At 37.8% G+C, this 72089-nt stretch overlaps 1 protein-coding gene and 1 long non-coding RNA gene across 2 annotated transcripts; one reads left to right on the forward strand and one right to left on the reverse strand.

Moving 5' to 3' along the window:
• Positions 1–8618: 8618 nt before the first annotated feature.
• Positions 8619–25745, forward strand: LOC125053766 (fibroin heavy chain-like). Its single transcript, XM_047655355.1, has 8 exons — positions 8619–8741; positions 9390–13056; positions 13525–15888; positions 16198–17124; positions 17254–17997; positions 18175–19485; positions 19900–19980; positions 24877–25745. Exons 1-8 carry the CDS (start codon positions 8700–8702, stop codon positions 25644–25646), a joined length of 9906 nt encoding a protein of 3301 aa, XP_047511311.1. The 5' UTR covers positions 8619–8699; the 3' UTR covers positions 25647–25745.
• Positions 25746–67611: 41866 nt separating this feature from the next.
• LOC125054358 lies at positions 67612–71020 on the reverse strand. Its single transcript, XR_007117702.1, has 2 exons — positions 70946–71020; positions 67612–69643 (listed from the first exon to the last, which is right to left on the reverse strand). It is a non-coding gene; the product is annotated as an uncharacterized LOC125054358 (long non-coding RNA).
• Positions 71021–72089: the final 1069 nt, after the last annotated feature.

Here is a 72089-nt window from a genome sequence, read left to right on the forward strand (position 1 = left end):
GTGTTGTACCATATTCTTTCAAATAAATTATTATTATACATAAAGTTTGCTATAGAAGAGCCGGGTACCCCGACACAGCTATTTTTTACTTAAAAGTGTTCCCAAATCTTACACATTGTAATGCACGTCATAGTCTACTTATAATCATTAAACACACATTGATTTATTTATCAGTGTCGCTTCAACCTTTTTAGATTTGGGCTTCACTATCATTTGTTAGTAGGTGATTCCGTTCCTGTGCCTGACACACACGTCGACTCGTTAGGTCTAAGGGAAGCCGGTGTTTTCGATGATTTCACACATAAAGAGTCGATTGGTGCACAGCCGGAGATCGAACCTACAACCTCAGGGATGACAGTCGCACGATGAAGCCACTACGCCAACACTGCTCTAATTGAATACAGTGATTATATATTAATTCATGTGTTGGGCCGATTGGTGGCTTAGGATTTGATCAGGAGTACTATAACTTCTAAATTCCTAGTCTTTGTTAATCTTAAATGTAAAAGGTCTAATAAGCCATGGCGCTGAACATTTGTGTACTTCTTTAAAATAGGCCTAATATCCAATGCCGTAAGATATAATTTAGGTTGTTCCGCAGTCTACCTGCGGTGGCATATTACCGGACGATGTAAGTAAAAAACTCTAGGTGCAAAGGTGTAAAAAACGTCAGTACAGTTTAATTTAAATAATATTATGTGCTGCTAAAGAAATATAACACGCGAACTTATTGGTAAAACAAAACACCTTCGATCTCGATACTCCAGAATCCCATCATACCATTTGTCATTCCCCTCAGAAATTCACCGATATCCAGTACCTATCCTAATAAACGAGCTAGGTCTGGATATCCATAGTTGCTCTTTTACGTTTTTAAATCAATTTCCCTTTAGTTTTTATAAATATTTCTCTCTTCGTGTTTTTGCCTCTAAGAACTTGTCTCATTAAATCTTTTTTTAAATTTCTAGTATCACTGTGTTGGTTGGCAAGCTTTTTAACTACATAATCGAAAAACAGGCTTAACTTTAACTGTCAATTACGACTACGAAATTGAAAAAGCCTACTAAACGCTGACCTGCTGTCATTTTTATTATCAAAAGCGTATCCGAAGATTAAATATGAGCCACGCCAGAAGGAACTCACTAACATAGTTTTAAATAACCCCTATCGCGTAGTGTTACGGTTTATGTTTGCTTATCAAAATTAGCCGTGTTAATAGGTGATTAGTTTCGGCACAAGTGGATTGATGACGTCTTTATGACGGTGATTAGGAGCTGAAGACTTCATTTGTTTTTTAGACAGTCAGCTGGGAGAATCGTTTTTGGAGCTGTCAATGTTTTTAACCAACCGTTAATACGAAAAATCATATATCTGTTTGCTACTCTTTGCTTTAGGATTACTCTCTATTCTATAATATATATATACAGTAGAACCTCGTTAAGTCGAACCTCGATAAGTCAAAAACCTCCAAATCTCGAAAAAATGATTTGTTCCCTTCCCTTAAAACACCAAAACCTCCATTACTTGAAATCTTGACCCTCTGTTAATCGAAATAATCACCGAGTCCCTCCAAGCCATTTTGGTACATATTTTCACTCTATAACTCGAAAAATTAAATTTGACCTCTGTATCTCGAACATAGGAACGTTTTATTTTACAACCTTTACAACTTGATCATTTGAAATTTATCTCTATTGTTCGAACAAAAATAAGTTACCGACTTTAAGAACTTGCCGACAATGTGAGTAAACTATTGTTTCTTAGAAAACATTTTAGGAGTATACAATAATAAATTTATGACTCATGGAAACACGTGTTTGCTTGATTTGTGTCAGGTGTTCAATTTTGATTCCCTTTGAAATTTAGCTAAGCCAGTCATTTGTTTCAAAATCTCAAACTCTTTATGTCGAATCAAAATCGGCCTAAGTCGAAATCCTCCATAAGTTGAAAACTCTATAACTCGAATTTTTTGGCGTCTCCCTTGATGTTCGACTTATAGAGGTTCTACGTACATAGTAGAGTATTAATATATTTTCATACATATATTTTTTTTGACGTTCATAAGTGTACTTTATTTATTCATAAAGGTAACACTTATATGAATAAATGAGTTTGACTTGGAATTTATCGAAAACAACGCCAGCTGTAGTCCTCTTCGAATAAAAGTAAATAATAATTAGGCGTGCTGTATTAATTCAATGGAGTTCTGAAACGCTTATTCTCAAATGGCATATAAAATCATTGGTCGATCTAATAGGCAAGTAGGTGATCAGCCTCCTATGCCTGACACGATGTTTTCCTTCAGCGTTGGATCGAATGTGTTTTTTTTGAATTGCGCACATAGAATTTCATTGGTGCATAGCCGGGATTCGAAGCTACGACCTCAGGGATAAGAGTTTCACGCTGAAGACACTAGGCCACCACCGCTCTATATATGGCATATATATCTAAAAGATAAAAAAATTACCCTTAACCACTAATCGGGCCTGGATCAGATTACTGAACTGTTCATTATTCTTTTAATTATGTAATAAATAAAATAAATGTTTTCGACTGGGAAACAGTTTTATTAAAACGTCTAGAAAATTCTGCACCTTCCTTGTGTTAGTGGTAATAAATCTTGGACCTTAATTAAAAGGTAAAGAGACAACAGAGGGGCGCTTTACGACCAAGACTCGCGATGTTTGTATAACTCGCCAAACATTCGACAGAAAGTGTTATAAATATTTGTTCCGGCCTAACTAAGGTGTCTAATAAAGTATTTGGGGTCAGTTTATAAAAAGTCAAACACCTCGAGATACTTATATGTAATTTATTTATTTATTTGCTCAACGGTATTCCTACAGCTACTTATTAAACAATATTCAAACAATTACACTGTACAAAAAACCCAAAATCGAAATACACATTTAAACATACACAAAGCACAGTTTCACCGATATTTGTTTATTTATTTAGTTATCAAGCTTTAGACATCACACACATTCCTAAATTTACTAATTATTTTACAAAATATTACATCTAAAATGTGTGACAATTAATGCAAGCATAAGTTTCTCAAAAAAAAAATCAAATAGAAATTAAAAAAATACAACTTACACACGACAATACAAGCACACATTAAAATAAAATAATTGTTTTAACATAAACATAAAATAAAATTTTCAACAAAAGAAAAATCATCAGAAAAACAGCGAAATTAGGTTCGAGAAAGGCACAATGCTTTCTCTAAAACCGATCAGCCCACTACCGAATATATTCAGCTCCGGATAAGCTGTGTTCAATTTGTTCGATACAAATATAAAAAGTACAAAGAATATATGTAATACTTACCTAATGTCATATAACCCTATGGGGCAGAGTGCGTCTAAACTGGGTCTCCATATCGTAATCACCTCGCTCCAAGTCTTGCCGGCTCTCTTTACCTTTGCAGCTGTACGACGCCTTTTCTTGGGAAGGCCGTGCTTCCGCTTTCTTTAGAATCCAATCAAGCGCTAGTTGGCGATTAGAATCAGCGGAGTGTATGGCCTATCCATTTCCATTTGTAACTATCTGCTGGCTAATCGGGGTTTAATGCTGGCTTTCTGACGATGTTGACCTTCAGTTGACCTTGGGGACCTTACCCATGAGGGAAGACGGTTGGTAGCCGTCCTAAGACAGTTGCGCATTCTGTATTCAGTTATTCTTTGGTGTACTTACGCTGTTTTGTATTTTTATAAATAATAGTTTAAAAAAACGTGGGGCGCTCTATCGAGCAATTGCTTTTTCACAATAATACCAGTATTTTTTGTTCATTACCATTTTCAGCCTAACTTAGGAATTATTTTTCACTTTTTAGTTTGATGTGCTTTAAAAGCGTGTTTTTTAGTTTTTTTAAACTATTATTTTTTTTTATTTTTTAGTTAAATTGTCATCGATCTTTGACAGGTGCGCAAAGTTTGAATTAAATCTGTCCGTTAAAAGTGGGTCAAAATCGAGTCCGAAGGAGTCGGTTACATACATACATACATACAGGTGAAGCTAATATAAAGCGTGTAAAAATCGGTTATCTTCAAACGTGTCAGGTGGTTACTTAAATATTTTAGAAAAAACTTGATTATAGTCCCTATTCAATATTGCAACTCATTGTTTAGAATTACAATTGATCAATTCGTAGGGTGTCCAAATTTGCAAGATGACGCTAGAAAAAACCGTTGACACAAATATAATTGTTTTTTTTTAAAATATCAGTTTTTGTTATTTATAAAAGGGCTGGCTCTGTGCTGTCACTTTCAAGAGCGATAGGAAACCTAAAAATAAATTAAATTATAGTCAGAATTCAGTAACCCTTTTTTGTTATTTATTTATTTATTGAATACATAATCTTGAATAGAAAAGAAGTTGGTGTGGTGGAAACACAAACTGGACACAGTTTTCAGCTGTCCACCAGGACGTCGAACATAATTAATCAATTAAATTATATTAGTGACATATACATTATAACATTATAACCATTAAAACATTTGCAGAAACTAAATGAAACATTGACGCTCCAAAGTTAGGGGATGCAAAACGTTTCTTGACGAGAATTCGAATACAGCCCTGCGATTCTGTAACTCACTTTTCGAACTCACACAGCGGTTTTCGCATCGGCGGTCGCTCTCAAATCAGTCGTTTTATGATTTGGCATTCTGAAAAGGTGGGAGATTGTAGTTTATTGTTTATCAGTATGCCAAATCATAAAATGACTGCTTCACGACTGATTTGAGAGCGACCGCCGATGCGAAAACCGCTGTGTGAGCTCGAAAAGTGAGTTACAGAATCGCAAGGCTGAATGTATTCCAATATTTGAATAAGAATTAAATGAAGATGATATCTTATTAACATATTTTTTTTTGTAATGCATAATTTGTAATTGTTTGATAATAATTTTTTAGTTTAAATTTAATATTATTTTTTGATATATTAGTAAGAAGTGCAGCGGGTAGCGACTTTATTAAATTTGGAATCAGATAGTCTAATGTTTTTTTCCCATATAGATTATTGTATTTGGGTAATAGAAATTTGTTTTTTAATTTTCCACGTGTTTAGAGATGGCGCATGTTATAAAAGATGTAATATATAAAATTCTTGTGTCACAATGTTCATTCCCATACTCCTTCGAAACGGCTCGACCGATTCTTATGAATTTTTTTATGCATATTCAGTCTGAGAATCGGACAACATCTATTTTTCACCCCCAGCAAGACAAATTTGAGCGCCATTGTGTGTGGCAGAATATGCGAACTTACGATTGTACCTTACACATTTTTTTACCACATTCTTGCAATAAATTATTATTATTAAGAAAAAACATCACAGATATGGAAAAATGTCGCCAAGTTCATGGGTTGTAGCGCCACTGTTTAGTTTATTTAAAAAAAATTAGGCCGTCTACATCCTAGTGATCGTCTACAGCCTAATTTTTTAAAGAAAGGCCTTTTAAGAAAATATTTTTAGCAGAATTTTACGCTTAAGCGTAACTAACGTTAAAGCAAATCCCGGAAAATCAAATAAACTTCACCCGGAAAATATTATTCTCAGAGCCTCCAAAGTATGATTGCTTTATGCACTGAGAATTTGGGGTATATTATTAATGATTTCTTTTTTCGACCCTTGTAAGGTTTTTGTGTGAGTTTAATTTTTTTACACATAAAAAGTGTTAGTTCAATTTGGCGCATCTGGAGTCCCAGTATGAGGTGTAGTGATAAATTGTCACTTTCCGGTTCTGTTTTAAAATTAATGCAATTTTCTAATAAAACTTTAAAAAAAATTATTTGTAATTTTTTTCTATTAAGTGATTCAATATTCTCGGTAAATGTGGGTGACAAGTGGTAGTCCCCAAAAACTAATTCTATTTGAGTTTAATTGACGTATGGAAAAACCTAGTTGAAGTGAAGAAATTAGATTAGTGGATTGAAATGACTTTTTTAGCGACAAAAATCAAAATGACAAAAGAGTGAGGTTCTTTCCTCGCTTGGAAAGGGCTTCTCTTAACAAAGCCTACAAATATACTTCAACTTCTATACTCAATTCTTTTCAATCCGAAAACCCCTTCTTATCTCAAAAATCACTTCAAATTCTTAGGTCCTTCTAACTATATGTTACGCTCTTCTAATAGATGTTTATTGGAAATTCCATCCCACAGCCACACTTCATCCTTCTTAGGCAATTCATTTACAATCTCCGCCATTAAGTTGTGGAATACGCTGCCCGACTCCGTACGATTGGCTACCTCTCTGTCATCTTTTAAAACTCTTCTGTATAATCATTTCTTAACCATATCCTATCCTCATCAATCGTGACTTGTATAATTCTTATGATTCCTTTCACATCACTATTCGCTATTCATGTATTTGTAAGATTAGTTTTTAGTTTGTTATTAATATTTTTGTTTTTGTATTACTTTAGATTAAGGATTCTGCACTTCTCGCACGCATCATGTGTCTTTTTTTTTTTAGTTTTTCTCTTAACTAGGGTTGCCTGGAAGAGATCGCTTATTAGCGATAAGGCCGCCCGTTGCATCCCTTATAATTTTTATGTATTGTGTTTCTTATATTTGCAACGAAGTGTAAATAAATATAGTTAAATAATAATAGCAGTATTTATGATGGATGATGCAGTAAAAATGTGTCTTCAGATCGATTGGGGGGCTCTTCTTCGCCAACATGTCTCTTATCAGCGATTTGGAAAGTTAATAACAGATGTAAGAATTTCTTCGATAAATCTTTCTTTGGTAGCCAGAGTTTTTTTTATAGAACAGGGGCCAAACGGGCAGGCTCACCTGATGTTAACGTCGCCCTTATACATCTCATCTCTCTATAAGTTATAGATATATAATATATTTTTAGTGACCAAAGCTACATACATATACATAAATATTTATTACTTTCATAATATAATCTGGGTAGTGAACGGATAAAACGGTAAAGGATTTCTGGATTTAACCAATAAAACGGAAACCACAAAAACATTTAATTTCCAAAACGGCATCCTTTAGCAACTTGAGCTTTGAGTGTCTATGGGCTCGAAGTATCCCGAGAAAGGCCGCAGTAAACAGCTAGTATACCTTAAATTAATTTAAAGGATAGTATATGAGGAAATGTAAAAAAATATTTTTTTCTCAATTTTAGTACGTATATATTTTTCAATACCTATTTAACTCCCGTAAGAAAATAGGCATAGGTCATCATTACAGCGTCTGTTACCATGATCATATAGGGCAGAAAAATGTAAAGATTTTATTTGCCAAAAAATGCCAGGCAGCAGTTAATAGTTATGGGTCCTATATGAAAATATCCTGATCGAATAATCGTCAAATTAATATCATTTATCAAAGATTAAGACAAATGATAATCATTCATTGTAAATATTGTTTAATACGAACAATAGAGCGTTTAAATTTTACAAAGACGTAAATTAAACTTACAATTAAAACAGCTCAATAAAAGTAATTAGTGATATTGGAACAGGTGTACAAATATTTTAACCAAGTCTTAAAGAGGGGTTTTATTGTTTTTTTTTAAAGAAATAATTGAATTCAGGATACGACTAACAGGTCCTTTTATATTAGTTTTGAAATTAACGTAATAATTTGTTAATTACTAATATTTTATCGAAACTCTGCATAAATTAGGGCAATTTTTTTTGAGATATTTTTTTATGAATCTTACTGTTGGGATCCCCAGCTTGGCTGTGTTCATCAAATATATGAAAAATATAACTTTCGTATGTCCAACGTGTTTCAGGTTCATAAATCCCAATTCTGAATTTTACGTTCAATACAACATCATTAAACAAATTATGAAATATATCTATCAAATGATTTGTGTCAAAAATCTTTTGTTTTATACATAATATACAGGATGTAAAATTGTTTAAAACATACAAATTAATGTCAATAAAAAATAAAGGTTTATTAGCTGAAAAACCTGATTAATACGTTACGTTTGATATGTTCCCTATTTTATTACCTTAAAAAATAATTTATATCCTCTTTTTCGCTATGTAGTACACTTTGGTGCTATCATTCTTTATAAGCTCTTTATTTTAAAAGTACATATTAGGTATTAATCGGACTTTGTTAAGGAATCAGTATATTTAAAATCTAAAAGAGGTTACCTGATAGGATACGATGTTAACGCAAAACATTTAATCAAGTTCAGGAATAAACGAATTGAATAAAAATTGGAAACGACTAAGCTATAGAGTGAGACACAGGCGCAGAAATGTTATCCCATTGAAGTCATAGTCGTCAATTTTTAATCAAGATCATAGAGAGCTTGATAGTAGATTACACCGTATTTCGTTATTAAAATGAAGATGCTCAAGAATTTCTTGAAACATTAGAATGTTTTAAAGTGTTTGTTTTAGAACGCATTAAACTGGGAATTTTATATTTTCTCAAATGAGTTTAGTATTGAAAAATATATATGGTATATTATTTTTCTTTAGAAATACTTCTTAATTTTTGCAAATCATGCAACAATGAAGCTTTAATTTATATGTATTGTTTTTAATTACAAGGTTGATTTAATTATTCTCTTTTAAATTTAATATTTATTTAAGTGCTTCGAAAATTTTTATTTACGTAGAATATATTATTTACATAGCGCAAATTTTAGTATAAAAAGACCAGAAACTTTCGGTGAAGGCATCAGTCCGGTTACATCTCTCTAAACATGAGAGTAACAACCTTCGTGATCTTGTGCTGTGCTCTGCAGGTAAGTCATCTATCTATACTAAAATTCTCGTATTTTGGAAGCAAAATCTTCAGAAACGGCTTGACCGATTTTGATGAAGTGTATCTTCGGTATAATTTTTTATACTCGTTTTTACTTAGACATTTATCTCGTAATTTTGATCCGCCCATCAACTCCCATTTTTGTGATATTAGTATCTACTCTAATATATATAAAAACCACAATTGTTGGTCAACTAGTTAAATTAGATTTTTATTAATATATATTTTTAGCACAATGTCAAAATACAAGTATCAATTTGAAAACATTAAATTTACGTGTGCAATGTTTAGTTCACCGCATCTTCTCTTTAAAGGCCTAAGAGTTATTAAGTAATTCCATGAAATTCAACTATATATATGAGGTCTTAAACAGGCATAAATTAATCTTTTTCTCCGATTTATTTACTATGGAAGAAATAAAAATCGATTGAAAAAAGCAATGGGACTATATAAAAAGGGGGCAACATAAATTTAGTATTATATATGAACTTAAAAATTACTGTTTGTTCAATTTATTTTTAATATTATATCGGAGATTTCTAATGGTCTTTATATAATGGTTCTGAAATAAATTTCTAAACGATAGCGTAGCACATAGTTATATTAGCAATATGTTTGTATGTTACAGTATGTGTCTGCAGATGCAATTGATGATGCATTGCAATATGCACTCAGAAATGGCAAACTAGAAACAAAAAAAGTAAACGAAACTGATGAACTAGACTACGACGCAAGAGGTAATGTGTACGAAAAATCTACAACAACGAAAGAATACGAAGCTTATGGCGATGTCGACAAAGACGTGACAGGAGATGATGTCAAAGTTAAAACAATTGTTATAAAAACTGACTCAACCGGTCATGAAACAATATGGGAAGAAGATGTACTCATTCATAAGAAGAGCCAGCCAGGCTCATCGGCTGAAACAGAGACAAGAACAGTTTTAAGTTCGAAGCCACGAGGCCCACTCAATGCAGGCTCAACCGCAGCATCCAGCGTGTCATCTGTCTCGACAGCTAGCACTGGCGCTGCTCCTGGATCTACTGTTGGTTACAATACACCAGTACAGTACTCACCTTACGGAAACCAAGCTGGAGCAGCAGCTTCTGCAGCCGCTGCCGCCGCTGCAGGCTCAGCTGGAAGCGGTTATTACGCAAACGGATTGAACGGACTCTACGGTGGGTTAGGAGGCGTAGGCCAAGATACCATTGTGATCAACAACAGCGGTGCTTCTGGATCTTCGTCGAGCGCTGCTGCTTCAAGCTCTGCTGCCAGCTCTGGTAACAGTCTTGCCGAACAGGAAGCACTTCTAGAAGCCACAGAAGCAGCCGAAGCCGCTGCCATCGCTGCCGCATCTGCACGTTACGCACCTTACGGTAAACAAGTCGTAATCAACAACGAGTCAGGTTCTGGATCATCATCAGCCGCCTCAGCTGCTTCGGCATCCGCCGCCTCTGCTGGACAAGGATCTGGTGCTGGATTAAACGGTGCCGGTCTATACGGCTCTAACGGACTTTACGGTTTGAATGGTCTCAACGGACTCCGTGGAGGACAAGGTTCCGGATCAGCAGCTTCCGCCGCCGCTGCCGCCGCTGCAGGATCAGCTGGAAGCGGTAATTACGCAAACGGATTAAACGGACTCAACGGTCTTAACAGTCTTCATGGAGGACAAGGTACCGGATCAGAAGCTGCCGCAGCCGCTGCCGCCGCTGCAGGCTCAGCTGGAAGCGGTAATTACGCAAACGGATTAAACGGACTCAACGGTCTTAACGGTCTTCGTGGAGGACAAGGTGCCGGATCAGCAGCTGCCGCAGCCGCTGCCGCCGCTGCAGGCTCAGCTGGAAGCGGTAATTACGCAAACGGATTGAACGGACTCTACGGTGGGTTAAGAGGCGTAGGCCAAGACACCATTGTGATCAACAACAGCGGTGCTTCTGGATCTTCGTCGAGCGCTGCTGCTTCAAGCTCTGCTGCCAGCTCTGGTAACAGTCTTGCTGAACAGGAAGCACTTCTAGAAGCCACAGAAGCAGCCGAAGCCGCTGCCATCGCTGCCGCATCTGCACGTTACGCACCTTACGGTAAACAAGTCGTAATCAACAACGAGTCAGGTTCTGGATCATCATCAGCCGCCTCAGCTGCTTCGGCATCCGCCGCCTCTGCTGGACAAGGATCTGGTGCTGGATTAAACGGTGCCGGTCTATACGGCTCTAACGGCCTTTACGGTTTGAATGGTCTCAACGGACTCCGTGGAGGACAAGGTTCCGGATCAGCAGCTTCCGCCGCCGCTGCCGCCGCTGCAGGCTCAGCTGGAAGCGGTAATTACGCAAACGGATTGAACGGACTCTACGGTGGGTTAGGAGGCGTAGGCCAAGACACCATTGTGATCAACAACAACAACGGTGCTTCTGGATCTTCGTCGAGCGCTGCTGCTTCAAGCTCTGCTGCCAGCTCTGGTAACAGTCTTGCTGAACAAGAAGCACTTCTAGAAGCCGCGGAAGCAGCCGAAGCCGCTGCAATCGCTGCTGCATCTGCACGTTACGCACCTTACGGTACACAAGTCGTAATCAACAACGAGTCAGGTTCTGGATCATCATCAGCCGCCTCAGCTGCTTCGGCATCCGCCGCCTCTGCTGGACAAGGATCTGGTGCTGGATTAAACGGTGCCAGTCTATACGGCTCTAACGGACTTTACGGTTTGAATGGTATCAACGGTCTTCGTGGAGGACAAGGTGCCGGATCAGCAGCTGCCGCAGCCGCTGCCGCCGCTGCAGGCTCAGCTGGAAGCGGTAATTACGCAAACGGATTAAATGGACTCAACGGTCTTAACGGTCTTCGAGGAGGACAAGGTGCCGGATCAGCAGCTGCCGCAGCCGCTGCCGCCGCTGCAGGCTCAGCTGGAAGCGGTAATTACGCAAACGGATTGAACGGACTCTACGGTGGGTTAGGAGGCGTAGGCCAAGACACCATTGTGATCAACAACAGCGGTGCTTCTGGATCTTCGTCGAGCGCTGCTGCTTCAAGCTCTGCTGCCAGCTCTGGTAACAGTCTTGCCGAACAGGAAGCACTTCTAGAAGCCACAGAAGCAGCCGAAGCCGCTGCCATCGCTGCCGCATCTGCACGTTACGCACCTTACGGAAACCAAGTCGTAATCAACAACGAGTCAGGTTCTGGATCATCATCAGCCGCCTCAGCTGCTTCGGCATCCGCCGCCTCTGCTGGACAAGGATCTGGTGCTGGATTAAACGGTGCCGGTCTATACGGCTCTAACGGATTAAACGGACTCAACGGTCTTAACGGTCTTCGTGGAGGTCAAGGTGCCGGATCAGCAGCTGCCGCAGCCGCTACCGCCGCTGCAGGCTCAGCTGGAAGCGGTAATTACGCAAACGGATTAAATGGACTCAACGGTCTTAACGGTCTTCGAGGAGGACAAGGTGCCGGATCAGCAGCTGCCGCAGCCGCTGCCGCCGCTGCAGGCTCAGCTGGAAGCGGTAATTACGCAAACGGATTAAACGGACTCAACGGTCTTAACGGTCTTCGTGGAGGTCAAGGTGCCGGATCAGCAGCTGCCGCAGCCGCTACCGCCGCTGCAGGCTCAGCTGGAAGCGGTAATTACGCAAACGGATTAAATGGACTCAACGGTCTTAACGGTCTTCGAGGAGGACAAGGTGCCGGATCAGCAGCTGCCGCAGCCGCTGCCGCCGCTGCAGGCTCAGCTGGAAGCGGTAATTACGCAAACGGATTAAACGGACTCAACGGTCTTAACGGTCTTCGTGGAGGACAAGGTGCCGGATCAGCAGCTGCCGCAGCCGCTGCCGCCGCTGCAGGCTCAGCTGGAAGCGGTTATTATGCAAACGGATTGAACGGACTCTACGGTGGGTTAGGAGGCGTAGGCCAAGACACCATTGTGATCAACAACAACAACGGTGCTTCTGGATCTTCGTCGAGCGCTGCTGCTTCAAGCTCTGCTGCCAGCTCTGGTAACAGTCTTGCCGAACAGGAAGCACTTCTAGAAGCCACAGAAGCAGCCGAAGCCGCTGCCATCGCTGCCGCATCTGGACGTTACGCACCTTACGGAAACCAAGTCGTAATCAACAACGAGTCAGGTTCTGGATCATCATCAGCCGCCTCAGCTGCTTCGGCATCCGCCGCCTCTGCTGGACTAGGATCTGGTGCTGGATTAAACGGTGCCGGTCTATACGGCTCTAACGGCCTTTACGGTTTGAATGGTCTCAACGGACTCCGTGGAGGACAAGGTTCCGGATCAGCAGCTTCCGCCGCCGCTGCCGCCGCTGCAGGCTCAGCTGGAAGCGGTAATTACGCAAACGGATTGAACGGACTCTACGGTGGGTTAAGAGGTGTAGCCCAGGACACCATTGTGATCAACAACAGCGGTGTTTCTGGATCTTCGTCGAGCGCTGCTGCTTCAAGCTCCGCTGCCAGCTCTGGTAACAGTCTTGCTGAACAGGAAGCACTTCTAGAAGCCACAGAAGCAGCCGAAGCCGCTGCCATCGCTGCCGCATCTGAACGTTACGCACCTTACGGTAAACAAGTCGTAATCAACAACGAGTCAGGTTCTGGATCATCATCAGCCGCCTCAGCTGCTTCGGCATCCGCCGCCGCTGCTGGACAAGGATCTGGTGCTGGATTAAACGGTGCTGGTCTATACGGCTCTAACGGCCTTTACGGTTTGAATGGTCTCAACGGACTCCGTGGAGGACAAGGTTCCGGATCAGCAGCTTCCGCCGCCGCTGCCGCCGCTGCAGGATCAGCTGGAAGCGGTAATTACGCAAACGGATTAAACGGACTCAACGGTCTTAACGGTCTTCGTGGAGGACAAGGTGCCGGATCAGCAGCTGCCGCAGCCGCTGCCGCCGCTGCAGGCTCAGCTGGAAGCGGTTATTACGCAAACGGATTGAACGGACTCTACGGTGGGTTAGGAGGCGTAGGCCAAGACACCATTGTGATCAACAACAACAACGGTGCTTCTGGATCTTCGTCGAGCGCTGCTGCTTCAAGCTCTGCTGCCAGCTCTGGTAACAGTCTTGCTGAACAGGAAGCACTTCTAGAAGCCACAGAAGCAGCTGAAGCTGCTGCCATCGCTGCCGCATCTGCACGTTACGCACCTTACGGAAACCAAGTCGTAATCAACAACGAGTCAGGTTCTGGATCTTCGTCGAGCGCTGCTGCTTCAAGCTCTGCTGCCAGCTCTGGTAACAGTCTTGCTGAACAGGAAGCACTTCTAGAAGCCACAGAAGCAGCTGAAGCTGCTGCCATCGCTGCCGCATCTGCACGTTACGCACCTTACGGAAACCAAGTCGTAATCAACAACGAGTCAGGTTCTGGATCATCATCAGCCGCCTCAGCTGCTTCGGCATCCGCCGCCTCTGCTGGACAAGGATCTGGTGCTGGATTAAACGTTGCCAGTCTATACGGCTCTAACGGACTTTACGGTTTGAATGGTCTCAACGGTCTTCGTGGAGGACAAGGTGCCGGATCAGCAGCTGCCGCAGCCGCTGCCGCCGCTGCAGGCTCAGCTGGAAGCGGTAATTACGCAAACGGATTAAACGGACTCAACGGTCTTAACGGTCTTCGTGGAGGACAAGGTGCCGGATCAGCAGCTGCCGCAGCCGCTGCCGCCGCTGCAGGCTCAGCTGGAAACGGTTATTACGCAAACGGATTGAACGGACTCTACGGTGGGTTAGGAGGCGTAGGCCAAGACACCATTGTGATCAACAACAGCGGTGCTTCTGGATCTTCGTCGAGCGCTGCTGCTTCAAGCTCCGCTGCCAGCTCTGGTAACAGTCTTGCTGAACAGGAAGCACTTCTAGAAGCCACAGAAGCAGCTGAAGCTGCTGCCATCGCTGCCGCAACTGGACGTTACGCACCTTACGGTAAACAAGTCGTAATCAACAACGAGTCAGGTTCTGGATCATCATCAGCCGCCTCAGCTGCTTCGGCATCCGCCGCCTCTGCTGGACAAGGATCTGGTGCTGGAATAAACGGTGCTGGTCTATACGGCTCTAACGGCCTTTACGGTTTGAATGGTCTCAACGGACTCCGTGGAGGACAAGGTTCCGGATCAGCAGCTTCCGCCGCCGCTGCCGCCGCTGCAGGATCAGCTGGAAGCGGTAATTACGCAAACGGATTAAACGGACTCAACGGTCTTAACGGTCTTCGTGGAGGACAAGGTGCCGGATCAGCAGCTGCCGCAGCCGCTGCCGCCGCTGCAGGCTCAGCTGGAAACGGTTATTACGCAAACGGATTGAACGGACTCTACGGTGGGTTAGGAGGCGTAGGCCAAGACACCATTGTGATCAACAACAGCGGTGCTTCTGGATCTTCGTCGAGCGCTGCTGCTTCAAGCTCTGCTGCCAGCTCTGGTAACAGTCTTGCTGAACAGGAAGCACTTCTAGAAGCCACAGAAGCAGCTGAAGCTGCTGCCATCGCTGCCGCATCTGCACGTTACGCACCTTACGGAAACCAAGTCGTAATCAACAACGAGTCAGGTTCTGGATCTTCGTCGAGCGCTGCTGCTTCAAGCTCTGCTGCCAGCTCTGGTAACAGTCTTGCTGAACAGGAAGCACTTCTAGAAGCCACAGAAGCAGCTGAAGCTGCTGCCATCGCTGCCGCATCTGCACGTTACGCACCTTACGGAAACCAAGTCGTAATCAACAACGAGTCAGGTTCTGGATCTTCGTCGAGCGCTGCTGCTTCAAGCTCTGCTGCCAGCTCTGGTAACAGTCTTGCTGAACAGGAAGCACTTCTAGAAGCCACAGAAGCAGCCGAAGCCGCTGCCATTGCTGCCGCATCTGGACGTTACGCACCTTACGGTAAACAAGTCGTAATCAACAACGAGTCAGGTTCTGGATCATCATCAGCCGCCTCAGCTGCTTCGGCATCCGCCGCCTCTGCTGGACAAGGATCTGGTGCTGGATTAAACGGTGCCAGTCTATACGGCTCTAACGGACTTTACGGTTTGAATGGTCTCAACGGTCTTCGTGGAGGACAAGGTGCCGGATCAGCAGCTGCCGCAGCCGCTGCCGCCGCTGCCGTCTCAGCTGGAAGCGGTAATTACGCAAACGGATTAAACGGACTCAACGGTCTTAACGGTCTTCGTGGAGGACAAGGTGCCGGATCAGCAGCTGCCGCAGCCGCTGCCGCAGCCGCTGCCGCCGCTGCAGGCTCAGCTGGAAGCGGTAATTACGCAAACGGATTGAACGGACTCTACGGTGGGTTAGGAGGCGTAGGCCAAGACACCATTGTGATCAACAACAGCGGTGCTTCTGGATCTTCGTCGAGCGCTGCTGCTTCAAGCTCTGCTGCCAGCTCTGGTAACAGTCTTGCTGAACAGGAAGCACTTCTAGAAGCCACAGAAGCAGCCGAAGCCGCTGCCATCGCTGCCGCATCTGGACGTTACGCACCTTACGGTAAACAAGTCGTAATCAACAACGAGTCAGGTTCTGGATCATCATCAGCCGCCTCAGCTGCTTCGGCATCCGCCGCCTCTGCTGGACAAGGATCTGGTGCTGGAATAAACGGTGCTGGTCTATACGGCTCTAACGGCCTTTACGGTTTGAATGGTCTCAACGGACTCCGTGGAGGACAAGGTTACGGATCAGCAGCTTCCGCCGCCGCTGCCGCCGCTGCAGGATCAGCTGGAAGCGGTAATTACGCAAACGGATTAAACGGACTCAACGGTCTTAACGGTCTTCGTGGAGGACAAGGTGCCGGATCAGCAGCTGCCGCAGCCGCTGCCGCCGCTGCAGGCTCAGCTGGAAACGGTTATTACGCAAACGGATTGAACGGACTCTACGGTGGGTTAGGAGGCGTAGGCCAAGACACCATTGTGATCAACAACAGCGGTGCTTCTGGATCTTCGTCGAGCGCTGCTGCTTCAAGCTCTGCTGCCAGCTCTGGTAACAGTCTTGCTGAACAGGAAGCACTTCTAGAAGCCACAGAAGCAGCTGAAGCTGCTGCCATCGCTGCCGCATCTGCACGTTACGCACCTTACGGAAACCAAGTCGTAATCAACAACGAGTCAGGTTCTGGATCTTCGTCGAGCGCTGCTGCTTCAAGCTCTGCTGCCAGCTCTGGTAACAGTCTTGCTGAACAGGAAGCACTTCTAGAAGCCACAGAAGCAGCCGAAGCCGCTGCCATCGCTGCCGCATCTGGACGTTACGCACCTTACGGTAAACAAGTCGTTATCAACAACGAGTCAGGTTCTGGATCATCATCAGCCGCCTCAGCTGCTTCGGCATCCGCCGCCTCTGCTGGACAAGGATCTGGTGCTGGATTAAACATTGCCAGTCTATACGGCTCTAACGGACTTTACGGTTTGAATGGTCTCAACGGTCTTCGTGGAGGACAAGGTGCCGGATCAGCAGCTGCCGCAGCCGCTGCCGCAGCCGCTGCCGCCGCTGCAGGCTCAGCTGGAAGCGGTAATTACGCAAACGGATTAAACGGACTCAACGGTCTTAACGGTCTTCGTGGAGGACAAGGTGCCGGATCAGCAGCTGCCGCAGCCGCTGCCGCCGCTGCAGGCTCAGCTGGAAGCGGTAATTACGCAAACGGATTGAACGGACTCTACGGTGGGTTAGGAGGCGTAGGCCAAGACACCATTGTGATCAACAACGAGTCAGGTTCTGGATCATCATCAGCCGCCTCAGCTGCTTCGGCATCCGCCGCCTCTGCTGGACAAGGATCTGGTGCTGGATTAAACGGTGCCAGTCTATACGGCTCTAACGGACTTTACGGTTTGAATGGTCTCAACGGTCTTCGTGGAGGACAAGGTGCCGGATCAGCAGCTGCCGCAGCCGCTGCCGCCGCTGCCGTCTCAGCTGGAAGCGGTAATTACGCAAACGGATTAAACGGACTCAACGGTCTTAACGGTCTTCGTGGAGGACAAGGTGCCGGATCAGCAGCTGCCGCAGCCGCTGCCGCAGCCGCTGCCGCCGCTGCAGGCTCAGCTGGAAACGGTTATTACGCAAACGGATTGAACGGACTCTACGGTGGGTTAGGAGGCGTAGGCCAAGACACCATTGTGATCAACAACAGCGGTGCTTCTGGATCTTCGTCGAGCGCTGCTGCTTCAAGCTCTGCTGCCAGCTCTGGTAACAGTCTTGCTGAACAGGAAGCACTTCTAGAAGCCACAGAAGCAGCTGAAGCTGCTGCCATCGCTGCCGCATCTGCACGTTACGCACCTTACGGAAACCAAGTCGTAATCAACAACGAGTCAGGTTCTGGATCTTCGTCGAGCGCTGCTGCTTCAAGCTCTGCTGCCAGCTCTGGTAACAGTCTTGCTGAACAGGAAGCACTTCTAGAAGCCACAGAAGCAGCCGAAGCCGCTGCCATCGCTGCCGCATCTGGACGTTACGCACCTTACGGTAAACAAGTCGTTATCAACAACGAGTCAGGTTCTGGATCATCATCAGCCGCCTCAGCTGCTTCGGCATCCGCCGCCTCTGCTGGACAAGGATCTGGTGCTGGATTAAACATTGCCAGTCTATACGGCTCTAACGGACTTTACGGTTTGAATGGTCTCAACGGTCTTCGTGGAGGACAAGGTGCCGGATCAGCAGCTGCCGCAGCCGCTGCCGCCGCTGCAGGCTCAGCTGGAAGCGGTAATTACGCAAACGGATTAAACGGACTCAACGGTCTTAACGGTCTTCGTGGAGGACAAGGTGCCGGATCAGCAGCTGCCGCAGCCGCTGCCGCCGCTGCAGGCTCAGCTGGAAGCGGTAATTACGCAAACGGATTGAACGGACTCTACGGTGGGTTAGGAGGCGTAGGCCAAGACACCATTGTGATCAACAACAGCGGTGCTTCTGGATCTTCGTCGAGCGCTGCTGCTTCAAGCTCTGCTGCCAGCTCTGGTAACAGTCTTGCTGAACAGGAAGCACTTCTAGAAGCCACAGAAGCAGCCGAAGCCGCTGCCATCGCTGCCGCATCTGGACGTTACGCACCTTACGGTAAACAAGTCGTAATCAACAACGAGTCAGGTTCTGGATCATCATCAGCCGCCTCAGCTGCTTCGGCATCCGCCGCCTCTGCTGGACAAGGATCTGGTGCTGGATTAAACGGTGCCAGTCTATACGGCTCTAACGGACTTTACGGTTTGAATGGTCTCAACGGTCTTCGTGGAGGACAAGGTGCCGGATCAGCAGCTGCCGCAGCCGCTGCCGCCGCTGCAGGCTCAGCTGGAAGCGGTAATTACGCAAACGGATTGAACGGACTCTACGGTGGGTTAGGAGGCGTAGGCCAAGACACCATTGTGATCAACAACAGCGGTGCTTCTGGATCTTCGTCGAGCGCTGCTGCTTCAAGCTCTGCTGCCAGCTCTGGTAACAGTCTTGCTGAACAGGAAGCACTTCTAGAAGCCACAGAAGCAGCCGAAGCCGCTGCCATCGCTGCCGCATCTGGACGTTACGCACCTTACGGTAAACAAGTCGTAATCAACAACGAGTCAGGTTCTGGATCATCATCAGCCGCCTCAGCTGCTTCGGCATCCGCCGCCTCTGCTGGACAAGGATCTGGTGCTGGATTAAACGGTGCCGGTTTATACGGCTCTAACGGACTTTACGGTTTGAATGGTCTCAACGGACTCCGTGGAGGACAAGGTGCCGGATCAGCAGCTGCCGCAGCCGCTGCCGCCGCTGCAGGCTCAGCTGGAAGCGGTAATTACGCAAACGGATTAAACGGACTCAACGGTCTTCGTGGAGGACAAGGTGCCGGATCAGCAGCTGCAGCAGCCGCTGCCGCCGCTGCAGGCTCAGCTGGAAGCGGTAATTACGCAAACGGATTAAACGGACTCAACGGTCTTAACGGTCTTCGTGGAGGACAAGGTGCCGGATCAGCAGCTGCAGCAGCCGCTGCCGCCGCTGCAGGCTCAGCTGGAAGCGGTAATTACGCAAACGGATTGAACGGACTCTACGGTGGGTTAAGAGGCGTAGGCCAAGACACCATTGTGATCAACAACAGCGGTGCTTCTGGATCTTCGTCGAGCGCTGCTGCTTCAAGCTCCGCTGCCAGCTCTGGTAACAGTCTTGCTGAACAGGAAGCACTTCTAGAAGCCACAGAAGCAGCCGAAGCCGCTGCCATCGCTGCCGCATCTGGACGTTACGCACCTTACGGTCAACAAGTCGTAATCAACAACGAGTCAGGTTCTGGATCATCATCAGCCGCCTCAGCTGCTTCGGCTTCCGCCGCCTCTGCTGGACAAGGATCTGGTGCTGGATTAAACGGTGCTGGTCTATACGGCTCTAACGGTTTGAATGGTCTCAACGGACTCCGTGGAGGACAAGGTTCCGGATCAGCAGCTTCCGCCGCCGCTGCAGGCTCAGCTGGAAACGGTTATTACGCAAACGGATTGAACGGACTCTACGGTGGGTTAGGAGGCGTAGGCCAAGACACCATTGTGATCAACAACAGCGGTGCTTCTGGATCTTCGTCGAGCGCTGCTGCTTCAAGCTCTGCTGCCAGCTCTGGTAACAGTCTTGCCGAACAGGAAGCACTTCTAGAAGCCACAGAAGCAGCCGAAGCCGCTGCCATCGCTGCCGCATCTGCACGTTACGCACCTTACGGAAACCAAGTCGTAATCAACAACGAGTCAGGTTCTGGATCATCATCAGCCGCCTCAGCTGCTTCGGCATCCGCCGCCTCTGCTGGACAAGGATCTGGTGCTGGATTAAACGGTGCCGGTCTATACGGCTCTAACGGACTTTACGGTTTGAATGGTCTCAATGGTCTTCGTGGAGGACAAGGTGCCGGATCAGCAGCTGCCGCAGCCGCTGCCGCCGCTGCAGGCTCAGCTGGAAGCGGTAATTACGCAAACGGATTAAACGGACTCTACGGTGGGTTAGGAGGCGTAGGCCAAGACACCATTGTGATCAACAACAACGGTGCTTCTGGATCTTCGTCGAGCGCTGCTGCTTCAAGCTCTGCTGCCAGCTCTGGTAACAGTCTTGCTGAACAGGAAGCACTTCTAGAAGCCACAGAAGCAGCCGAAGCCGCTGCCATCGCTGCCGCATCTGGACGTTACGCACCTTACGGTAAACAAGTCGTAATCAACAACGAGTCAGGTTCTGGATCATCATCAGCCGCCTCAGCTGCTTCGGCATCCGCCGCCTCTGCTGGACAAGGATCTGGTGCTGGATTAAACGGTGCCGGTCTATACGGCTCTAACGGACTTTACGGTTTGAATGGTCTCAACGGACTCCGTGGAGGACAAGGTGCCGGATCAGCAGCTGCCGCAGCCGCTGCCGCCGCTGCAGGCTCAGCTGGAAGCGGTAATTACGCAAACGGATTAAACGGACTCAACGGTCTTAACGGTCTTCGTGGAGGACAAGGTGCCGGATCAGCAGCTGCCGCAGCCGCTGCCGCCGCTGCAGGCTCAGCTGGAAGCGGTAATTACGCAAACGGATTAAACGGACTCAACGGTCTTAACGGTCTTCGTGGAGGACAAGGTGCCGGATCAGCAGCTGCCGCAGCCGCTGCCGCCGCTGCAGGCTCAGCTGGAAGCGGTAATTACGCAAACGGATTGAACGGACTCTACGGTGGGTTAGGAGGCGTAGGCCAAGACACCATTGTGATCAACAACAGCGGTGCTTCTGGATCTTCGTCGAGCGCTGCTGCTTCAAGCTCTGCTGCCAGCTCTGGTAACAGTCTTGCAGAACAGGAAGCACTTCTAGAAGCCACAGCAGCAGCCGAAGCCGCTGCCATCGCTGCCGCATCTGGACGTTACGCACCATACGGAAACCAAGTCGTAATCAACAACGAGTCAGGTTCTGGATCATCATCAGCCGCCTCAGCTGCTTCGGCATCCGCCGCCTCTGCTGGACAAGGATCTGGTGCTGGATTAAACGGTGCCAGTCTATACGGCTCTAACGGACTTTACGGTTTGAATGGTCTCAACGGACTCCGTGGAGGACAAGGTGCCGGATCAGCAGCTGCCGCAGCCGCTGCCGCCGCTGCAGGCTCAGCTGGAAGCGGTAATTACGCAAACGGATTAAACGGACTCAACGGTCTTAACGGACTTCGTGGAGGACAAGGTGCCGGATCAGCAGCTGCCGCAGCCGCTGCCGCCGCTGCAGGCTCAGCTGGAAGCGGTAATTACGCAAACGGATTGAACGGACTCTACGGTGGGTTAGGAGGCGTAGGCCAAGACACCATTGTGATCAACAACAGCGGTGCTTCTGGATCTTCGTCGAGCGCTGCTGCTTCAAGCTCTGCTGCCAGCTCTGGTAACAGTCTTGCCGAACAGGAAGCACTTCTAGAAGCCACAGAAGCAGCCGAAGCCGCTGCCATCGCTGCCGCATCTGGACGTTACGCACCTTACGGTAAACAAGTCGTAATCAACAACGAGTCAGGTTCTGGATCATCATCAGCCGCCTCAGCTGCTTCGGCATCCGCCGCCTCTGCTGGACAAGGATCTGGTGCTGGATTAAACGGTGCCAGTCTATACGGCTCTAACGGACTTTACGGTTTGAATGGTCTCAATGGTCTTCGTGGAGGACAAGGTGCCGGATCAGCAGCTGCCGCATCCGCTGCCGCTGCTGCAGGCTCAGCTGGAAGCGGTAATTACGCAAACGGATTGAACGGACTCTACGGTGGGTTAGGAGGCGTAGGCCAAGACACCATTGTGATCAACAACAACGGTGCTTCTGGATCTTCGTCGAGCGCTGCTGCTTCAAGCTCTGCTGCCAGCTCTGGTAACAGTCTTGCAGAACAGGAAGCACTTCTAGAAGCCACAGCAGCAGCCGAAGCCGCTGCCATCGCTGCCGCATCTGGACGTTACGCACCTTACGGAAACCAAGTCGTAATCAACAACGAGTCAGGTTCTGGATCATCATCAGCCGCCTCAGCTGCTTCGGCATCCGCCGCCTCTGCTGGACAAGGATCTGGTGCTGGATTAATCGGTGCCAGTCTATACGGCTCTAACGAACTTTACGGTTTGAATGGTCTCAACGGTCTTCGTGGAGGACAAGGTGCCGGATCAGCAGCTGCCGCAGCCGCTGCCGCCGCTGCAGGCTCAGCTGGAAGCGGTAATTACGCAAACGGATTAAACGGACTCAACGGTCTTAACGGTCTTCGTGGAGGACAAGGTGCCGGATCAGCAGCTGCCGCAGCCGCTACCGCCGCTGCAGGCTCAGCTGGAAGCGGTAATTACGCAAACGGATTGAACGGACTCTACGGTGGGTTAGGAGGCGTAGGCCAAGACACCATTGTGATCAACAACAACGGTGCTTCTGGATCTTCGTCGAGCGCTGCTGCTTCAAGCTCTGCTGCCAGCTCTGGTAACAGTCTTGCCGAACAGGAAGCACTTCTAGAAGCCACAGAAGCAGCCGAAGCCGCTGCCATCGCTGCCGCATCTGGACGTTACGCACCTTACGGAAACCAAGTCGTAATCAACAACGAGTCAGGTTCTGGATCATCATCAGCCGCCTCAGCTGCTTCGGCATCCGCCGCCTCTGCTGGTCAAGGATCTGGTGCTGGATTAAACGGTGCCAGTCTATACGGCTCTAACGGACTTTACGGTTTGAATGGTCTCAACGGTCTTCGTGGAGGACAAGGTGCCGGATCAGCAGCTGCCGCATCCGCTGCCGCCGCTGCAGGCTCAGCTGGAAGCGGTAATTACGCAAACGGATTAAACGGACTCAACGGTCTTAACGGTCTTCGTGGAGGACAAGGTGCCGGATCAGCAGCTGCCGCAGCCGCTACCGCCGCTGCAGGCTCAGCTGGAAGCGGTAATTACGCAAACCGATGGAACGGACTCTACGGTGGGTTAGGAGGCGTAGGCCAAGACACCATTGTGATCAACAACAACGGTGCTTCTGGATCTTCGTCGAGCGCTGCTGCTTCAAGCTCTGCTGCCAGCTCTGGTAACAGTCTTGCCGAACAGGAAGCACTTCTAGAAGCCACAGAAGCAGCCGAAGCCGCTGCCATCGCTGCCGCATCTGGACGTTACGCACCTTACGGAAACCAAGTCGTAATCAACAACGAGTCAGGTTCTGGATCATCATCTGCCGCCTCAGCTGCTTCGGCATCCGCCGCCTCTGCTGGACAAGGATCTGGTGCTGGATTAAACGGTGCCAGTCTATACGGCTCTAACGGACTTTACGGTTTGAATGGTCTCAACGGTCTTCGTGGAGGACAAGGTGCCGGATCAGCAGCTGCCGCAGCCGCTGCCGCCGCTGCAGGCTCAGCTGGAAGCGGTAATTACGCAAACGGATTGAACGGACTCTACGGTGGGTTAGGAGGCGTAGGCCAAGACACCATTGTGATCAACAACAACGGTGCTTCTGGATCTTCGTCGAGCGCTGCTGCTTCAAGCTCTGCTGCCAGCTCTGGTAACAGTCTTGCCGAACAGGAAGCACTTCTAGAAGCCACAGCAGCAGCCGAAGCCGCTGCCATCGCTGCCGCATCTGGACGTTACGCACCTTACGGAAACCAAGTCGTAATCAACAACGAGTCAGGTTCTGGATCATCATCAGCCGCCTCACCTGCTTCGGCATCCGCCGCCTCTGCTGGACAAGGATCTGGTGCTGGATTAAACGGTGCCAGTCTATACGGCTCTAACGGACTTTACGGTTTGAATGGTCTCAACGGTCTTCGTGGAGGACAAGGTGCCGGATCAGCAGCTGCCGCAGCCGCTGCCGCCGCTGCAGGCTCAGCTGGAAGCGGTAATTACGCAAACGGATTAAACGGACTCAACGGTCTTAACGGTCTTCGTGGAGGACAAGGTGCCGGATCAGCAGCTGCCGCAGCCGCTGCCGCCGCTGCAGGCTCAGCTGGAAGCGGTAATTACGCAAACGGATTGAACGGACTCTACGGTGATTTAGGAGGCGTAGGCCAAGACACCATTGTGATCAACAACAGCGGTGCTTCTGGATCTTCGTCGAGCGCTGCTGCTTCAAGCTCTGCTGCCAGCTCTGGTAACAGTCTTGCTGAACAGGAAGCACTTCTAGAAGCCACAGAAGCAGCCGAAGCCGCTGCCATCGCTGCCGCATCTGGACGTTTCGCACCTTACGGTCAACAAGTCGTAATCAACAACGAGTCAGGTTCTGGATCATCATCAGCCGCCTCAGCTGCTTCGGCTTCCGCCGCCTCTGCTGGACAAGGATCCGGTGCTGGATTAAACGGTGCCAGTCTATACGGCTCTAACGGACTTTACGGTTTGAATGGTCTCAACGGTCTTAACGGTCTTAACGGACTTCTTGGAGGACAAGGTTCCGGATCGGCAGCTTCCGCCGCCGCTGCCGCAGGCTCTGCCGGTCGTGGTAACTTAGGACTACTCGGATCATTGGGAGTATATGGAAACGACGGTCAAGGCGCCGTCATCATCAACAACAATGGAGCAAGCGGATCTGCATCGAGTGCTTCTGCAACAAGCTCAGCCGCCTCTTCCGCCGGCTCAGACTCTGGACTCGCTGCTCAAGTGGCCGCACTAGAAGCAGCCGAAGCCGCTGCTATCGCTGCCGCATCTGGACGTTACGCACCTTACGGTAACCAAGAGCCACAAGTTATAGTCATAAACGAAAACATACCCAGTGGCTCTGCCTCAGCATCTTCATCTGCATCGTCATCGTCAGCCTCAGAAGATGGCCAGGGATTTCTTGACTTAACAGGCCCCAAGAATTACAGAAATAGGTTTGATGTATTAAATGGACTTGATTCTGGTTATGGCCCATATGTTAGCCAAGGACCTCAAGTTGTTGTAATCAATGAAGCTGGTTCAGGAGATGCTGCATCTGCATCATCTGCAGCATCCTCCACTGCCATTTCTTCCTACGGACGTGGAAGAGGACGGGTGCGCCAATCATGCAAACTAAACCGTCGTCAATTTATCATAAGATATGGCAGAAAAGGTCTCGCCTGTACTGATTGTTAGGTGATCTATGTGTAAGACCTTGAAGTTCTATTTAATTGTTTTTTTTTTACTTGGGTACATCTTTATAACAATGAAATAAATATAGTTTTGCAGCATGAACATTTATTTTATTTAAAAGTTTTATAACATTGTTTGTCTTATCTCCAAAAGAATCTCCGTCTAGTCTGTAATTGTGGCTATATTGTGATAAGTTGTACCAATGGGTGTTCCTCTTTAAAAAAAATCTTTATCTATTTTTCCCAAGACCAGCTGTATGTTACCTGCTCGCAGGGCAACAATGCTGACGCACTTATATTAGTCTCAGCAGGATACAGTATTAAATTCATGTACAAATATATTTTATGTACCATCTATGTGGTGCAACTCAAAAACAACAAAAAAATTACTTTAAAAATACACATAATGAGGACCTTATAGTTCCCTTTTTTAAGTGTGCATTCCATGCAGTCCTAGTCACAAGCACCAGCTAGTTCTTAACTTTAGTCCGAGTAATAGGAAGTCAATCTACAAGGTACATATATCAACATATATACCTATACAGTTATTTTAAACCTTATCTGTTAATTTATTTTTAATATTTATATATAATACTTAATTGTTTTCCTTTATTTTGAATCAATTATATGCAACAAGTTACTTATCATAAACTTTGTAACAAAATTATTTTGTTGTGTGATAAGTATATCCATTTATTATTTACAATTAAGTGAGTTACTCTCACATAATATTTAATTATTACATACTCAGAAGCCACCAGCCAGCCAGCTTCTTAGGCACCTTTTCAACTAAGATAACTATATAAATAAGTTATCTTTACTTTAATGTTTTCTTCACTTAAGAATATTTTGTTCCTACCAAATCTTTATTTCAAGATCAAAAGTTTAAAATCAAGTGTACTGCTATTAAGTATTTTAATGAAGGTTTCCTGCCTAGTCTATAAGATCTATAATCATAGATATATCTAAGTTAATGAACTATGTAGGTTACTATCTAATGAACTTTGTTCTTCAATTGGGGCATGCTTGCCGTCTGCTGGCACAGGCTTGCTCAGATCGATCTGGTTCTTTCTTCCAAAGACCAGTCCAGTAAATACTCTGCATTTGTTTACACCAATTTATTAATTTATTATTGTATTATCTGGACTATAAAAGAGACTAAGACCCCCGAGTTTGTTTCGACATTTCTTCTCAGGGCAGTCAGTTAGGAAATGTCGACTTCATCTAGTTTAGGAAGACATTGTAAAAGTGATTTATATAGTCCTACTTGCAAGAATAAACTATTTCATTTCATTTCTTCTAGATGACGTAGATGAAGCTGTAAAGTTATAAACAAAGTGTTGCAAAATGCAATGTACTAGTTCATTACTATATCAAAAATTCTGATAATAATAAACTAACAGTAAAAAATATAACTACTTCACTACTTCTACATAACACCTAAATTACTGAAAGAATATGATTTTGAAAAGTATAAATTGAATATCGCGCTAAACAGTTAACACCTAATAAATAATAAAAAATCCATACATTATTAGTAAATAGTAATTAGTATTTCAATTTCAATTTTCGTGAACTGATTTACTATTAAAGTCAATTGTCACCTATAAAATATTAAATTAATATCTACATACTAGATAGCGCTGTAAGATTATTACGAAAATTTAAGATATATATAAATATTGACATTCAATATAGTTCTTAATTAGTTATAGTTATTCTTAAAATATATTTTTTGCAAAAAATCAAGTAAGATGAGTAATTTCAAAATTATGATGTAAAGAAAGAAAATGTTTTAAGCGCCCTCTGCTAACATTTACCAAATAATCAATGTCAAATCAAATAATCATTTGCTAGCTTCAGTAGAAACACGACAGATGGTACAACTTTAAGTGATAGATTTAGTAAAAAACTTTAGTAAAAAAATGGAAATTTATTGATTATTAGATACAACTCATTATTAATGGCGATTATAACCGATTATTATTTTTAATTTTTTTATATTTATATTTCTGCACGTCATATATTATATCAATATATGAAGAAGAAGTATAGTTTTAGTAACAATTATGATAAACATAAAAGTTACAAAAAGTAAAAATATTAAAACTATTACACTTCCAATTTTAGATTTTACTAAGAATTTTTTGATTAAAACAGCGGATTAGGTACGAGATAGGCACGTAACAATGTTTTTTTTAAATTGATCAGCCCAGTAGGGCTCATCAAGCTCTGGATAAGTAGTGTTTATTCTTAATGAAGAAAAAAACACTTCAATATATCTAATTATTATACGTAGAGTTTTTTTAAATAAGTTGAATTGCATTCACTGACATAAATACTTGGAAATTACGATCTAAACTCAAGTAATTTACTAAAAAAACGTGTGTGTACTTATGTACACGCATTAGAAGTTATACCTACTTATTTGGCGTAACAAGATAAAAATCTTTTCAAAAATTTTATTCTACGTTTATACAAAAAACGACACTAACAATTGAAAAAACTAAAATGTTGACTATAGCTAACTTCAGCGTGTCGGTATTTTGTGACGGTGTGCGCGCGCATCGTAAAAATTTACTCGCATCATTTTCCCTAACACCCCAAAAGAAGTATAATAAAATAATGGTGTTCAATCACTCACCTTAGTGATTAAAATACTGACTACTCAAGAGTTCCTAGAGTTGCATTACCACTATTTTAGAGTCTGTGCGGAAAGATAACCATTAAGGCGGATACGCGATAAAATTATTCTTATTATTTCCTAATAAATGTTAAGACTTCTATTATTTCCACTAGTATTGGTGTCTGGAAGCTGAATCTTCTATCATGAATAAATAATAATAATATATTATTTGCCTCTTCACAATATTGCATGCATGCTGTAAGGTAATGACCATCATTGTGAGAGGCTGGTGCCTATAACAGGTCACCAGTCTTTCATAGCGGACAGATAATATACAAAGACATGACTAAACTAAAGTAATGAACAAAATAAAACTAAAGCATGGGTGGTTGTCTGTGTGTGAATATGTGTAAGGGTGTGAATTAAACGTGTGTGAAGGAATTTAATTAAACATTCTATCGTAATCAACGCTTTCAGAAATTTGGTCTCATGAGGTCAATTATTTTAATAACGCAGAAAGATCAAGATTTCGATATACCATTGCAATGATACCTTTAATAGGAATTATTTCTAGTCTTCTAAATGTCATTTATAAAACAAAAGAATTCATTCCACACAGCATCATATCCATCGCACCCATCAAGACTCTGGCAACGACAAGGGTGACTTAACTTTAAGATCGGATTTACTCCAGATCCAGATGTGATACTCCGAACACTTTAAAATCGTAATATTAACTCTTATATTGTAATTGAGGTCACTATTCAAACCGGTTATGTCCCTTTGATAGTTTCATCGAGATGTTAATACAAATATTATATAAACAAATTTATGTGAGAATCTGAGATGACCGTTGCCCTTTTCCGACATTCTTAAAGTGACCCTGTGTTGACGTGGTGGTTTTAAAGTGTAGAAGTTGTCTAATTTGCGATACGTGTTTAAAAATGTATGTGATACAATAATTGTGCAAAAATTAAGATTCAAGAACAAAGGATTTCATTACTTAAGTAAGTTAATTAATTTATATAATTATTAGTAATCACCCCCGTCTCACCTCCCTTGGACAAGCAAAGAGCTGGGGCAGCCGCAGAGCAGGCGGAAAATTATAAACGGCTCAAAAAGTCCTCAAACTTCGATTTTGTTCCCTTTGGAGTCTTGGGCCGTGGGGTTCAAGTGCCCAGGCGCTAATTAAAGATTTAAGTTGGCGCCTATAGATAGTACCGGTGACCCCAGAGCTGGTGCTTTCCTTGCTCAACGAATAGGTAACACAATACAGCGAGTAAATGCTGCCAGCGTTAAAGGTACACTGACACATGGACCAAGCTTTTTAATGTTTCTTTTTATTATTGATACGTAGCTTAAAAAAATTGAAAAACTGTATATTTGACTGCTATGATTACTAATAAACAATTTTGAATTTATTAGTCATCTTACAGCTAACATACGTATTATAAAACAAAACAGAAAGACAATATGTATAGCCAAAACAGATAACATAGTTAAACAATATATATGAAATATAAAACATATGTAGGTACATAGCTATATACAAAAAGAAGAAAAAAATCTGAAATTTAACAAATGTAAAAAACGCAAATTAATACTTAATATTTCAAAGAAAAAACTAAATTGTTACTAAACAAAGTCAAAATACCCCTCTCCTCAAATATTTCCTCACATCCTCTTTCGTGAGGTGGAAATTATCAACATAATTACATCAACATAATTAGTGTCATAGTTAGATAAAATTAAATATTATTTAATAGGCATATATATTTCAGTATGTTTAACTTCTTAAGCTTAGCGTTCCTAGCAAAACGGTGCCGTTTACTAACGGCTGTCTTTACTTATTAACATAATGCAAAAAAACAATCGTTTTCGCTCGTCCGAGTCACATTTCCACTCCTTGTATTAATTAAATATAATACCGCTACACGAGAAAAACGTTGAACTAATGTTTATCACCACTATGGCGGCCGTCATGCAAATTACAGCACCGCTATTTGACGTTACGGTGACACTCAACGTTCTCTAGAATACCTACTCCGATGTTATTTATAGACAACGTATGGGTGACGTCACCCAACGTTACATTACGGCCGTTAGATAACGGCACCGATTTTCTAGAAAACCTAAGCTTTAGGTAAATAAGTGATCCGCTTTGATTGTTTATTTGTAAATATTGAATTTAAACACTTCCCGGATATACGCAAGTTGTGTAACTTCTAGAAGTGGTAATTTAAGTAATTAGGGTGAAACTTAAGCAGCGCAGGCCTAGTGGCTTCGGCGTGCGACTCTCATCCCTGAGGTCGTAGGTTCGATCCTCCTTGCACCAATGGACTTTCTTTCTGTGTGCGCATTTAACATTGAAAACGAAAACGTCGACGGCGTGTGTCAGGCACAGGAGGCTGGCCTTTTTGCCTATTAGATTGACAAATGATCATGAAACCTGTTCTGTACCAATGTGTATATCCTGGATTTGGTTAAAATTTACTTCATTCCATAAAACTGTAATTACTTAATAAGCTTAATTGTTTAACGAATGTATCGTTTTGACTGTAAATTATTGTTAAGTTTTTCTAAAACACTGTCTAAAAACGCCAACATTGCCGCACGAAAAAATCATTACGTAAAAAAGAACTAAAATGGCGGCTCGCTGATCGTCATGGGGTGGGCATTTTAAATGTACATTCTCTAACACAAGCGCAATAGTCAACGATGACGCGTTGAGGGAGATTTCCCCCTACACTATCCAACTAAACGCACACACACATATCGTCCAGCAAAACATGAGCCCCCAATTCTCTCTCAAAAGTCTAAACCACCCCCAAAGTGCCATCACTCTTTTCACAATGACGGATCAGATTACGTTGGCCGTGCACGTAGGCATAAAATTCAGAAATATAGGTACATAGGCATTGTATTCTCCTCTGAGAACCGCAAATGAGATCGTAGGCGAAGTGGAACGAATGCGCGAGTTCGTTGTATTTATTTTGCTGGATAGAACTTAAATACACAAAGCATTATTTGCGCGTGATACCTATGCGGATCTGTTTAAACAGCTTCGCTCTAATTAATGTGACGTCGTTAAGTTGACGTCTACAATATTCAAATATACTTCTAGAACAATCGAAGACACGACTCGATCTGACCAACATAGCTGTTTATTACTACTATAATAAGACCTCTTCTGGTCGAATACACAAAGAGAACGTACACGTCGAAAGCAGAATTAAACCAACGAACAGATTTATTCGAAAATATATTTAAAAACCGAACTTCAGACTTCCGGTCTATACATAGCCAAGTGAATGCTCTGTGGAAGCTCTATGAAGGGCTCTTTATTGCTATTAAAATCTAATCTATAGGCTACTGCATTAACGCATAAAGGCCTCACAAAATCAAAACCACAACGAAAATGCGTATGAAACAAAACGAAACGTTACATAAACTATTGCGATTTTTGGCGCAGTTCTCAATATATCACGTCGGTTGCAAAACGTCACGCCTACACACACATAACTCGAGAGCACGCACACACCCTTACGGCGTCATCGTCAAGCTGTATGTCGTAGAGTCGGAAAAGAAATGTTTTTTTATTTTCCTTTTTGTGTGTAATTCGTTATACAATTGCAGAATTGGTGTTACAGAAAAATTACATAGGGAAATAAAACAGTTATAAAAAGCAATGACGTTTATGTTTAATAAGTAAGTTTTCTTAGGTAGATTTTGTTTTACTCAAGAACTATTTACGATTTCTTACTTTAGCTGAAGTGAACGTGTTCTTTAAGCGTTTTAAGTACCTGATTGAAAAAATATTTCATACTATTTTTGTCTCTAAAAACATGTTTTTTTACTCTTTTTTTGCGCACGCTACCCCCCTCTGGGTATTTTCCGAAGTGTGAGCGGAGCACGTTATTAGTTCGCCCGTGCGTCGGGTAGGTTTTCACAATTTTGAGCCCGACTCATACAATGCCCATGTCATTTTCTATGATTAATAGTGGCGCGTCAGCGTGCGTGTTCAACAGTTTCCGATGTCGATTAACTTACACTTCGACGTTTTCTATAGTATAACGAAAATATTTACGACAATTATTTAATTAACTAAAGAACTAACGTTATATTCTCTGTATGATTTTGTAAAAATTTACACGATTTTATGTTTCTAGCGATTAGCGCCACAGAAAAACATATAGAATTACACTGGGTTGTCATTGTATGATACAAATAAATATAGTTTAAAAAAACTAGAACACACGCTTTTAAAGCACATCATACTAAAAAGTGAAAAATAATTCCTAATTTAGGCTGAAAATGGTAATGAACAAAAAATACTGGTATTATTGTGAAAAAGCGTGGGTTGCTCGATAGACGAAAAATATGGCACAAGGCGCACACAACGTTTCCGTTCATTACGTCTTTGAAGATATTGAATCCCCGTTTGTAACGGGACATAGTACTTACATTTTCGTGTGTGTTAAAAGCTTTTCAATTGTATGGAGCTTTATTAAATTAGTATTCAGTATGTAGAGAATCCTGTGGAATTTTCAAAATGTTTGGTACATATAATTTTATATATAAACCTAATGAACTAATATATGTAAAGTTAATAAACATAAGCACAACGTACGTGTTCACGATACTAAAAAGCTCGATAGGCCTAAAAACGCGGCTTCCAGCCATCATTTTGCCCACCCCCCGGGGGGCTTGCACTATCCCCCCCCAGCGGTACTGAAGTACGTAGACCGCGATACTAGAATATTAATGTTCACACTTAATTGAATATTTTTGACTTATATTTCTAGACTTTTTCACATAAAAGATATGTCAGATTGACACGTCGATTGACAACTGGAAAGATTATAAAAATCCTTTTTTTTTAAGCTATTTTGGAGGAGTGTTGGCCTAATGGCCTCAGCGTGCGACTCTCATCCCTGAGGTCGTAGGTTCGATCCCCGGCTGTGCATCAATGGACTTTCTTTCTATGTGCGCATTTAACATTCGCTCGAACGGTGAAGGAAAACATTGTGAGAAAACCGACATGTCTTAGACCAAAAAAGGCGATGGCGTGTGTCAGGCACTGGAGGCTGATCACGTACATACCTATTATATTTAAAAATGATCATGAAACAGATTCAGAAATCTGAGGCCCAGGCCTAAACAGATTGTAGCGCCACTGATAGATATTATATTTATATTAAGCTATTTTGAATGACACGAGTGTCAAAAAATAAAATACAAATAATTTAAATTTTAAAATCTTTTCACGTTTTACATACAGCATGATCATTTCAAACTATAATTGGTATTTTTTTAATTGGACAAAAAATAACGGTTAACAAAACATACAAGGCAACCGTGGTTGGTGAAATTGGGTTTGGTAGTCGTAAAAAACCTGTTACCTGGAGGTACTAGAAGGAACAACTTAAAAGTAGCCTTAACCGACGAACATGCATGGTCATGAAAGTGGATGAAGCAGGGAGGTATGTCAGGAGCACGTAGGAAGTGGAGAATTCTGCCTACGGAAAATGTGATAATAAAAATTGTGTACCTACTTGCTAATTCAAAGCACCTAAAATATCTGACACAACCATGAAAAGTTAGACTAAAGAAACCGCAGCTATGGGTTAGTATTAAACATCGTCAATTAAATATACATAAATTCCTTTTACATTCTTGTTCTAATTAATTCTTAAATATATTGTAATAAACCAAATTTACATACAATAATAAAATGACGCCATTATCTCCTAACAAATTGACGTGGAGCAGGGACAAACGTTACCGAATTTTCTAATTTCGCCGAGCAATGCTTAGTAGGGGTGGGGCTTGGGGACTAGGGGGTATAGTGTGGGGTAAGGAGGCCCCCCACTTAGATATTTGTGAATGTCGACCCTCAAAGATACAGATCGGACCTCCAGAGGCTGGCTTTTGTTTGTCTAATGTTCGCGTTAAAATTATTCGTGAATAACCATTCTAAAGCTAGTATTTGCCAACATATATTTGGTTTCATTTAATTTAAACTCTGCAGACTACATTGGATTAATATTTTATTATATATATATTGTAGGACCATAGATAAAGTATTCATTTCTATCTGTCTTTACTATTTATATACAAGTTAAAGTGTAGTCATCGATATATTAATACCACGTGTAAAACAGTTGTAAAATGTAATTTACAATTAAGTTAAGGAAAGCGGTAGTGGAGGACCTTTTTTAGTTTCCGATTGGATATATATTATTCCAATTGCTTATGATATCATACAAAAATATAAGGACTTTTGGTGATAAAGAATTTAAAAACAATATGTAAATTATATTTTTATTTTTATTAATCTATATCTATAAAAATGAAACCCGTTTTCCGTTGTCACGACATAACATGAAAACGGCTTGACCGATTTGTCTGATTCTTTTTTTATAATATTCCTTGAAGTATGAGGATGGTTCTTACGGAGAGAAAAATTAAAAAAAATGAGTGAAAAAGTCTAAAAACAATACTTATCTATATTCCCATATAAAATATTCGTAATAATATTTAAAGGCAATTTGAACTTTAATAGAGGGGTAAATGGTAGAAGTAAAAAGGTAGAGGGGTTCCGGGAAGGTAAATTTTTATTTTTTGACATAATGTATTTGTTGTATTATCAACTTTCTTTTTTTTATCTTACTAGCTAGACCGGTGTCCCGAATAGCAGAATAAGTATTAAAAAAAATAAAGAATCGACTGTTAGGCGGTACGATGTTCGCCAGGCCAGCTAGTAATTAATAAAATTAAATCTCTTTAAATAAACAAAGCTTTAAAAATTTGTTATAACGAGACTAATTCGAGCGAATAGTGACATTTGGCGACGTAATTTGAAGAAATATCCGTCAATTTGAATGTATTTGTCGCTTTAGTACGGTCTAACTGTCCGGGCGGGCGACGGTCCGATTTAATATTCTATTTTACTCCCACGATAAGATTAAAGTATGTAATTTCTTGTCCGAATGGGGAGGCATTTTGTTTACGCTAGATGAGTTATAGGGTTGCCAACTGAATTGTGAATTGAAAAAATAAAACAATCTTTGGTGTCTTTTAAGAATATCGCCCAATGTACAATACAAGCTTGTGGGTTAAGATTGTATAGGCGCTATGCTTGGCTATGGGTCAAATGTGTTTTACGATATCAAGTAACGACAATACAAACGTATAAAAGCACTGGTGTAAAGCTCGCGAAACTCTCACAAAGTTATAACTTAAAATTCATAGGTTAATACAATTCTGGTAATTAAGCAGATAAATTAGTTTATAAACATTAATTTTAATAACCAAAGTAGGTATAATCAAAGTTTCAATTACTTAGTAAAAATATTGGTCCTCTTGTTAGCTCGTAATTTTGACAGTACCAAGTTTATAAAGAAGCAGTTATAACTCTAAAAAAGCATCCAAAATTTTTCAAAACATTAAAGAAACTTGTCGGTGTTTACCGAGGGATTCAACACGGCTGTGAGTGCATGTTGCTCCACGTTGTATTAAAAACAAATAAACACCATGACTATCAAACTATTTAATCACCTTCCTAGAAGTTGTAGATCACTGCCGTGTAATTCTTTCGAGGAGAAGGTGATTCAATTTAGGCACCTGGCCTTTATATCTTGGGAGAGTATTTAGACCATAAGTTTTGACAACAATTATAATTAACCGTTCTTATTATTAAGACATCATGATTTTGCATGCCTATTTTTATATGACTGATTGTGCGGTGTTTTTTTTATAAGTCAAACTCAATCAAAATTAATCAATAATTTATATTTAAATTATAATTTAAACTAAAAAAAATATAACTCGTCTCTTATTTATTACAAAATGTGCCTTTAATGCAGCAAGCAGTCAAGATTGATACAATGACCAAACTTTATAAATTTATTTTGAATTTCTGTTTATTAATGAATAATTATAATATTACTATGTAGGTTAGGAAATTGTAAATACTGTAGACATACATAAGGTAATATGGCGAAACAATCGATTTTCGTTATAGCACGTTAGTTAAAAGATTTCGTATCGTACTGACATGAACAGAAAAAGCCTGTCGATCTATGTTGGGCATTGATGGATTTATATGGCGCATATCTCACCAACCATCAAGTGAACCATCAACGTCCTTCTTTTGCTGTTTATTGCACAGAATGAATGATTATTTCATTTATTCAATAAATAAACTAAATAACAAGTAGTTATTTAATTATTTATTTTATTTATTTACACTTCGTTACATTTATACAAAAACAAATAATATACCTTATCCCTAACAAGCGATCTATTTCAGGCAACTAAAGAAAAACTAAAAAAATAAATAAAAGAAACCGAATCTTATAATAAAAATAAATAAAAATTTTAAAATATAAATGTCGTAAAGAGAATTTATGAATTATTAGCATTTTATATTTTATGAAAATAATTTATGGCGGATTGTAATTTAAAATGCCACGTGTTTTATTATCGAAGAAATAAATATAAAAAAAATATAATTTGTATTAATTTGCGACACTTTTTATATTTTAATGACAATTAAATTTATTCAATTCCTAACATATCTTCCTTTTTCCCTCCCTCTAAGTCTCGGTTATCAAAAGTTTTAGATTTGTATAATTATGAACAAGACTTAAAAATTGGTTTGCCAAAGAAGTTTCACTTCTGACATACGTGTACTTTGTACGCACGCACTTTTTTTAAAAAATAAACTAAAAAGCTAATCTCATGAATTACGATGTAATACAAAAGGATAAGAATACAATAATTACTAAAAAATATTACTATGCTGTCTATGTGAACCAAATATTAAAAGTTAGGAAACGAAATACGAATAGGTATATAAAAAATCTTAAGTCTTCAGTTGCCTCTAGTTAATGTCAGATAATTAGTCCACTTTATATTAATTTATTATAAGAGATATCAAGAAGTTAAAATAGTATAAGATTATTTTTTGTATAATTAAAAAGAAAAAAAAAAGGTATGATTAAAATATTAAATGAAAAAAGGTAAATAATGTTTATTTATAAATATCACGGCTCTTGGCCTTTTTAATTAGTGACGTTTTCGTCTTTTCTTTTTCTTCGAATGTCAAATATAGTTATTAAATTAATATATATTGTGTTATATGTACCGTACTAAAAGCAGTAAAACTAAAGGACAAAATGGCAGCCCTTCTGTCAATGACATAAGAAGTGCGACCCCTAGCCACATCGCTTCACGTCCTCTAATTCAACCCCTGGTGGGGGTGGGCCAACTAAGATGACGGTTATATTGAACAATTTTCATCCGCACGAAACTCGTGACTGGCTTGCCAATGTACGCCTTTATTCACTTCATTTTGAAAGAGAATATTTAAGACGAATTATTTATGCAAAATGAAATTATTTAGAATTTATTTATTTATTCAAATTATTTATTTTGAATTTTACGTTTTTTGTTTATTTGTTACATCACAAAATGTTTTTTAATATCTAATAATTCTAGAAAAATATTATAATAAACCTATGTGTTTTCAATCCTACACTTTAGGATACATAATATATAAAGAAAATAAACAAATTATCAAAACCTTGCAATTTGAGAATGCATGGCTTATTTTGTGAGCAATAATTACTAGTATTATTACGTTTACTTTTAGGGTCTAAGACAATTAAAAAAATCCTCACGATGTTTTCCTTCACAGTTTGAGCGATTGTTAAATGCGCACATAGACAGAAAGTCCATTGGTGCACCCCAGTCGAGTCGCCCCAAACGCTTCTAAAGCTAGAACCTTAATAAAAATTGAGCTGTGTCAGCAAATGAAAATATTATACTTCGACGTGATTAAGATAACATTTTTTATAAAAACCAATCGGTTATATCAACTACATTTCATCATAAACTTAAATCTTTAAGCTTTACAATTCTCAACGCAAATATATCAATTTTGTGGCTAATAAACAATAGTGAAAAATGCCTCGAAACAAAGTTATTTGTTTTGAAAGATTTTACGAGGCTCGAAATTCCTACATGACAGAGTACTACACAAAACAATTCTATGAAATATGAGTGTAAACAATGATACAAAATCTTAATTATCTCGAGTCAGTGTGGTTGTCTTTATGGTCCGATTTGCTTTGTACTCTATGAATAGTGTCATAGACATGGTAATGTATTGTCTTTGGCGTTTCGCTCCTCCCTGCTTCTCAATGTCTTTTGTTTCGTTAAATGTCTATGAAATCAAAGATGGCGGCTTTTACCTTCAATCAAATATACACGATATATATATGCAGTATTATTGTTTGACGTATAAATCGTGTTAATCAGTGGTAATACACGAAAAATATGACGTAATTAAACATATGAACCGGTTATAAAAACATTTTAATATGCACTTGCCAATTACGATAAGAATCGTAAGGACTTACATACAAAGTCTTACAGTCCCGCACATATAGGAATTATATCGTTACAGACTATATGAATATTGTCAGTCAATTGACTTACTATATTATGTAGCATATAATTCTAGCAATTGTATAATCTAATTCCTTGTTCCTGTCCTTCCTGCCTTGCGATTCTGTAACTCACTTTTCGAACTCACACAGTGGTTTTAACAGCGGCGGTCGCGCTCAAATTAGTCGTGAAGCAGTCATTTTATGATTTGGCATTCTGATAAGAAGGGAGCTTGTAGTTTATTGTTTAAACTGTTGTGCCTTTGTTACCATTTTAAATGGACAACCGTAACCATGGCAACAACGACGAATCTTAATTGATTTTCGTTACTTACAATAAGCCGTCTACAATTATGTATAAATATAGTAAAATCTCACGGTTAATACAAGTCGGATCCGCATATAACTTGATTCAAATTTTGTATATAACAGCTATATTTCAACTACGATAAGCCGTTTTAATGAGGGTTCCAGAATATCCGGCAAAATTACCAACTCATGACATCCACTAACCCTTTCTAATCTTCACCCCCGCGATTTCTTCTCCCTTCAGGGCCCAAGTCACCCTTAAGATCGATGGAGGGGAGGGTTCAAAATTAGGGGTGCCCTTTGTACGTCTCAGATGGGTTGTTTAAAAGGCTATCGAATACACGATACTGATGATTGTTATAAATACTACTAGTAGTACTTACGTAGGTCTTCTGTCTTTATGATAGTAACATTATAGGTATAGTAGTTACATGAGCAGTGTTGGCCTCGTAGCTTCAGCCTGCGACTCATCCCTGAGGTCGTAGGATTAATCCCCGGCTGTGCACCAATGGACTTTCTGTCTATGTGCACATTTTTAACATTCGCTCGAACGGTGTAGGAAAACATCGTGAGAAAACCAGCTTGCTATAGACCCACAAAGTCGATCGCGTGTGGCAAGCATAAGAATTAGATCACCTATTTGCCTATTAGGCAAAAAGGTCATGAAACAGATACAGAAATCTGAGGCCCACACCTAAAAATTTTGTAGCTCCACTGGTTTGAGTAGTTACAAACTTTGATTAAATCCACGCTCAACGAATAAGTATCGCAATACACCGAAGAAAGTCTGCCAGCGTGAAAGGTACACTGCCACAGGGACGAAACTATTTAAATGTTTTTAATTTTCTTTTTATTAATATTTTTTTTTTTATTATTACTATGAAGGTTAAGAAAATTGTTACTGTATATTTAATTGTATTGATCACTAATAAAGATATTAAATAAAAAAATAGTACTCTACAAAGCAGAAGAAAACATAGTTATGTATACAATACATATATTAAGTCTACATATACGATAGCTTAATTAAGCCTTAAAACGTAGCACGGATATCATATTCAAAAGCTCCTTTCAAAGTATCCTATCTGCGGTGAGCTTTAGTAGCGCCTTTGTGCGTCTCAGATGGGTCGCTCTAACTTCATGCCTTGTTTTGACATATTTTATAATTAATTTGCTAGTTTCGGACCTTAGTTTAATGAGGGTGGGTGAAATTTCAAACGCGTGAATTTTAAATGAGTTACAGCTTCGTGTATAATGTATGTACATAATATATTGAGTTTGCTAAACATAGCAGTCTTTGATAAGAATTAAATAATAATAATCAGTGGCGCTACAACCTTTTTAGGTCTGGGCCTCAGATTTCTGAATCTGATTCATGATCATTTTTCAATTAAATACGCAAGTAGGTGATCGGCCTCCAGTGCCTGACACACGCCGTCGTCTTTTTGGGTCTAAGACATGTCGGTTTCCTCACGATGTTTTCCTTCACCGTTCGAGCGAATGTTAATGATATTTAGAATTCCCTTTGATAAGAATTATAAACGGTAATTCTTATCAAAGATAATTCTATATATCATTAACTTCCGAAACATAACTTTTTTCTTGTGTTTAAAATAGGGGTGTGGTTCTACACCATGATGTCATGGTCATATTTCTATTGAAACCTAATTTCTCTTGGGTAATGCAGTTCTGACCACAGATCATTAAAAGCGTATCATAAGAATTATCTAGAAACCCCTTTTTAAAGAACTCATACATCATCATACACAAAATTCTTAAACCATTATAATAATAATAATAATTATGAATACCTGCAGCTGAGTTTTATCATCGGATATCGAGACAGAATACGAAATTAAAGAACTGAGCGTTTTTTAAGAAGTATTATCGAACCAATTCGATCTAGGGTCCTTCAAGAAAAGAGAGTACCAATTCATAAAACGCCGGCAACGCACACGCGAGCCCTCTGGCATTCAGTGTCCTTGGGTGGCGGTATTACTTAACTTCAGATGAGCCTCCTGCCCGTTTGATCCCTGTCCTATATGAAAAAAGAATTTAATCAATAGCTAATTAAAATAAATTCTAAGACGTTTTTTCAATTAATTTTTTAAGGAATATCATTAAAAAAAAAACACAAATTTAAAAAGTTTGGTCCCTATGGCAGTGTGCTTTTAATTTTTTTTAAATTTAATTGTATGAAAATAATATTACATACAAGTAACATGAAAACTATGTAATAAGCCAATCTAAATAGTGCTTATACTCGCTGATTGCTAAAACGAAGGCAAGCAATTAAAACTTCTTTGTGTAGGGGGTTGAGGTCCGGAGTGGGGGGGAGGTGGTCACTTGACGGACTCCGTAATTGGAAAAGTTTTGCCTGCTGTGCGGGCTATGAAGGTTACTTATGTCAAATGAGGACCAACTATTCTCATCTGTGTACATAGTCCTGTATTTTGCTCTTGCGAATGCAGTACGAAAATCATTTATTTATTTTCCTAGATAGCTTTGAAATATTGTTATTCTATCAGAAACAACTTATATGATTATACTAAATAGATTTTGATTAAGTGACGTAAAGGAAACTATGGGAGTTTCGGTTTTAAGCTAATCGTTATTATAATAAATTAACATTATATATTATATACCCTTTGTAGGTCTAGGCCTCAGATCTTTCTGTATCTGTTTCTTGTAGGCAAGGTAAAGTAGGTGACACCTGTGCCTGACATTCGCCATCGACTTTTTGGGTCTAAGGCAAGCCGGTTTCCTCACGATGTTTTCCTTCAAAGCGAATGTTAAATGCGCACATAGAAAGAGCATAGATGCACAGCCGAGGATCGAACCTACGTCCTCAGGGATGTAGCGCGTTGTATCCAGTAGGCCAACACTGCTTTACTAAAATAATAAAAGTATTTATTAATTTAAGAACCACGAATAAATAATGAACTAAAACTAAAAAAAACTTGTACATTAGCTTTTAGTCCGCGGGCAATTAGTTTAGTACCTTGATAAAGATTTGAGACAAAGAAAGTTACCAAAATATTGAAATAGAGGCAGACTTGTGTCTGTCGCATTTAGGTTCCGCTAAATTCAGCAAAAAGTAATGCTAATAAATAATAGAAGCGTAGTTTTTGGGCGGCAGACACGCCTGCCAGCCATCACTCATCAGAATCCATACATTTGTTGATTCACTGATTTATTTCCCCTACGGGCGTCTGCGAGGATATAGAATTATATTTAGTGCATTTTTTTACCTAATTCATATGTTACTAGCTGACCTGGCAAACGTCGTTTTGCCATGTATATCATTTATAATAAAAAAATACGGGTTGATCGAAGAGGGGTGAAAATTAGGCGTTTATCTAAAAATAAAAAAATAATAATAATTTAGGGGTGGACTACCCTTAACATTTACTGGGATGAAAAATAGATGTTGTCCGATTCTCAGACATACTTAATATGCACACGAAATTTCATGAGAATCGGTCAAGCCGTTTCGGAGGAGTTTAACTACAAACATCGCGACACGAGAATTTTATATATTAGATTTCAAAAACATAATAATTTGTAAAACTTTATTCAAAATTACTGGCTTAAAATTAATTATTGTTATAACAAAATTTTATTTATAATTGAACTCTAGGGACCGGAAACATCCCTACAGTAGAATTCCATAAAAAACAATTTGAGCGCCATTAAACGTTTACAAGTATGAATTGAGCTTTACACCGTAAGATACATACATTAAAGATTCATATAGGTGTGTTTAGGTGAATTGCGTCTGGGGGTACAAATTTCATTTCGCGAAGGGTCGCAAAACTAATTTTAGTTGCAATGCAAACAACCCAATAGTAAGGGAGGCCTTTGTTTCCCTCCTAACAACTGGCGACGGGGAAATATAATTTCATTATAGTTTACTTAACATGGCCGGCTTATAACTGCGAAATAAACACGTGCTAATATTTTCCTACCAAGAGCCGGCTCGTCAGAACTTTGGTATTTTCCATATTTTTGTACGGTTAAGAAACCTGGTAAATTCGTGCAGCAAATCGGAAAAATATAGAGGCATTCAAGATGTGTGGGAGGAGAATGTTGCGAATACCATGGACTGGAAAAAGAACCAATGGGTCCATTCTCAAGCAACTAGAGATCAACTCAAGACTCCCCACTATTATTTACAAATGCTTAGCTACTTTGGCCATATTGCCAAGAGAGAATCAAATAGTTTTGACAAGTTGGTAATGGTAGGGAGGGGTGATGACCAAATAAAGAGAATTAGGTCTCAACACCCCTAATACAAAAGCTGAAGATAGAGAGGTGTGGAGGCAGCAGGTTGACGTATCGGTTAGGACTTTTCAAAACAGGCACGACCTTCTGTAATGAAGATTACAAAAAAGAAGAATAAGTTTCCTTCTACGCAGAGATCTACGAACGCCTCTACGCTTTGTAGTATTCGCGTAGCACTATTGCACATTGGTATAAGAAACCTTATTCAGACTGACTGACGAAATTTAAAAATTACTTGTGTGCGCGTAACTAGACATTCAGATTGTATGAAGATGTGACTTACCGTCTCTGAGTACTATTTTGCTTAGAGCTAATGTTTTTATAGTTGCTAGAGAAACACAGTGATTCATAACAACTTCGATTAAACTAAAGATAATACTATTATTATTACCATAGTAATACAATTTCTAGTCTACGTTTTGTAATAAAGCCGTGACAGTTAATACTTGCTATCGGATATGTATTATTCAACTCTATATACTCATTGTAATTTACATAAAAATATTGTAATACAGTCTTCAGACATGAAAATATAAGTTATTTTATCTTGACTAAAACGTACTTATGATTAATCTCCTGAAAGGAGTGTGTCTACAGCGAGTCGAGATTACTTCCTGCACTTCCTGTGCAGCCAATTTCCATATAAAATACACACGAATACGTTGGAATAGTTTTCGCCCTATCTACATATGAAATTGTGAATCATTTTTATTATACCCAGTGGTCTAGGTAGTACTTAAACCTATGAGATATATATAAATATAATATATACAATAACTTCTCGCGGTTCAGTAGTTTTTCAACATAATAGCGAAATATATATAAAAAATGCAAATCGGAAATGGTCGCGTCCCTGAAGAGTAAAAACGTGTTGAACAAAAATTAAAATCGTTTAGCGTAGCTTTTTAATGATTTTTTTTTAAATCAAACTCAAACAGATCTACCCAATAGCACTTACATTATGTTATATTTTAGACCCAAAAATCGACGACAACGGGTCTCTGAAATTATATTTTGATTATGCCATTTGTCCCAAATAAGGCGCAATAAAAATAACGTTAATATAAATCACTGTGCAATCTTCCTATTTCGCAAGGAAACGGGGTCATAAACAATAAAGCAACGTCATTAGACCATTTGTTTTATACGGCCTTTCTAAGGGTGCTAGGGGTTGCCATGGGTTACGAAGGGTCATCTTAATTTTACTGTATTAGCAAGTCTTGTAACCCTTGGACATTAATCGTAAAGGGCCGAAAGGTCAGCGAACTCGTATTAAGATGAAAGGGGTGGCATGTTTTTGAGATATTCAGATGCTACCAAATAGTATGGACATTTAAATTTATCAGTGCGGTGTTAGTCGTAGGTTCGATCCCCGGCTGTGCACCAATGGACTTTATTTCTATGTGCGCATTTAACTTTCGCTCGAACGGTGAAGGAAAACATCGTGAGGAAACCGACATGTCTTAGACCAAAAAGTCGACGGCGTGTGGCACAGGAGGCTGTTCACCTACTTGCCTACTTAAAAATGATCATGAAACAGATTCAGAAATCTGAGGCCCAGACCTAAAAAGGTTGCAGCGCCACAGATTTTTTTATATGCTTTATTATATTTCCTTAAAGTACTATGCAAGTATCATTCGTGGCATATTTGTTCCATGGTATATACAGGACGAGACTATTTGACCAACTCGATATTTTTTATTTATTCCATGAACTATGCGGTTAATAGAGAAACCGAATGGAAAAAATAAAAAAAAGTTATTTAGTACTTAGGTTTTTATTTCGGAGAAGCGTATCTACTAAAAAAGTAGGAAATCATATTAAGGCGAAACAGTCGCGGTACAGCAGCTAGTACAACAATTAATGTTTCACGTCGGTGGACGAAGAATACCAATCGTTTACTTTATATTAATTGAGTTTGCTCCATTACCTTATGACGGGGTATGTGACAATTTCTTTATGTTTTATCGAAATTATAATTACAATATTTTATATATTCGCTGTTTAACTAGAAGTGGGCAAATGTATTGTAAATTTGATGATACATAATTACTAATTTCAATAAAGCTGAAAAGTACTTATAATGAAAATGTTTTCATAGTAAAATCGATGTGCAGTGGGCGGTGCTTCGAAGTTACCAACTTAAAACTTCACAAACCGCCCCCAGTCCGTACACAGTTGAGGATTCAACGCTACTTTAAAGTTTAAATTAAATTCCCTTTAGCAAGATAAAGATTATGACAGCAAAAAGAAGGAAAAATCAACCATCTTTTCATATGGGGTTTTTTAAATATATAATGATTGTAGCTCATTTTCAAGTTGGAAATTACGTAATTTTATATCGTTTGTAAGTAATTATAAATGTTTTAGTTTAATACTAATATGGAGTTAAATTAATCTTTATGCTCCCAGTATTTAGTTAGGTATTTTTAAAAACGACATTTTATTTCTGAATCTCAAAGAGCTATTAATAAAGTTACTATTTCTGAAAAAGGCTCGTATACAATGTGATAAAGCGTTAGAAAGTTCGTTGATTCTCGCTCAAAACATTTAATAATAATTAACGCTTGGTTCTTACAATTAAGCAACGCGACAACCTATTTAAAAACACAACACAAAGCACTGGGTCGAGAAACTATTACAATATTCACAGCGCTGAATTTATTATAAGCAACAAGCCAACAGCCGTCAGCGATGTTGCATTAGTTTTCTTGCACCAACGGACTTTTCCAACTCATTTGCATTCAAAAGCAGATAGCGTTGATGCGCTGATACGTACCTTTGTGGTTTCTATGTAGTCTACAAAGTTCCAGTTCCGACGGAGTACCAGTTCCCAGCTGTTTCCAACTTTGCCCAGAAGTTGCAGTAATGTTGCGGTAAAAAGCGCTCACGCTAGGTTTAACAATTACCTAAGCAACGCTCAGAAGTTTTGAACAGTATTTATTCCGTTTTGTACATACAGTAGTTTCGAACACTTATGTAATGTTGGTTTAGAGCGCAGCCGAATTTTAGACGAAATTTTGTTACATTATTTTAGTTTTAGTTGGGTATTTAGCGCATTTCTGTGGTAAGTAATTAAGCTCTCTATCCGAATTAGAATATAGTTGCCTCATGGAAAATTATAAACTTTGAATACTATTAAGGATTTATTGTTCCACGGACTATTTAAGTGTTTAGAAATCTTATATTCTATAAGAAACAGCGTAGATACAGCAAACGTTTGTGAAAAAAATATCTTCAAAACCATTTATTTATTTAGGTAACACAATGTACACTTATGAACGTCAAAAAGAAATACATATTAAATGCGTCTAATTTTACATATACTGCCAGTTCTTAAATCAAGGGCGTAAAACGGAAGAGAAGAACTGGCAATAAACCCTCCGCCACTCTTTTTAATCGCCAAGTTAAGGTCCGCCAGTTTTAAATATAGTTTACACCAACATCCACGTCATCTTCGCAACTAAATGGATGCATCACGTCGTACGGTTATCAAAAACTGATTTGTACAATTTAGCGTGGTTTGCGACGAATTAACTTAAAATTAAACCACAGAAATCTCTCAAATTACAATAACTGTGAAGGCTACCACATAATGTTGCAACTAAATCTCCAATGTATATCCTACAATTTAAAACGTATAAGAGGCTTTCCTTCCTATTAAATCTATCTTGATGCTGTTTAATTATCTTACGATCATCTACAAATCCCTTTGTTTAATATCAGTAGACGCAGAGAGAGCTGGAAGTCTAATAAATCGCCTGGTGCGTGATGCGTCATATTACGTTGGCTCGATTAAAACTGCCGGAACACAGTATGTTTTCAATTACACCAGGATCGCGAGATATGCGCACGCTTTAGGGCTGGATAGTCTGAGCGGAGGTCCGTATTTGATATAAAGATATATGAAAAGGTTTGGGCTGTGATCTCTGGGCTTTTAGGTGTTGATAACCTTTTATTTTTTGCCTTAGAATTGTGTCGTGTCCTAGTCATTTGTTTATTCAAGTGTTTCTGTGCTTGACACACGCCGTTGACTTTTTGGTCTAACGCATAGCGGTTTCCTCACAATCGTTCCCTTCGCCTTATAAGCGAGTGTTAAACGCGTATATCAAGTCAATTGGTGCACAGCCGGGGTTAGAAGGGATAAGAATTAAACGTTGAAGCTGAAGAACAGAAAATAGCCACATCTCATTGCCTATATAAAAATGATGACTACTTCTTCTAATTCTAATATAAATTAATGTTTAATAATCAAATCAAATCAAAATCATTTATTTATTTAGGTTACACAATGTACACTTATGAACGTCAAAAAGAAATACATATTAAATTCTAATTCTACATAAACTGCCAGTTCCCAAATCAAGGGCGTAGAACGGAAGAGAAGAACTGGCAATAAACTCTCCGCCACTCTTTTTATCGCCAAGTTTTTTGTTTTACACAATGTTTGTAAGGAGGTGCAACCATTACACCATGTTCCACATGACATCTTAAGTAATTAATAGTAAGTTAATAATAATAATAGATTAAAAACAAAGATTTGTCCTCTATCAGCAGGAGCCATGGTGAAATAGGAGCACGCGCTTACATTCTCGTGGGATCAACACGCAAATACATAGTCATAAGTCATAATAAAAATCTGACTATATTGCCAACTATAACTTAATAAATTAAGTCAACGTGTTTCACGCTATATTTGCCACTTTTTTAATAAAACTTTGCGTGATAATGGCAATGTTGGTAGCCCTGGAGCGCGTCTGGCACGTTTCCCGCGTGCCTTTCCCGCCATAGCAATTCCATCGCTTCTCGCACACCATTTCACACCTTTAAGGTGCCTAATTATTTTGAGCACTAGGCAATTCGTATATATGAATAAATTTGGGATTATTATCTTTTCGTCAAATTGTCTTGCTTTGATTTATTTATATACCATTTTAAAATTAACTTATGTTTATTAAAGGCGAATTCTAAAAATAGCAATGACTTTGATAACAAAAATACTTCTTGTGTAACCAATTTAAAAAAAGGAGGCTATCAATTCGACGAGTAATTTTTAATGCAATTTCATTTGAAAATCGTTAACAGAGTTAGTTAAGCTAGCCTGATCTGAGATTTATATTGTTCAGTGATCATGGTAAAATGTCACTTCAGTAAAGTATTATTATTAAACTAAACACAGACATAAAGCATTTACAGCAGAAACATGTCCAGCAACGGTTGGAACATTTTAATTTAGACAAAATGTCCGCCATAGCAGTAAAAGATAAGCGCGCGCAAGGATGTGGGCATAATGAAATCCGGGAGTCGCAATTAAAGAGGGGACGCCTTCGATCTTAGAGCAATCTAAGGGCGAGGGTGCCTTTGTTTATATACGGCCTAATCTCTGTTGGGTTGAATGTGCAGATGTAGATGATAATTCGAGGGTTTTGCCTAAAGTTTTTACTATTACGCTACGAATGTCTACTCGGCCTATAGATTCAAATATTTGAATTTGAAGGTCAGTGAACTGGAGTGAGAGAAACACACTGGTGGGCCGATTTGTAAAATTCTTTCACTATTAGAATCCTACATAAAACCTTATTAACTTATGCTATAGAATATTTTCAAATACGTAAGAATTTTGTAAGAAAACTTCGATACTGTAAAGTGTAATAAAAATACCTAAAACTACCTACTATCTGCGGAAACTAATGACAATACTGCAAAGTAGACTACAGTTTTATCGAAGATATCAATAACTTCAGTACAGTCTGCGATACAATATGTTAAGACATAAATATGTTGAGACATACTACCTGGCTACTGTTACATATACATATAATAACATAAAATCCAGGCGTACGAAGCTCGAACTAAACTTTTGATAGCTCCTTAATAAAAATGGTAACCATGGCAACCAAACTTGTAGTATACAAAATTATTATTTTTAATTTAGCGTCAGATCATGAATTACATTGGATTAATGAGAATAAGAACGCATTAAAAATAATGAATTTAACAAAGGTAATCGTACATTAATAACTGTTGGTGCAAATTTCATTTTCTTTTTTTGCATTAAGTAATTCTTAATGCGTTCATAATTAATTTGCGTCCATGGACTCAACGCAAAGATTTATCAGTGAAGTATGTAAAATAGGCATTCAAGGGACTGTCAAAAAAGGGAAAGGGTTGGGGTGGCATGTGGTGCGTAACTTCTTAAATATCTGCGATTTTCCGAGATGGGGGTACCTTTTGAGGGCTTTCATTATCGAAATGAATGGGCGATTCTGTTTATCATTTAGATTATATGTGGATTAAATGTTAAACCAAACGTAATGAAAATCAGCCTTTCTTCAACAATGTTCTTGCTTGAAGCAATAATTCGTATTTTATATTGAAATCATAGCAAACTTTCTTCTTATAAGATTGATATTTTGGTCTCCTTCTGCTTCTGGTGTTTAAGCTGTGATGAAAAGAGACGGATGACTATAAGTCACCGCGTTATGTTAACATAACTAAAAAGTGAGAAACATTAGTGGCAATTTACAGAAAGTTATTGTCTTTGGTTTACGTAATTAAATGAAACCACTTCAAGGAATAAATACGCAATTTTTTATAGTTTTTGCCGCGTTTCACTGTTAAGATAACTAATGTAAAAATCGGTTATGTAATTTAACGAAATACGACAAACCGCTATCGTATAAATTATTTTTGTGTTATCCTCTTTTATGTGCCGTCGTAAGTAAACGAGATAGAAGTTTTTTAAGCGATAACGGCCCTCTGAAACTGGTGCATCGTGACACAGCCTGAATCATTAGTGACTTGCTAACAGGAAAAACGCATCTTCACATTATTGCGCAGATATATTATAACGACATCGAAGGGACTACTCATATTTGGTCGTAAAAACCGATAGTCGTAACAGCCGATGACGTTGTTATTAAGAACCTAATGCAATAGAATTCAGCCGGGACCTTTGATTTTGGTCAATATAAACGGTATGTTGTTCTAAAGTCTAAACGATGTCGTCGTAAACGGTTTTGACTGTATTTTTTTTGCTGGTATGAACCGAAAAACAAAAAATTAACCACGGTCTCGATGTAGGTATGACTTGCCTTAGACATGCACAAATGAAGCGTAGCGAACAAACGCAATACCATGTATTCCCAATGAATTCAATTAACAATATAAATCTACAGTCCACTACTAAGTGTTCAGTTCATTAGAGATGAATAAATCATTGAACTGAACAGACGTGAGATCAAAAGACGAGTGTGAACATCACCTTCGGTGTTTCCATTTTGTATTTGACTTGGTTCGTACACTTGGAATGAGAACGTCTAATGAGTCTACCCACAATTTTTTTACAGAAATTAATATTCATAATTGATTTATCCAATAATATTTCACATCCTGAATTATTATAAATAATAAAAACATAACAGAAACACATACATAACAGAAATCTTTAAAAAATTAACAATATATCATTTATATTTCTTGCTTTGCTATAATCTTGTTTTTATTGATTTTAAGTATTTTGTAAGTATAAAGCCTGGTCTGCCTGTTTAAGGGTACAATTTTTATTATTATATTTGACTCTATCTTTTAAGCTTTTGTTGTCCGTTGACAAACCTTCTATTAAATTAAATACCTAAATCAAAGTCAAATTATTTATTTCAATTAGACCACATAAAATGGCACTTTTGAACGTCAAATAAAATATAAAGATGATTCTAGTTGCCCCTTTCAAAAGGTAGTTTCTCTGTGTAAAAAAATGGGCAAGAAACTCCACACTTACTCTTTTAAAATAGGTTTTACAATATTTTGTATACATTAAATAATTATATGGAAGACAATGTACTACTAGAATAAAACTAATATACTAAAATAGGCACAAAGTATTACTTATAAATTAAGCAATGTAGCGGGTAGGTCATAAATACATATGGCATTCATTACATTCATTCTCTTATTTATTCACCTTTAAATGACCTTCTACGATAAATAATTAAGAAAATGTAATCAAACATAATCCATGCGTCATTAAACTAACGAAAAGCTGTGGATCAATACGACGCGAAACTTAAATTCGCCCCCCTCAAGAAGAAGGTTGGCCAAATTCGTATGTTAATAACCCCCCTCCCCCTGAAGCACCCTCGCCCGAGGGATCCAACCGAACTATTATAAAGGGTAGCACGAAAGTTAGATTAATGATGTTAGGAGCTGACCAGAGTACACTCAGCGACAATGTCGTTTGGATTACTATGTAATTTGTATGTGTTTGATGATAATTACATACAATACTTAATACTGGGAGATTTTTTTTGCTGTATTGCGACGCTGATACGCGCTGATGCGCCGGATCTTACTTAACCGAAATTGGTCGAAAAAGCTTTCGATTCTCGAGATTTACATATGACTATGATAACTATGAACATGAACCAAGAGACAAGACAAAAAGTAATAACAAATCAGTAAACATATATTGTTCTCACTTAAATCAAAATGAAATCATTACCATTGCGTATATCTTAAGAACTTTCCCATCTGTAATATTTATTTCTATGATATACTTATCCCTAGAGAGCAAATTTTTTTTAATTAAAAATTAGTTTAGCTATTAAAATTCCTTCCCATATCGTAACAAGTAAACAAATGAATTGTACGAGTATTTATTATATCTACAGGTGTCAAGAGCTTTGTAGATATTTAGACAATGCTCTAATTTAAGCTCTATTGTCTACATAATTAACACAAGTTGGAAATAGTTCTTCGACTGTACGTTCCTATCGAGGCGCGGCGGTAAAGTGTGGACGATCTAACTTTTACCCACACATTCACAGTAATTTTCAGTCCGGATGGGATTAGATATTTACGGCCAATCTCAATATTTTTTAGATTTTTTTGGATTACATTTTAAACGCGGCACCGAAATTTTTCTTTAGTACTTGCCACGTTTTTATAAAGTATTTAGATTCTTTAAGCTTAAGATTATAAGACAGCTAATTATATAGTTATAGTCTATATTAGCTGCCTTAAATAAGTTTCGCCTACGTTTTTTACATAGCATACATTTTTATCTTACAACCACCATATCGATTCTACGCTTTCCTATGAATCAGGAATCTGAAATAAAAACCTAAGTACAATTTTTTTTTATTCTTCAATTTTTTCTCACCAAAACTTCCTCTGACTTCAAGGAATAATTTAAAAAATATTACTCAAACTCGTATTTGAGTTATACGCTTAGCAACATATTATATTACGATTCATTTTTATTTATATAAAATCCGTTATTATATCCGTATATAATAAGTTTTAAAACTCAAAATATTTGACAGAAAACTACAAATTTAGGCCCAGGATGACTAAAATAGGCATAAGAGGCCGTAACCTGCGGAAGGGTTCTTGAAAAGTAATATAAATTAGTATAGATAAAATATGGTGAAAGTTAAGTGTAATTTAATTCCAAAAGAAAAATACAAAAAGGCTTTTTTACTAAATACTAAAATAATATGTTTATTTATAATCAAACTAAAAATGCCTACATTCCTATTGTTATTACTATACAAGAGATAATTATGTTATAGCTACAGGTATTGAAACTAGAAGTGTAAAAACTATACAAGAACATTTTTTACAAATATAAATAGAGAATTTTTACTACACTATTTAAAAGCGAAGGAAATTCTGTCTCTTATAGGTAAACTCCTCTTCCGTCTATATCTTATATCTGAATTACTATTGATGTAAAAACATGACACACATATTTTGTACTTCATTACCGACATATGTTCAAAGTGCAATCCGCTATATAAATACAATGTAACATTCGCTGTGTGCAACACACACATACACAATTCATTCTCAAGTGAACCGCCTTCACTCCCATCATACGTATTCAAGCAGTCGATTATAGTATACCTATATTTCACAGATAAATCCATCAATGTATTATTAGTTTACAATATTGTAAACAAAAATATTACAGATGTAGCCAGGGCGTATTTCGCGAGACGTGTGATGTGAAAAAGTCCCTGGACACAATGGCAGGGGAGTAGAAAAGGTATCATTATAAAAAAAAAAATTAAAAAATGTATTATTAGTAAAAGTCTTTAAAGTAAATCCAACAAAACAATTTATAACACCTAACGTACTAATGAAACTTTAGTATAACAGAACATTTAGTGGAGATCAGTTCAAAGGTTCCAGTCCAGGATTAATGTTAAATTATAGCACCATCTAAGACCGAAACCAGTTTTAAGATCAACGGTCATGTCAAAGGGCTGACCCAAGGTCGGCGCATGCGTGATTATGGGAACGCGAGGTGTATTATAATATGAATTGATCTATGACCAACTGATCTCACGGAAACCCGTTCCTTCATCTCGTATCTAATATATTTTATTGTGTTTTATGGAAATTTAACGGCGTACTGTTATGAAAAATTCAAGATTTACACTTTCTCACGATGTTGGTTTCTGCCTCAGTTTAGTTTGGACTTGTGTTCGGGTTAGGTGTAGTAGAATTGTAATTTAATATAGAGTGAATGTTTTAGGCGTAAATTATACTTTTTAACCGACTTTAGAAATCCGAAAGAGGTCATCAATTCAACGTGTAACTTTTTTAACTATACATAAATAACAAAAGAGGTAGCAAAAATGTTTTTGAAGTGAAACTTCTTTATCGGGGTTGGAAAAAAATTTAGTGTAACATTTTTCGGTTACGCGTCACGTGTTTCGGTTACGCGTCACATGTTTCGGTTACGCGTCACATTTGACCGTTACGCGCGTCTTTTTCTCGTCCCTACCACGGTTGATTCGAAGAGATTCTAAACCATTAATAACAAAAATTTATAATAACTATAACAATGATACTAAAAATTATATTACAATTTATGAAATTCTGTAATATTCTTAGTGGTAGTAAGGTAAAATGAAATATTTGTATTATTTGTATTCAAGTCTGTGATATTAAAAATTTGTTAAACTTTATCTAATTTAACTTTATTTAACCAATTTCTGTAAAGTTAGTTGCATATAGATAATTTTTCGAAAAATAAGGTCATAAAGAAGTTTCACTTCTAACGTGTGTACACTAGTACACGCACATTTTTTTTTATTATGTGTTAGGTAAAGCAGTGTATGTTATCTACTGTTACCTTTTACAAATTAAATAATCATATATTTTTACATTGACAAACACCCCGAAATTAAATTTTGAGAAAACGTTGAAGATGCAATAAAAAAATCCTTTTTTTATATGAAACATTTTAAAGTTATATTATCATCTAAAAGAATAATATTTTAAGCTAAATTTATAACATATTTTTAATTTCCAGCTCACTGGTCGGACGCTCAGAAAAAATAAATTGAAGATTCTGCAATAAAAAGGTATATAATTCCCATATCATGCTTTTGCCTATACTAGTTTCTGTTCTACGCGGCCGCCCACACTCGCGGGTTTGACCAAAACTACACTCACACAAATATATTTTACGCTTTACCCAGAACTTGTCCGTATACATCACTGCCCCAACCCCTTACGTCGGCAAATTTGCATATTACATACTCTACATCTAATCACATTTGCGTCTTTAATGAAAATCGATGTCTGCACAGTATTTTCCTGTTATTTCGACCAAGAGCCTGGTGTTACGGTCGAATTTTGTTTAGTATTTCCGGCCAAGTGATTTTATTTTGGCTAAAGATAATCGAATCGGGACTAGGGATGCGTAAACCGGTTTATTGCGAATTTGAGCGGTGACAGCAATTACATTATGAATTCTCGATACAATTTTTCGATAGACTGTCGCTAAATCGCTTTGGCATAAAACATTAATTAATAACTAGTATATACAGAAAATGACACAGACTTTATCAGTTAGCGGGGTTACTAAAAACACGTGATTTAGGCTAAAAAAAAAATTCTCTTTGGGTCTATATTCCCATTGAAAGTCAAGAAACTCTCGTTATTTTTCTCTGCTACAATGATCAATGCGTCTTATATATGATAAAACGTCATATATAAATAGATACAATGTTTAAATACCGATCATTAGGTTAGTCATACCATTGCGGTTTCATTTAAATATCTGGACATATAGTATGAGATAATTTTACGGACATAACACTAACTTTTACAAAAAGTAATGTTCGTAAATATTACAATCAAATATACAGTATCGTTAATTTTCTTTTACAAAAATTAATTAGAAAATTTAAACAAATTTAAGAAGTTTGGTACCTGTGGCAGTACCTTTAACACTGGCAGCAATTCCTCGCTGTATTGCGATACTTATTCTGTTTTATATAACACTTACTTTTTTAATATCAAGTAAACAGATGTATATTTGTCAGAGTACGTCTTCCGTAACTGTATATAAACATATAGTATTGTTACACATAGTACAATAGACATAGAGTACTGTTTTAACCCGAGATTAGACAGCCAGCTCTATTATCCAATTTAATATCGTAATATTTATCTATTAAATATTTTATATATTTTCTATAACTAATTTCTATTTCTATCTATTTAACATGTAATGGATTCTTTTTTTAAACGACTTAATCAAGAAGATACAATATACAATTCTATAGATTATTTTATAAATATAAATAATCATTAAAATACGCTGTCAATGATTTCAGAAACTAGCGAACAAGTGGCCACACTTCTGAAGCAGCTGAGAAAATTAAATACGACAAAATGTAAGTTTCTATTTTCCTAAATTAATGAATTTAATTTTTAATTTACTGCTCGAGTGGTGGGTGTTTAATGACATTGCCTAATTTAATTTTTTATGTTTGAGAACAGTTTCCGAACTATTTATTAATATTTTTTTACAGTTTTGCTAACATTTGTTATGTACCTACCTACCTATAAATATAAGTACGTAATTATAACATTAACGGTCAAACAATACTCTTGGTTATACTTTACATAATAATTTTAAATACATTGTTTTTAAAGAGCCAAGACATTAAATTATGAAATCATCTAAAATAAAAATAAATTAAACGAATTTATTTAAATTTAGAAACTATTTTTAACTTTCAGGTCACTGACCTCACGCTGTGAGAAAATTAGTTACAAATAGTTGAAGTTGTAAGTATTTTCGTTTACTTAGTTAAATTAAGAACAGTATAGGTAATAGTGCGATGTTAACATTAGCGAGAAGTTTCACATGCATATAAAAATTTAACATGTAAATACTATTATTCTAAACTATACGAAATTTAACAAAAAGATTTAATGAGAATTCTGTTGGGTAAATACATATAACTGTACATACATTACTGATGACCATTATGTCGCTTGGAAAATTTTATATTAGCAAGGTATTCTATTTCCCAACATTCTACCTATCACATTTCCAATTTTGTTGTTCCATAGTTTAGTTTTCTTTTTTTATACAAACAAAAATAATTTGATAAATACCTAAACAATATATTAAAGTAATTTTTTTCTGTAAATTATAAGAGTAAAAGTAATATATATATATATATCCTAAACGACAACTTCTAGTAGTTCCAAATTATCTTTTTCATTAATTTTACTGAAACTAATATTATTATTTATTTATACGACAAAAACAAAAAACACTATTGCGAATTAACTTATCACATTTTTACTTTAAAATGAAATTAGTTTCGCGTGCTTTACATTTTAGACAAGTTGTCAGATTGATGATGATGATGATATTAATTTATCCCTAATAGGAAAGGCCAAGGACTTTAGTCCATACTAGCAGGTCTTGTTATTGGTAATAATTGGAGATTTTTTTTTTTTATTTAACGGGGGGCAAACGTGCAGGAGGCTCACCTGCTGTTAAGTGATACCGCTGCCCATGGACACTCAATGCCAGAGGGCTCGCGAGTGCGTTGCCGGCCTTTTAAGAATTGGTACGCTCTTTTCTTGGTAGTTTTTTTTATGGCTCTGGCACGATTTGTGCATTAGCCAGCGTCAAGTATAGGATTTTTATAATTCGTGCTAGTCTTCAAAATTGGGAATCGAACCCGGTACCTCACCTAGCTGCCACTTAATAAGACCGCTAGGCTATGAGGCCCCTCTTGGTAGTTTTAAAGGCAGAAGCCTTTGCCGTTTGCTAATAGATAATGACAATTCTGACAGATTGATGATTGATTTTAGACAAGATGACAGGCACAGATAAATAAACAATTGAATGTTAAATTTCAGATGGTGTCCTGTGGATCCACCGTCATCAGAAATCCTCGCCGCCTCAAACGTAAGCATCCCTGCCTTGCTTGCGATGCTACGCTTAACTGCCTTCTTCGCGCTTACATACTCACACGGCTTTTAGAATAATACTTTAATGTATTGTATTAAAATAACGGTCACGTTCGTTCTAGCGTTAAGACAAAAATATTTTCGCACTATAACATATAACTAGGAGTTGATGTATCTAAATGGAAGATACACGCCCGTACACGTCGAAACATAAGGGTAAGATTGAGAGTCGATACTCATGTCTCTTGTATGTCGTGTTATTTTAAAAAGGCCGGCAATGCACTAGCGAGCCCTCTGGCATTGAGAGTGTCCATGGGATATTACTTTCCCTGTGTGAGCCTACTGCCCGTTTGCCCCCTGTTCTATAAAAAAAATGTCAAACACGTAATGGTACAAGTGCTCGAACCAATAATTATCCTAGCCTATATGTTTACCATATGCAATCTTAACTAATGCAAGAAATAAAGGGCCGCCAACGCACTCGCGAGCCCTCTGGCATTAAGCCCGGTGAGCCTCCTGCCGTTTGCCCCTGTTTTATGTAAGCAAAAAAGAATTGTAACTTTTGCGGACGATACCGTTAGTTTTTAGTGAACCTACTTGGAAGTTAAGTCGCCCCTGTTATTAAATAATTCTATTGGCTTAACTTTAAATCTTGCCAAAACTAAATATGGTACTTTTCCTATAATAATACAAGGTAGTCAAGTAGTCTAGTTTTAAAATACAAACCCATAGTTGCTGCACCAAAGATTGCTTTTATTAGATAGAGATATCTTGTATACTATAGATAAACAACTCAATTGCAAAAAAATATCTACGATTTAAAAACGAAAAGAACGATACGCTTACTAATTCCTATTTTCAAAAATCACTTAGAAGGTTTTGATACCAAGAAAACTATTTACCCTATTTCCTACAGAATTACTTCTTGGGGTGGGGGGCTATAGGTTCTCACTGCGTGGCATCTATTTAAGAAATGTAACACTGAACCAATACTAATCCGAGACTAGGAAACACTCGTATGACACGCTTTTTTGAAACCGTACAGGATTTCAAAACAGCAAAACAGCAGTAGAAAGTTTTTTACTTGGCACCCGCTTATATAAAAGAAATGCTACTAAATCATTTTTATTGGGCTAAGATTGTAGTAAAATTACCATTTACGGGTAATCATAGATATTGTCTAGTTTATTAAAATTATTTTTACGCTCCTTAATAACAAAAAATCTTATAAATATAAAATTATATCTAGTGTTGCCTGGAAGAGACAGAGAGATCATAGAATAGATCGTCGATCGATCGAGCGTCAAAGACACTCGTTATTATTAGTCGATTATTGAAACATCACGATGTAAACAAAATAATAAAAAAAAAAGTTTAATTCAATTCTACGAATTATTCTTATTCATGCTTATTATTTTTCATTTATATTACTATTTGTACAGCTAATTGTCTAGGCTACTAATGAATATTAATTTTATTGTCTATTTAATATAAACATACGAATTAGAACCTTTTAACTCCAGACTATTTACAATACTCGGGGGATACTCAAATAATATATATTTATAAATTAAATAATAACTCACACATTTGGAAACACAAAAGGATGGTAACATATCTAACGAACAAAATAAATTTGATGATATTATATGTGTACCTTGTAAATTACATTGTTGATATACATTTTTAAGCGAAAACGTTAATAAAGAACTATAAAATGAAGTGGAGTTTTATTTGCAAAACTATGCCTTAATTTGCTTGCATTTGCTTTGGGCTAAAGCTTGCTGTTGCTCCTCAAATATTTTCTTTCCAAAAATGGAAGTGCGTTGGAAATATCACTATTAAAAATAAAACAAACTATATTAAACAGTAATTGTTTACCCTAAACTATTTAAAAAAGGTTATATATATATTTAAAACCAACTACCTATACATTTATACAACTCCTATCGTCCCGTAGGCCTTGTTAAATTACATGTTGTGTAATAAACTTTCTGTCTATGTGCCATTTAATATTCGCTCGAACGGTGAAGGAAACAACTTGCATTAGACCCGAAATGTCGATGGAGTGTGTCAAGCACAAGAGGCTGCTCATCTACCTATTAGATTGAAAAAATTATCATGAAACAGATGCAGAAATCTGAGGCCTAGATCTAAAAAGGTTGTAGCACCACTGGTTTGTTTACCGATAAAAAGTTAAAAACATATTAGTATTGCATTAAATTGGTTACCAAAAAAGTAACCAATTAAATAAGGATCAAAAACATTCGTACAATTAACAATCTCTCTAAAAGTTTCCGCATCGACATCAGCGCCACCACAGAGTTTTTTCATAACTAAATCGCTTGAAAAAAATGCGCTAACAACGGCATCTCTTAGCAGAGTCGAGAATTTTTCCAAGCGGCCCTCGGTCATAACACTCGCCACGTGCATTTGTTTTGGTTGGATTTTTTTCACGAAAAAAGATAGCATACATAAACCTCACCTCGCCGCGTCGTAGGTGCGCCAAGCAAAATGGTCGTCGTTTTTTTCTTCTCTTTTCAGCCATCTGTCCGTCCTTTTCGGGCAAAAATGCGATCGTTATTTTCTGTTCCGGTGGGAATGTGTGCGTGATGCGGCCGACGCTGAAGATATACGCCATGAGTTGCCGTGTCAAAAACGCTCTACCAGCCAAATAATAAGGTCCTAATTCAATCGCAATAAAAATTGTCTTACGTCTAATGGTAGACGGAGAAAAAATAGAAATATAGGAGGCACGGCGTGTACGATAAAGAGAACGTGAGTCGTTAACGATTCTGCGCCGGAAAGTTGCGCAGATTGCGTTTTTGGTGCTTTTTTTGGGGGCAGTGCCTCATACCAACGGGTGTTTTTTGAATCTGTCTTTTTCTAGCACGCGGAACTTATTCCTTGCGTGCATCTGTGTGGGTGCGGGTGACGTTTGGCTGTGTTCGTGGCGCCGGGGGCAAGCACCTAGTACTAGATTTTTGCGTGCAAACGTCCTAGATAACTGATCGTGTATACATAGGCAGAGTATATAATGAGATGTCACCGCTAGAGTAAATAGAGCTATGCAATAACGCAACCTGCCTCCCGCGGTATTCACGTTGATTAATTACGGCCTTACATAATTGTTCAACGTAAACTATTCGTTTGCAAATAGAGCCTTTTTAAATAAAAGTCTATTTTCAAATATTGACAGCACAGGTTGAGTTAGTGTTGATATATCTCCTATGGCTCCAGCCCGTCCTCTCTTGTCTACAATAACAAACAGTAATCTTCACGAAAGTGCTTTGGGTAGAAATCCTGCTAAAAGAGGATTTAGACAATGGCTATTTCTATTAAAGAAGATACTAATGTTTCTCGACTTCAGATTGCCACTGTTTAAAGACACAAGAAATGACAGAAATGCTTAAAGAAGCATTTCAATTTCATAGGCGTGTAGGTGTTGCACGCGGGCATAAAGGTTCACCCTGCCGAGCCAGGAATTGAAATCACGACCCTAGGATTGCAATCGCCCACTCAACTTCGATTAAGTAAATATAACTAATAACTAAAAGCTTAAGCGATAATATCAACAAATTTTACCGATTGGCTAATTATCATAATAATTTAAATCGGCGATGGGAATTAAGTATGACTTAATAGAAATATATACATATAAAATATATTTATCACAGTAAAATAACTCTTTATAAAGGGTAAAATTAAACAAATAATATTTAATACTTTATACACTTGGGAGCGTTTATTATCGAACAAGACATTATATTCGTATTTCGTGTATTTAATATAATGTGTTTGGTGAGTTTTAAATAATATATAAAGGAGCCACTATACTAAATTAATATATTTTTGATAGATTAAAGAAAGTTAGCTGATAAAAAGTAGTTTTCGAGACTAAGTTGTCAATCGCAAAGATATTCTTGCGTAGCGCCCTCTAGTTTAAAACATTGGCAACAATCTTGTATCCTCTTAATTTGTAAACCAGCAAACATGTTAAATATTTTAGAAAGTCTAGAACAGAATATATATTTACTTATAAAGTTCACATCTTAACTACTCTTGTGCCTTATCTGGTGGATTATCTCATTATTTGGTCACTCTTAAGTAACTAATTATTGTAAAACAGTACTTTGGTGTAAGTTAAATTGCGATTTTAAGTTTTTTTTGGCAGTATTTTATTATATTAGACTTTTCTTATAACTTAGTTAATTACAAGTTATTATTATAAGTGATCTTATATTCAATAATAAACATAAAAAAATTTACAGACCTATTTAATCATGCAACATTTCTAACAATAGCAACTGTTGCAACTTGCACATAAACTTAACTCAGTTTTCATTACGATTGAAGATACGCTGTAATGGTTGTGTTTAGCGCCACCTATTGAATAACTTAAGAACTACATTTTAAACAATTTTTAATGAAATAGTGATATATATAAAAAATTGCTGACTATTTTTATTTAACCATAGGTCGTATTATATACTGGTCTATACAAAATTAAGTACGTACAAAATTTATATTTCCTAACTGCCATCTATCGTGGAGTAGTGTAAACTTTACGTTTATACATTACACTAAACTTATACAGGACCTGAAAGATTAATTTGGAAAAAGTCTATTTTACTACTTTAATTACATTATTTTATAGATATCAGTAAAATTTTGAACAAGATTATTTTTACAAGAATTAAATAATTTACGCTGTGTTTCAAAAATAACAAAACCCTGACCTCAATGGCAGCCGTTAAGAAACTCCAATACCTTAATATCTTTTAACACTCTTGTTTTTTTCACGCACAAACATGAATCTTACCAAAAATTCATATGTAGTTATAAGCTCAGTGCTGGTATTCCATATATTTTCTATTATTAACCATACAAATATAGCATGCAATATAATTTTTGGATTTAACACTACGAAAGTCAAAAAGCATTTTTACCACATATGAATCACTATTGACAATCACACTCGCATACCAATTCCCTCCGTAGCATTCCGGAACTGAACTAAATGCCACACAATATTCCAACCGGGATTTGATCTCCTAACGATTGCTTCATCAAACATTGATATGAAAGACTGAATGGGGATTCTATCGCCTTAGTATATATTATTGTTTAGGTAAAATTAAAGTGGTATAAGAATTGTCTAGGATAATACATAATTACTATAGTATTTTATACTACCTTTTAATTATGTAAATTTGCGCGCCATGTGTGACAGATTATGCGAAATTTAGATTATACATAATATTTTTGTACCATATTCTTTAAAACAAAAGCCGACGCTTTTAATTTTAATGTTAATTAAAACCTGCTTTTTTATGTCAAAAATGTGTAAATTTACATTTTAGACATATGTATTTAAAACTATAAATAAAAACTTTAAGACAAATTTTATTTTTAATTATGTTGTATAGGTAGAAAAACATTTTGTTGGAAAGTTCAAATTTTTTCAATAGTAGTAGTTTCATTGTTTATAACAGTTTCTAGGCATGCCTAATTTTGCATGTATAATTATTTGATTATAGAGTTTAATATTTTATCGAGTATAACTGTAAATACACATTTATTTCATTAATTCATAAGAGCACTAGGCATGCGTAAAACTATATAAGAAGCAAGTAAGAATTTTTTTTAAAGATAAAGTTGATATATTTTAAGAATTCTATGACATAAAACAAGTGAATAAATAAATAATAAAGCAGTAGCTTATCAGTGAGAGGCGTTTACGTACATTTATTTATTTAATATCTGATAAATCTAAATGGAAAAATGACTTAACTTTATGAAATTAGTAAGAATTATAAGTGAATTTTTTTTAAATTGTTCGTTCGGAATCATGTATTATAAAAATTTATTTAATATTATAAAAATACAAGTAACGTAAAATATTCACAAATAAAATAATTGTCACGGGCACGCTTATTTTAAATAATTAACAATTTAGCTGAATGTTTGCTGTAATTTATTTTTAGTAACATACATATATTTTCTGCACAATGCCGTCAAAAAAAACTGTGCTTCGAGAATTTATATTATTTATAGAATAATATTTTAATATCGTTATAATACTCGTACATATTAAAGAGGACGTAATGGCAAGGATAAAAACGGATGAATGAGAAGCGGTTGACTGGTATATAAGAGGCAACAGTGGATGGTGAAATCGGGTTGGGTAGTCTTTTCGCACATACCTGGACCAATTCAAGAGGTACTACAAAAGGGACAAGTTCAAAGCTCCCATACACGACGAGAATGCATGGTGAATGTAATGAAAGTAGTTGAAGCGAGACAGGTATGTTAGGACTGTAAAAAAAAGGGTAAAAGGTGTGACAATATAAATAAAAAAGTGTGTGTGTACAAAGTACATGTCAGAAGTGAAACTTCAGTGGCAAACTAATCTTGAAGTGTTGTTCATATTTATACAAATCTAAAAGTTTAGATTTCCGATACTTAGAGGGACGGAAAAAGGAAGATATGTTAGGAATTTAATGAATTTAATTGTCATTAAAATATTAAGTGTCGAATAATAAATAATAAATAATGTGACGGTAAATTTTTTTCCAACGCCGATATAGAAGTTTGACTTCAAAAAGGAACATGGCGCGTAACCGAAAAACGTGACGCGTAACGAAAAAATGTTACACTAAATTTTTTTCCAACCCCGATAAAGAAGTTTTACTTCAATAAAAAAATCGTACACAATAATATAGCCTTTATATTCCGAAACTGTTAAATATATTTTCACTACTGTATATCTCGGAGTTCAGTGTGCCTCTTGGCAAAGGCCTCCTCTAACCCTTCCCACTGTTCTCTATCCTTTGTGACTATTCTCCAGTTGTAGCCTACTGTTAATTTGAGTTCGTCCTCCCATCTTTTGCGTTGCCGGCCTCTAATTCGTTTTCCGTCTCTAGGCTACCATTCCTTCAATATTTTGCTCCTCATAATAATGATTTCAATCATAATTTACGATTTCAATTTAGGAAATATCTTTACGGGTACTAGGTACATTAAATTAATGTTTACTATTAGATATCAGATTTTATTACTAACTAGAACCCAACTGGATGTCGCCGGTCTCGTTGACCACGATTGCTGAAAAGCATTGGAAACATCGTATGTAATGTAATTCCCATTTATAACCGTTAAAAAAGTTCAATAAAATCAAGCTTTTTTATAATATTAATTATTTATCTTAATAACATTCGAGTGACAGTTTTATATTATATTTTTAGAACTAGCAACTCACTTACAAGCCTTCTGGCAATGTGAGTGCCAGAAGTGGTATCACTTAAAATCAGGTGACCCTCCTGCACGTTGCGTTCTCCATAAAAATAAAAAGCAAACTTCTAAAACAAAACACTATCCTTCGTGCTTCTCATCTGTTCTAAGACCTTAGTTTTAGAAGTTCAAGTAAATGTAAATTCATTTTGTTTAATTTCTCTCTCAATTTTTTATTGACTTTGTGTTACCTAAATAATTTAATTTAAATTATCATCAAAAACAATTTGACGTGACAACGCGTCCGGAAAAGCATGACTCATTGTCCTGTTACGCTCATTGTCCCGTTACGCGCATTGTACGCTTGCGCTATCTATCTCTCTTCCCCTCGATAGGCCTATGGTTCGAGGATTCACTCCTTTTTTGTATCCATACAAAATAGTGATAATTCAATTTTATTCATAAAAGTATGCAATCAAAAATTTCATCAATGTTTTGTTATAAAGTTGTCACGTTAAACTATTGTCCGAAAACCGACTTTACAGACAACCATTTTTTTTGTATACATTTTAAATGCGTAAATCAGGAAGTAAAGCTGCAATGGCCTTAATAATCTCTTCCAGACAACACTTAAGAGAAAGTATTACCAACCAACAGTTAGATCATGGTTATATTAACCTCCTCTCCAAATGTCTATATACAATTCACCAATCCTAGTTGAACACGAAATAAATATGTATTCGCATAATAGACCCCTGACAATAGAAAAATAGTCACCCTCGTTAAACTAGGCCGCTAGATAAAAACCAAATGCTATAAAACTTTAAACCTTATCACTGTATATTAAAGTACAATTTGGCTTGTTCCAATGCTTATAATTTATACATATTTACACTTTACGGATAAATAAACGCGAAGCATTTCATGTACTATGTTTTATTGTCACCTAATATTCAATATAAAAATCGAACTATAGTTTTGACTTTCAGCATTAATATAGCGGGATTTTTAATATTCTTAGATCAAAGGGACGTTGTGTTGCCTCAATGGTATTGTAAAATGATAGCGATTGTGGCATCGACTCCAATTGTGTTTTTGTAAGGCGACAGGACAAAAGAACAAAGTTTGTCAATAATATTGTCTTTAATTAGTTCTGTTCTCGGCGGTTCCACCCGCATTCATTGGGTCGTAGCACGATGTTCGATATAGCTTTGGTACATAGACTTTGAAACGTAAAAAGAATATTTCGTCATGATCGTAGAACAATGTCGGATTTGAAAAAAATCCACTTTTTATCATATTTGGATACTACGTTGACTAAATGTTACGGCTACATAACTATACGGCTATATACTATTTTGTTTCAAAACAAACCCTTTTGTTTGCTTGTATGCTAATATTCATAATAACAGAAAATGAATTAAAATAGTTATGACAAAAACTAACATGATTATTTTATTTTGAAATGGCTGCCCTGTAAAGTTTATTATTTTTCAGATCCCTCACTATTCTACGACTATGACGATTTTTTTGTAGATAATGACGTCGTCTATAAAACTGTACTACATCGTTATGCTCTATTGCCAATAATTATGGCGTAGGTACGCGATTTAGGGATTTTTATTGAGTTTTTCTTACAGTATCGTAATTTCATACAAAACCATAACTTTTTTATGTATCGTAGGGTTCTAACGGTGAAATAGTTCAAATCAGTCCTGTTAGCTCTACAGGACTGATTTGAACTAGGTATTTCACGTTTCAAAGTCTTAGAATTATTTCCTCCATATAGTGTTAGTGTTACATAATGTTCTTCCTCCTGATCGTATATCCGAAAATAGTTAAGCCAAAAAATTATCGGTTTTCATTAGTCCAAATTGTTGAAGATGGTTGTCTCATTTATGTATTTGTAAAGTGTCAAGTGTGATAGAGACGAAACATTTAATAGTTTTATCAATAGATAATGTACAGCCAGCACAAATGCAGAGACAGAGCCTTCGAATTATAAACATAATACCTATATTTGATATAAGAATTAAAATTTTATAAAAAAAATTGCCTACTTTTCGGTTAGTATTTTCAAAACCTAATTAAACTTCGAAACGATTGATATGTAAGGCTTATAGCAGGATTATTGTGATAGATAGTAACCAAACTCTTACGAAATGGCTTGACTGGTTTTTATGAAATTTTAATATATATTTAGTAAGTTGGTGAGTCGTAGGTCGTCTTGTCTTAATTATTGTTTATACCTTAAATAAGGTTTAGTAAGTGTTAGTAAGTTTTTTTAAGGTTTGATATTAAAGTTTAGTATATAGATATATAATAAACCTCCTAATAATATCAATATTAGTACCTACAGTAGGTACTTATCTTTATATTTTAGCGTTTGTTGGGTTAACTAGACAGTTATACACTATTTTAATATATTGCGTTTATTTTTCTTTTAAATTGTGTATCACTACGTCGTTTAATTTTGATTTAAAAATGTCAGACACAAATATGTAAGAAAAAAAATCACTATGTACTAAATTGTCTTACACTTGTCGGTCAATTTGTACTGTAGTTATAAAAAAAAATGCGAATACTATAAATAAAAATTGTATTAGGGTTTTAAACTACTTTTTTGGCAACAGTAGGTATGGTTGAAATATTATTTCAATAAAATCAACATTTAACACACGTACCTACGTACCTATCCCTATTATGAAGAATTTGTATATACTTTTAAAATTATATATATATTGTATATTGAATTCAGTATTACTTATATTAAAATGAATATATATATATGTGTATATGTCATAGTAAAGTATGAAAATAAAAACGAATTGAATTTGTATCAATTTATTTTCTAGCAGCATTGTATAAACCAAATATTTTTCACAAACATTTTCAAACGGTGTATGTTGAACATAGTATTGTTTTTGATGAAAAAGACTACTTACACGTTTAGAGTTAGAATATGGGCTATTGGCACACACTATCACTTTGAAAATGGCGGGACTACCTATGTATATTTCTATTTTAACAATTCAGAGTTGGAATTTGTAACATTTATTTTTATAAAATGGACAGTGTCAAAATGATTAATATCTTTGCTTTGTGTTAATGATGGTTTTAAATATGCTTAAATTGTTTTTTTTTATTAATTAAGTCAGGCAAGAACTAAAGACCGCGTCACCTTATCTGTAGTATTATTTTTTCTAAAGTAACTTTGTCCAAAATCTCGTCAGAGAGAACTAATCAAAATGGTTTGGAAGTGACTCAAACCGCCATTATTTGTTTACGGAAGTATTTAGACACAGATTACAAATACAAATTAGTTGTAAAAATATTGCCAGATACAGATGACAGCAATTACAAAAAATATATTTCTAAAAGTACGTGTAAAACTGGCAAATTTTATTATTTTATTGTAAATTAATTTTCTTAATCTGATTTTGTATGGAATATATTTTTAATCCTATTTTACAATTATTTAAGGGTGTAGACTTAACAAGTGACCTTAAATGATTCAAAGAGTGCAAAGAAAATATGGAAAAACTATTGCCGTTATCAATGAAAAATATTTAACAAATGGTGTATATAATATTAGTGTCGTCTTGAAATCGCGAGTGTCTAATGAGGACTTTAGTAGAGAAAAAGTCTAAACATGCTTTTAATAAATTTGTTATAACCCAACCCTATAAGTTTTATATTTACTCTTTATCTATGTCTATTACAGTTACTGTCTATAACGTTTACGTTTTTAATTTTATGAGCTTTTTTAGATATTTCTTCCTATTTTAGCAATTTCATCATCATTAATTATTTGAAACAATGGACAACAAAAAAGGGTTAAAATTTTATGTGACTACGAAAAATTAAACCGAGACGCAATAAACAAAATTACTTTGTTTAACGGCCTCTGAATTTACCCCTAGATATTAATAATAATATATTGCCACATAAGAAATCTCATCCCTACGAGGGAGGGACCGCTAAATGTGCCTCAGCGATCCCTACGCGCCAAATGTAAAACAAAAAATAAAAAAATTGCACAGATAAAAACAGGCTTTGTTAGCAAACAATAGGGTGGGTTTTCGTTTAGACCCTATCTCTAGTTAATCACTGCTGTCTCCCACATAATAGGTACGTATGTATTATACTTAGACCTTTTTTAACAAAAGGTCGGTGTGACGCCTCGCGAATTCAAGATGGCGGCGTTTCACTGCAATGTGTTTGCGTAATTAGTTAACTCAACAATTTAAAATTAGAACGCATTAGTCAAAACTTCTACGACGTTAAAAAATCTATGACAAACTATGATGTTTTAAAAGTGTGGAACGCTATACAAAATCAATATTTGTAAAAGTAATGCTTAAGTAAAGACAGCTGGGACTAAAACAATGAGCAACAAAACATGATATTGGTTTTCTATCGATTTGGTGTAAGCCAGTTTTAAATGAGTTCAATTAAAATCATTCTCGCCGTTTCTTTTTTTCAATTAAAGGCAAAGAAAGTAGGCATGTCTACAATAATATATAGTTGTATGTAACATTGTTATTATTTTTCAGTGTGATAAAATCGTGAAGCATTTTGTGAAACTGAATGTTTTAAACAAGAGGAACGTTGAAAAGTTTTCTAATAAATAAACATAAAAATCCCTCGTGTTTTGAGTGGTAACCTTTTTCATTCTCCTCACTTTCCCGCGCGTCGGAATGATGCTCGTCAATGCGTTCCCAATATCGAATCGAAGTAGTCTTTTTATCTGTGCCCGTGGCCGAGTTAGAGGTTATTGTTCCATTTTTGAAGCGACCGCCAGTTTTTGTTTCTTTTCAGTAATGGCGGGGCATCAATGAAAAGTTTTCGCGCCATGATCTGTAACCAAAACGGTTTTGATACCAATTTCAGCCAACAGGATATTTTCGTGTTTGCAAATTATCTTATCGTTTAACTTACAACCAAATAAATCAATAATTTGTGCTTACAAATATGTACTATATTAAAATCAAACGCATAAATCACGCATTTTTCCAAATCAATTACCGAAAATCGATGGCAAGACTTTTGAATAATACGCATTGCCTTCCTAACTTTAACCCTTCTTAAATTAAACTATTTATTTTTAAATTAAGCACAGAGCATAATAAACTGTACAAGTCTACAAGAAAAAAATTCAGACTGGCTGGAAAAAAAATTGTAGGCTGTATGGAGGACAATGACATAATAAAAACACAAGTTCTTTGCACAATAACAATTGTTTGGGTGTGTTGTCATTTTGCGTAGGATTCGCGGACCACATGGCGTGCGTGAATGCTACTCAAATAAACAAAGAATGTCTAGCTCAAAAGAATTTTTCAGACATGGAAATTACTAACCTTATAGTGGTTATTACATTTATACCTCGCGTTACGTATGTTTTATAAGAGATTTAAAAGTATCCGAGTAGTTTATCTTTAAAATCAATAAAGCCTAATATTTTGAGGATTTTTTTCTATTTAGTGTTATGTAAAAAGTTTGACGAAATATAAAATGCGAACGACAAATATGTTTGTATTAAAAACGTTTTTTTTTTTCAAAACTGTTTCTTTTTCAATAATTCTTCATCATATAAGGGGGTAAATTTAAAATGTTTATTCACATTTATACATGCTTAGGCTATTAAATATTACTTAATATATAGCAATATTATTGAGAAAAATCTTCTATGTAAATTTCCTTTTTAGACAAATTTACACGCTATTACGTGTGGCAGCATATATTATGCGAAATAAAACTCTAGATTGAACCACCATAACATGTTTGTACCACATTCTTGCAATTACATTATCTAATACATATATAAAATTCTCGTGTCACAATGTTCGTTCCCATACTCCTCCCAAACGGCTTGACCGATTCTTATGAATTTTTTTAAACATATTCAGTATGTCTGAGAATCGGCTACTATCTATCTTTCAAACTCCTAAGTGATAAGGGGTGTCCACCCCAAATTTTATTTTTTATTTTTTATACAAATTTTTACTTTTTTATGATACAGTTATACAATAATAATGGACACACAACACAACCTTTTCCATACCATGTGAAAAATATAAAATAGACAATAATTATAGTCTGTACATTACACTATTCTCAATACTGATATATGCGAATCACGAATATTAAGCAAAAACATACCTGAGTTACAGTTCCCAAACAACCCTGCACACGTTTGAAATACCATGATCGAATGATGTCAAACAAATATCCATGTCGCTTATAAACCATTTACCGTGAGTAAATAATCCAGTTCTTATAAAGGAACAAGAAAATTACTAAAGGGTTGCGAATATAATAGGTACCTACTTGCAGTTAACGTGTGCAGGAATGAGCTCCCTTTTTATGGGAATAGGTATTGATTAATTTGAAATCGCAAATTTAAATAAAAATTAATCAGTGGCGCTACCACCTTAATAGGTCTGGGCCTTACATTTCTGTATCTGTTTCATGATCATTTGTCAATCTAAAAGGCAAGGTCATCAATCTCCTGTGCACGCCGTCAACTTTTTCCTTCACCGTTCGAGCGAATGTTAAATGTACACATGCACAAAGACAGATAATCCATTGGTGCACAGCAGGGGATCGAACTTACGACCTAAGGGATGAGACTCGCATGCTAAAGCCTTGGCTTGTGCAGCAAGTGGCAAACTGGCAGTGGCTACACTGTTGTGTTACAAGAAATTTAGAGAAAAAGAAAACTGTTGCTACACTGCTTTAAATTTAAATGTAATTTTTTTTATTACTGATATTTTTATGTTTGGATTATTAAAAAGTTATTTTTTGTATTATCAATGGAAAGTGTCTTAAATTACTTAATTAAATTTTATGCCGAAATGCATACGCTCAAAATTAACAATATTCATATATATCTACAAAAATCATTGTATCCATTGACAGTATAAAAATTCAAAAGCATTGTATAAAAACACGTTTATTAATAATGGCATATTAAAGCTATCTTTTGCACATCGCAGCTATCTTGCACTGCAGAACAAGTTTGTCCGTTATTGGTCAAATATGCCAAACAATTGCCGATCTTGACGTTCACCCCATGAAAGGGGTGATTTTGTAACGCTACAGGTAGTCGGAATGCAAACTTTGAGCTGCAGAAACTGGTTTGCCAATAACGCACAATGAGATTTGTACACAGTTTCATTAAACTTATATACTAATAGGGTTGCACGTTGCGCTGTAAAGCTCTATTGTCAACAATAGTTTGACAGTGTGACCTTTTGATATATTTTAAAGTTCGAAAATTTAAATGTCATTTTTGACATTTTAA

This window comes from Pieris napi, chromosome 1, assembly GCF_905475465.1.
Source record: "Pieris napi chromosome 1, ilPieNapi1.2, whole genome shotgun sequence".
NCBI classification, from domain to species: Eukaryota; Metazoa; Arthropoda; class Insecta; order Lepidoptera; family Pieridae; genus Pieris; species Pieris napi.

Bases quoted from the DNA above. Each gene is read 5' to 3' on its own strand.
- LOC125053766 (XM_047655355.1), top strand. From the start codon at position 8,700: ATGAGAGTAACAACCTTCGTGATCTTGTGCTGTGCTCTGCAG. The intron at 13,057-13,524 runs GCTCAGCTGGAA...CCGCCGCTGCAG, and splicing joins CGCCGCTGCCGCCGCTGCAG to GATCAGCTGGAAGCGGTAAT. The intron at 17,998-18,174 runs GTTCTGGATCTT...ACAACGAGTCAG, and splicing joins CGTAATCAACAACGAGTCAG to GTTCTGGATCATCATCAGCC.